The following is a 72,089-nucleotide window of genomic DNA, read 5'->3' as shown; positions in this document are numbered from 1 at the left end:
GGAGCTCACTTTCAAGGTTCCCGAACCCTATTCCTACACTCCTCATTTTGACCTCACTGCGGAAACTAAAAAACCATCTAAAAATTCCGAACATGAGGAGATGTTCAGAAAATTTAAAAGCCTGGAATAGTCATTCAGGGACATACGGGGGTTGGGAGGTCAAGTAAGTGTGGCTTACAAAGATATATGTCTATTTCCAGATGTGCAATTGCCGGCAGGGTTTAAGATACCCAAGTTTGATTTGTATGATGGGCACGGTGATCCATTGGCGTATTTGAGAGGTTTTTGTAGCAAAATGAGGGGAGTTGGCAGGAAAGATGAGCTGCTAATGGCGTATTTCAGTCAGAGTCTGAGTGGATCAGCGCTAGAATGGTATACTTGGTAGGATCACAGAAGATGGTACATATGGGATAATCTAGCCCAGGCATTTGCTTACCACTTCCAGTACAATTTCGAGATTATTCCGGATCGTCTATCTTTGACAAAACTTGAGAAAAAGCACAATGAAAGTTTCAGGGAATATGGTTTTAGGTGGAGAGAGCATGCAACAAGGGTTGACCCTCCAATGAAAGAAAGTGAAATGGTGGATTATTTTCTGCAGGCCTTAGAACCTACTTATTATGGTCATCTGGTATCAGCTGTAGGCAAGTCCTTCAATGAAGTGGTAATGATGGGTAGTATGGTAGAAGAAGGGCTCAAGACAATCAAAATCATGAGTTACTAGGCTATTAAGGCAACCACCTAGGCCATTCAAAATGGAACTGGGGGAGTAATTGGAAAGAAGAAGAAAGAGGGTGTAGCAGCGATTGATTCAGGAGCTTGGTTCAGACCTAGGGGTCTATCACATTACTATAACCAGCCTCGACCCCACCACCAAACCTACCCTCATACCCCATATAGCACGCCACAACACTACTACCCACCATCAGACCCCCATTTTTCTGTCCACCATGCCCAAACATACAGCCAACCTCCGGCCCACGCACAATAGCGTGCACCAGTCCCACAAAATACATACCCAACTCCACAAAATGCCTATCCACCCCTAAGAGCCTACCGGAACCCTCCGGGAATAGGTTTCCGGCCCAACCAAGCGTTTAAGAATGAGAGGTTGCAAAAGAAGAAAACTTTCACTCCATTGGGAGAATCCTATACCAGTTTGTTCCACAGGTTGCGCCAATTGGGTATGTTGAGTTTGATCAAGCCAAAACTACCAAATCCTTCCCCGAGGAACCTTGATCATTCTTTGAGTTGCGAATATTGTTATGGCACTCCGGGGCACGATACAGAGAAGTGATGGCAATTGAAAACAACTATTCAAGAGCTCATTGATACTAATCGGATTGAGGTCCAAGCTCCGGAGGCACCCAATATCAACCAAAATCCATTGCCAGCCCATCTTGAGACAAATATGATTAAGATAGTGCATAGGGGAGGGGAACCCAAGAAGCCTTCACAGACCGTCATGATGATCCGGGCCAGTGAAGTCAGGCCAGTTGAAAAGCCAACAAGTGAGAAATCAGTGATCCGGTTGAGCGAGGCAAACAGTGAACCATCTGCAGTAGCCAAAAAGGGGACCCCAAGTGATGTGGCAATAAAACCAGAAGTAGCCAAAGTGGTTGTGCCAGGAGTGGAAAACAAGCCTGTTGTAATTGTGGAAGGTGCCTGTATAGACCTTATCATTATCAAGCCGGTAACTCAATTACCGATAGTCAACAGCAGGGCGGTCTCGTGGAATTATGAACGAGTGATAATGACTTACAAGGGGAAAGAAGTTAAATAAGAAGTTTGTGAGACCCATGATTTGACTCGATCGGGGAGATGCTTTTCCCCCGAAGAATTGAGAAAAGCTAAAAGCTCCAAAGACAACCCAATGCTAGTGAAGAAAGTTGTGACCGAAGAAGAAGCAGAGGAATTCTTGAGAAAGATGAAAGTGCAGGACTACTCCATTGTGGAGCAGTTGAGGAAGACACCAGCTCAGATCTCACTATTGTCATTATTGATCCATTCGGACGAGCACCGTCGGACTTTGATGAAGATCCTGAATGAGGCCCATGTTCCTGACAAAATCTCAGTAAACCACCTGGAAAAGATAGCCAACAAGATGTTTGAGGTAAACAGAGTCACTTTTTCTGATAATGAGTTGCCCATGGAGGGCACTGAGTGCAATAGAGCCCTCTATCTCATGGTGAAATACGAAGATTCCGTGGTTACCTGAGTACTGGTCGACAATGGTTCCAGTGCGAACATTTGCCCTCTCTCCACTTTGAACAAATTGAAGGTGGATGATGAAAGAATTCACAAGAATAGTATCTGCGTTCGAGGATTCGACGGTGAAGGGAAAGATTCAGTCGGGGACATAGTGCTTGAGCTTACAACAAGGCCTGTTGAATTTACCATGGAGTTCCAGGTGCTCGATGTGGCTGTTTCTTACAATATGCTATTAGGTCAGCCCTGGATTCATGCTGCAAAAGCGGTCCCGTCTACTCTGTATCAAATGGTCAAGTTTGAATGGGATTGACCGGAAATTGTTGTGCATGACAAGGATAATTTGTGTGCCCACAGTGATGCCATTATTCTGTTCATAGAGTTTGAAGACTACAAGGGGCCATGGGTTTATCAGGTTTTTGACACGGTATCGGTAGAGAAAATTCCAGAAGGGAAGTGCGTTCCAGCGCCAAGGGTAGCCGCAACAGCAATCATGGTAGCCGTTGAAATGTTGAAAAATGATTTTGTACCAGGCAAGGGTTTGGGTGCATCTCTGCAATGTATCGTACATCCGGTGTCTCTCCCCAAAAACTTGGATACATTTGGTTGGGGTTCAAGACCACAGTTGCGGACATAAAAAGAGCCAAAAAGCTGAAACAGAGGGCATGGGTCCTCCAAAAGCCCATCCCACGTCTCTCCAGATCATTTGTCAGGCCCGGCGCCAAGAAACGCCTAGCAACAACAGTTCCTAATCCTGTGGTTAGTCCTGATAAGGAGTTGCTTGAAAGGTTTGAGAAATTATTCGACGAGGTGAACATTGTGGTAGCTGGAGAGGGTTCTAGCAAGGCATATGTGCAATTTGTTGGGCCCGGTGCAAATATTAACAATTGGGAAGCTACTCCTCTCCCCGCCAAGAAGGAGTTTTGGTAGTTTGCTTTGATTTTCTTCCAGTTTATCTGGATTATTCCAGGGTTGTAATTTAGATTCTTTGTTTCATCCATTTGGATGTATAAACCTTGTTATCTTTTAAATTCAATGAAATACAATTTCCCTTTCCTCATTCCTGACAGTTTTATTTTCTTTTCTTCCTTGTACAGCTTTTTTTACGCTGGTTTCAATAACATGACATACATGAGGAATCTTCGGCCCAGTCTTAAAAGCCAATCTAATTCAGAAATAGTAATTAAAGAAATAGAGTGTGATAATGAATCAGAATACGACGAGGATGAGGCCGTTGAAGAGATAAGTAAAGAACTAAGCCATTTTGAAGAAAAACCCAAGCCTAACCTGAGTGATACAGAAGCAATCAATTTAAGGGACCCAGACAATATCAGAGAAACTAAGATAAGTGCCCATCTTGAACCTCAACTCAGGGAGGATATAATTAAAGCATTGGTTGAATACAAAGATATTTTTGCATGGTCATATGACGACATGCCAGGTTTAAGCACTGATTTGGTGGTTCACAAATTGCCTACTGACCCGGCATTCCCTCCTATCAAGTAGAAGCTGAGGAAATTTAAAACTGATATGAGTGTGAAGATCAAAGAAGAGGTTACCAAGCAGTTCGATGCAAAAGTTATTCGGGTCACTCGGTATCCCACTTGGTTAGCCAATGTAGTACCTGTGCCAAAGAAGGATGACAAGACTAGGGTATGTGTTGATTACCGTGATCTCAATAAGGTGAGTCCCAAAGACAAATTTCCACTGCCAAATATCCACATTCTGATTGATAATTGTGCCAAATATGAGATTGGGTCTTTTGTGGATTGCTATGCGGGCTATCATCAAATCCTAATGGATGAGAAAGATGCATAGAAGACGACATTCATCACGCCATGGGGAACATACTGCTATAGGGTCATGCCATTTGGTTTGAAAAATGCTGGGGAAATTTACATGAGGGCAATGAAAACCATATTCCACGATATGATACACAGAGATATCGAGGTTTATGTGGATGATGTAATCATAATGTCTAGAAAGCAATCTGATCATGTCAGAGATTTGAGAAAATTCTTCCAAAGGCTTCGCAGGTACAATCTTAAGCTCAATCCTACAAAATGTGCATTTGGTGTGCCATTTGTAAAATTGTTGGGATTCATAGTCAGCTGTCGAGGTATTGAAATAGACCCATCAAAGATCAAATCTATCCAAGAGTTGCCACCCCCAAGGAACAAGACTGAGGTGATGAGTCTATTGGGGAGATTGAATTACATCAGCAGGTTTATTGCTCAGCTTACGACAACTTGTGAGCCTATCTTCAAACTGCTGAAGAAAGATGCCGCGATCAAGTGGACAGATGAGTGTTAGGAAGCATTTGGTAAGATAAAAGGGTACTTGTCAAACCCACTTGTGTTGGTGCCACCAGAACCGGGGAGACCGTTGATTCTGTATTTGACGGTCCTGGACAATTCCTTTGGCTAGGTATTGGGTCAGCATGACATCACCGACAGGAAGGAGCAAGCCATCTATTATCTTAGCAAGAAGTTCATGTCTTACGAGGTTAAGTACACTCACCTTGAGAGGACATTTTGCGCCCTAACTTGGGTAGCACAGAAGTTGAAGCACTATTTGTCCTCTTACACTACTTACCTATCTCTCGTTTGGATCCGTTAAAGTATATATTTTAGAAGCCTATGCCTACGGGGAGGCTCGCAAAATGGAAAATCTTGCTCACAAAATTTGACATCATTTATGTGACTAGGACTGCGATGAAAGCCCAGGCATTAGCCGATCATTTGGCTGAGAACCCAGTGGATGAGGAATATGAGCCTTTGAAGACTTACTTCCCTGATGAAAAGGTAATGCACATTGATGAGTGAGGACTAGTTGGGGAGCCAGGGTGGAAAATTTTCTTTGACGGAGCTGCTAATATGAAGGGCGTTAGGATAGGAGCCGTACTTATTTCTGAAACGGGGCATCACTGCCCTGTTACCGCTCAACTTCGTTTCTACTGTACTAACAACATGGCTGAGTACGAGGCGTGCATTTTGGGTTTGAGGTTGGCTGCAAACATGGGTGTCCAGGAAGTCTTGGTCTTGGGAGACTCGAACCTTCTGGTGCACCAGATCCAAGGGGAATGGGAAACACGGGATTTAAAACTCATACTGTACCAGCAATGTTTGCATGATCTTTGTCAGCGGTTTCGATCAGTAGAGTTCAGGCATATTCGAAGGATCTATAATGAGGTTGCCGATGCTTTGGCTACTCTAGCGTCAATGTTACATCACACAGATAAGGCTTATGTTGACCCTTTGCATATTAAGGTCCATGATCAGCATGCTTACGGTAATGTGGTAGAAGAAGAACTTGACGGTGAGCCTTGGTTTCATGATATCAAGGAGTATATCAGGATGGGGGTGTATCCAGTACAAGCCACAGGTGATCAAAAGTGAACAATTCGGCGTTTGGCAAGCGAATTTTTCTTCAGTGGAGGGGTTCTGTACAAAAGGACTCCGGATCTTGGACTGCTGAGATGCATAGATGCTAGACATGCTACAACTATCATAACCAAAGTACATTCTGGAGTTTGTGGACCGCACATGAGTGGGTATGTGCTAGCATAGAAGATTCTCCGAGCAGGTTATTATTGACTCACTATGAAGCGAGATTGTATCAGTTTCGTGCGCAAGTGTCATCAGTGCCAAGTGCACGGAGATTTGATCCGTTCGCCACCATCTGAATTGCACACAATGTCTGCACCATGGCCTTTTGTCGCGTGGGGCATGGATGTCATTGGGCCAATTGAGCCGTCAGCATCAAATAGGCACAGGTTCATTCTAGTGGCCATCGACTATTTCACCAAGTGGGTAGAGACTAAAATGTTCAAGTCCGTAACCAAGAAAGCGGTGGTTGATTTTGTGCACTCAAATATCATTTGTCGGTTTGGGATACCAAAGGTGATCATTACAGACAATGGGGCTAATCTCAATAGTCATCTGATGAAAGAGGTATGTCAGCAATTCAAGATTACGCATCGCAATTCCACCCCTTACCGCCCCAAGGCAAACAGAGAAGTTGAGGTGGCCAACAAGAATATAAAGAAGATACTTCGGAAAATGGTGGAAGGTTCCAGGCAATGGCATGAGAAGCTACCTTTTGCATTGGTGGGTTATTGCACTACTGTTCGCACTTCAGTAGGGGCAACTCCTTATTTGTTGGTATATGGCACATAGGCGGTGATACCTGTGGAAACTGAAATCCCGTCCCTTCGGATTGTCGCTGAGGCCGAAATTGATGATGATGAGTGGGTCAAAACTCGCTTGGAACAGTTGAGTTTAATTGATGAGAAAAGATTAGCAGCAGTGTGTCATGGCCAGTTGTATCAACAGAGAATGGCAAGAGCATATAATAAGAAGGTGCGTCCACGGAGGTTTGAAGTGGGTCAATTAGTATTGAAACGTATCCTTCCTCATCAGGTTGAAGCAAGAGGCAAGTTTTCCCCAAACTGGCAGGGGTCGTTCATCGTGACGAGAGTGTTGTCCAATGGTGCTTTATATTTAACAGATGTAGAAGGCAAATGTGTATAAATGACCATCAATTTTGATGCGGTCAAAAGATATTATGTATGTTCTCTTTGGTTAAATTGTGTTTGTTTGTAATTGGCTTATTTTGAAGATTGGAATGACGAAGGCATTTTGTTCCGCTATCTAAACACTTTATCCTTTGTTACCCCTTTGAGCCTTATTTATTTTCTTTTATACCCCTCTTTCGGAATCAGTAGCAAAGATCAGAAACACAAGCGTGAGAGACAGGTAAAAAAAAAGAAAATAGAAAAAAAAGAAGAAAAAGAGAAGAAAAAGAAAAAGAAAGAAAGAAAGAAGAAAAAAAAACACACAACAAAACAACAAAACAACAAAAGAGAAAAGAAGAAGGAAAAGAAAAGAGGAGAAAGAGGAAGAAAAGGAAAGAAAATCACAACAACAAAGTAATTCCTATGACATGAACTACGTTCGACCTGATACGTAGGCAGCCTCACAGTTCGGTCTCATCAAAACAAAAATCCAAAAGGCCCCGAGCAAGAAACTGGGGCAGGAGTTATAGTTGTTGTGAGAAATCTGATTCTGAAAGTTGTAATTTTTAACCCATTTGAATTGTTTTGAGCCTTTTATACCCTTTCTTTCTAACCCTGTCCAAAAGCCCACGCTACAGTCCAAAGAAAGACCTTCTGATCAGTCTTCGAGAAATGCCAAGTCAAGCAGGCAGAGGTGATTCATATCAGGGGCAACACTCTGGGCCAAACAGGAAAAAGTAAAAAGGAGAGAGTCTTATTGGTGAAAACCCTCACGGGTACCGTAAGGCGACGAGAGCTGAGAGAAATAAAAAATGAGAGAGTCTTATTGGTGAAAACCCTCACGGGCACCGTAAGGCGACGAGATGTGAGAGAAATAAAAAATGAGAGAGTCTTATAGGTGAAAACCCTCACGGGTACCGTAAGGCGACGAGAGCTGAGAGAAATAAAAAATGAGAGAGTCTTATTGGTGAAAACCCTCACGGGCACCGTAAGGCGACGAGATGTGAGAGAAATAAAAAATGAGAGAGTCTTATAGGTGAAAACCCTCACGGGAACCATAAGGTGACGAGAGCTGAGAGAAATAAAAAATGAGAGAGTCTTATTGGTGAAAACCTTCACGGGCACCTTGAGACGAAAGTAAGTTGAGAGATGAACAAATGAGGAAGGTCTGTTGGTGGAAAACCTTTCAAGGCACCGTAGGATGAACAAGGTCAAGGTTTGGGTGAAGAAGTCAGGTTATGGAAATTCTGGGGCAACAAAGTATGGCAACTGAAAGTTGATTGGTTGGACAAATTAGGCTGATTAATCCAAAATGCATGTCATAATAATTGGTACCAACTGTTCCACTCAGATAAGTTTCTTTTCTTTCTCCCTTTTAGTAGTCATCCAGTTTTGGATTCTTGTTATCCTTAACTTGCAAAGTCATTGCGTTTCATTTTCTTTTGGGTTTTATTTCTCTAAGATGTTTCAATGTCGATTTTGTTTGAGCAAGAAAGAAAAGGTTTCAAAGCTCACTACAAACTTCCAAAATGTCGATTTTGTTTGGCCAGAACATACCAAAGACAACATGATGTAAAGCGGGATATAAGAAATCACCAGAAATTTCATCGGTGAAATAATTTGGCAATTTCAGGGGAGATGCAAAGGTTCAGATAAAGGGGTGAGAGGTGTAAAACAACAGTATGGGTATAGAACACTCGGGTCGTCAAAGGTCATGGGGTTTGAAAGTCAGACAGAAAGTCAATCGGTTCAGGGCCAGTTTGGGAAAGCAGGTCGAAATGAAACATGGCAGCGGAGTGACCTTCAGCAAGATTGCCATCAACTAACCACAATTTAAACTGACAAGATTTTCCTTTGATTGAAACAGGGGCAGCAAATTTTGTTTGTTTCGGAGGAACTCTCCGTAAGGGAAGAGCAAGCACTAATCAGGTTTGAGAGTAAACTCTCAGGACCTTCCTGGAAAATGTGGCTTAGTTAAAATTCAAAACAATCATGAATAGCATAGAGGAAGGTAAGTTGGTTTCAAAGTTTGCATATTTAAGATAGGATTCAATTAAGAGTTATCAGGACCCTCTTGGATAATGGGATGTAGTTTTAAAACTTCCTTGGATAACAAGACTTAGCATAAGATATACCTTCAGAAGACATAATTTAGCTTTCAAATTGTCATTTAAATAGGAGTTGTAAGGACCCTCCTGGATAATGGGACCTAGCTTTCAAATTCTTAGTAATTTTGGTAACATGATTTAGTTAAACACTCACATATGTGCCTAACTATCAAACTAGGGAAGAAAATTTTCATGGTTTTGTCTATTTTTGTTGAAATTAGGTACCCGCTTGGAGAACAGGGAGAATACATTTCAATTTCAGCAGTCAAGAGCCCGCCTGGAGAGCAGGGAATACATTTCAAGTTCAGCGTTCAGAAGCCCGCTTAGAGAGAAGGGAATATATTCAAGTTCAGCAGTCAGGAGCCCACCTGAAGAGCAGGGAATACATTTCAAGTCAGCAATCAGGAGCCCACCTGGAGAACAAGGGAGTATAACTCAAGTTTTAGCTTTCAAGTTCTTATTGATATTTGGTAATGTGGTTCGTTTTACACTTACATATGTGCCCAAATACCCAAACTGGGGCAGAAAATTTTTCTTTATTTTTGTCTATTTTGTTGAAGTCAGGAGCCCGCCTGGAGAGCAGGGAATACATTTCAAGTTCAGCAGTCAGGAGCCCGCCTGGAGAGCATGGGAATACATTTCAAGTTCAGCAGTTAGGAGCCCGCCTAGAGAGCAGGGAATACATTTCAAGTTAGCAATCAGGAGCCCGCCTGGAGAGCATGGGAATACATGTCAAGTTAAGCAATCAGGAGCCCGCCTGGAGAGCATGGGAATACATTTCAAGTTCAGCAATTAGGAGCCCGCCTGGAGAGTAGGGAATACATTCAAGTTCAGCAGTCAGGCGTCCACCTGGAGAAAGGAAAAACATCTTAAAGTGTAGTTGGCAGTCAGGCATCCACCTGGAGAAAGGGAAAACATCTCAGATTACAATTCAAGGCGGCAACAAAAAGATTTCACCGGGAGAATACAAGTCAACAAGGTAACAAGAACCACAAGAAGCAAGTTTGAAGATATAGATAGGATCCCTTGTAAACTCATAGATCATAGTCTAGTCTAGCTTCTTTTATTTTGTCATGGTGTAATAAGGAGGTCAGTAAGCAGCAACAGCAAAAATAGTGAAATCATAGCTTCATGGTTGTCCCAGCTACCAAAACTTCCCGAATTACACTGACCTGGTTCCTTTATAGCCAAGGATATGTAGGCAACCTCGGAAGCAGGGTGCGGTCAAATCTTTCAAAAATGCTTCCCACGGAGTATTCGAACGGGCAAAAATCGCTCGTATCTGCTCACTTTATCTTTGCATGAAAACTCTTCGTGTTTCCGAGCAAAGAGGGGCAGCTGTGAGCACGTGATTTTTAACCAATATGAATTACTCCCACAAATTCAAAACAAAATATTTTTCCATCATTTGCAATTTTATGGATTTTTTGGCATTTTCTGTTAATTGTTTGCATTTGTCTGTGCATTTTTATTTAATTAATGAAAAATACAAAAATATGTGGCATTTGCATTTAGGATTTAATTCTATATTTTTGGATTAATCAGCAAATTAGTTGTTTTATAAAAAAGAAGAAAGTCACAAAAAAGGTATTTTGCACCTTTTAATTTTAATTTTGATTTTTGAATAGTTTTTATTTAATTTGTTAATTGTGGTAATTATTTAGGTTAATTTGGTTTTATAACTTAATTTAGAATTTTAGTTTAATTTCAAAAAAAAAAGAAAAAAAAAAGAGAAGAAAAGGAATTAAAGATAAATTAGGAGGAAATTGGAAAAGGGAAAAGAATTAGAACCATATTCTCGACCAGTCTCATATAATTTAAGCTAGGCCCAGTCTGTTCTCCCTTTTAACCAGTTAAGCCAAACCCAACCCGTCCTAAACTCGACCCAATCTCCCCACTCAAGACAAACAACCACGTTTAGGTTAGAACAGATCTGAGCCGTCGATGTTTCTTGATCAAACGGACCAGAACTTAGGACTCTTAGGTATATTATTGTCCGAAATTAACCCTCCCCTCCAATTCCATTCCTATCTCTCAAAGCGAAACCCTAATGAGACTCCGCCGCCCCAGAATTCCCTAATCCCCACCGGCCGGCGGTGTGACCCAATCACCCCCAGATATCCACCATGCAATCACCACCCCTTCCTGCATCCAAATCCATCAGCATCTTTCCCTAAAACCCAGACAAGTTTACCCAGTTTCGGATCTGGAAACGAAAAATGCAATACCTAATTTCCTTTGCCTTCTTTATTTTTTGTTCAAAATCTTGACTCGTTCTAACTTAAATCTTACGTTAATAGATTGTTCTCAATGAGAGCAATCGATTGACGATAGTTTTTAGTTATTACAAGAACGTCAGATTCGAACAGGCCCGCCAGATTCTAGCCATCCATCGATTCGTTTCAAGGCTTTCTCATTACCTTTTCTAAGTTAAATAAGGTAAAATTTCACCATTGTTTCCTTCATGAATCGAGTCCATAGTTTTTAGTTTGCGTTAATTTGCTCTAGAATCATCACTGTCTCGCTTAGTTTTTATTTACTTCTTCTGTTAATTCCGCTTAATTTCTTGTCCTTGTTAGTCGATAAGTCAGTAATCTTAATTAGTTCACTCAGGCTTAAACTTTCAGCATTATATGATTTTTTTTCTTTCTTGGGTTGTATGGTTTCTGTGGGTTACTTGTTTGGACAGTAAAAGTCATATCTGTTTGGGCCTAAGCCTTGTCTATTGGCCCAAGTTTTGGAATTGTGGGAAGGTAAATATAGGGGTATGAAGGGGTGTTTTGGTTATTTTAGGATTGGGAACATTTTCTGTTATGGGGAAAGCTTCTAGAGGATAAGGGCAGGTTCACATTTGAAGAGATAAGAGAGAGTTTAGATATTTTTAATGGGTAAAAGGGTAAAATAGCTAAGAAAAACCAGGGGTAAAAAGGGAAAACGAAAAAGAGAAAAGCCTGGCAATGCTGCCCTAAAGTTGGCCTATATAAAGACCTTTTGATCATTCTAGAGGTGGAGGGGAATTTCACAAAAAAAAATATATATAAAAAAAATGGCTGCAGTTTACTGTTTTTCTCCTTCTTAGATTTTAAAGTTTTCAACCTGCTGAAGCAATCTTTGGTTCATTTGAGTGTTTGAGGTGGATTGAATTTGGTTTTAATTTGGGTGTGAAGTTTGATAATCAAGTAATGTTTCACTGGTTTCTGGGTTAACTTCAATACTGGGTCGTGTGAATCTGAGACTAATTTTTTGCTACTGCTGTTGCTGAGCTTACTGACTCTCACTTCTTCTTTGTTTCTTCTCTCTTCCCAAGTATATTTTGATCCTTATGGGTGTCACTTGATGTGTAACTTGAAGTATGAGTTGAGAATGAGATAAATGTAATATTGTTTGTGGACTTCACCTCTTCTTCTTTCAGTTTTATAATCACCATGTAGCTTTGAAGTTCTGATTAGTGTATTTGTCGAAGAATGGTTTGTAATTGAGAATTAGATCATGTTAGTTTCCTTCTAATCTTGATTATCAGATTCTGTAACTAGTGTTGGATTTCCCTCTGTGTGTTTATCTGGTTCTTATCTCTGAGTCTAGCTTGTATTAATGCAGTTGTCACACCTCCTTTTTCACTACACCCTAGAAGGGCGTATAAAGAAAGTTTTTTTCCAACTTAAAGTGACAATCGAAACGGGATTTATTATTAAAAGCTTCAGAGTCGCCACTTGGAAGATTTATGGTGTCCCAAGTCACTGGTTCAAATCCCGATTCGAGGAAAAGGTTGACTCTGTGTTACAGTCCGCGAAGCAGAAATCCGGGTAAGGAATTCTGTTAACCCGGGAGAAGGTGTCAGGCATTCCCGAGTTCCGTAGTTCTAGCACGATTGCTCAACTGTTATTTTTGGCTCAATTAATTGATTTTAAAAACACTTTTATACCTTTGTGCATTTTAGCTTTAAACCGCTTTTAATTTTTAAGGAATATTTCAACGTCATCTAAAACATTTCTTTGGATCACGCCACATGAAATGCACCTGCAATCCGAGACACATTTTATTTAACGTTGCTAAGATTTGGATTTGGGTCACATGAAATGCACACCTGAGTTTAGGAAAGTAATTTAAATTACGCGCCCAAAGCAACTATGCCTTTTCAAGTTCGCGAGGGCCATGTAAATTCAACTAAATGGCACGCCTCAATTTCTAAGGATTAAAATATGCAAAATCAATGACATGATGGCCGTGCATTTTTAGGTTTTGTTTGGCATGACACGCCTCAAATTGTTTCAAAGGGTTTTATTTTTCGGAGTTGTTATAATCAGGTAACATGAAATACACCCCCAAATTTCTTATCCACCAGCTTCTATCACTTAATTCGACAAAGCATCCAACATTCAACATTCGTAATTGGTCATCACATGTATACAACAAATTGATTTATCAACAAGAATCTAAGCAACTCCTTAATCTAATAATCTAATAATAAATGGCAAAACAACTAATAATCTAGTGATAAGCAAACAAGACTTGACGATATAAACTTAAAAAAAGATAACAAATATATTACTACTACTTACACGGCAAGAAGTTAAAGCTAGAAAACAAAACTGATGCAACGAAAATGTATCGAGAATACTCACAAATGAACCACAAAGAAAATATGTAACGAGTTGCTCTTCGGCTAATAAGAACAAACTCTGATTTGTTTACAACAACGTCAAGTTTCAGCAGCTCGAACTCGACAGAAAAAATGGATAGCGATAACCATAGACCGAAACCAATCGTACGGCAACCTCCACACGACTCAAACTCACAAACAACTCCAGACTTCAGTTAAACATCCATGTTTCGGAAACTAAGAATCAAATCAAGAACGAGGAAGACGAAACATTTTTTGTACTGTTTTTCAACTTTCTAAAATCTCAAACCTGACTTACGCTCGTTCCTTCACTCTGTTCATGTGCATGACTGTATGTGTGCTCGATCTGATGGGGTTTGCTGGTTTTCCAACGAGTTCTGTGATGAGAGAATGACTGGTTCGTCGGCGATTGCGACAACGTGAAAGAGTGAAGGAGTTCCGGCATTTTTACGTGGTGTGGCTGGATCTCTTTGGTCTTAAGGTGCTAGGGTTGGTCTTATGTGTTCATGAGGAAGATGAAGATCTTCAGCCTTTCCTTTTTCGAAAAATGGCGCTGGATTTCCTGGGTTCAAAAATGGCTGAAGATATCGTTGGGGTTCCGATGGAGAAGACGACCAGTGGAAGGGTCCTCCGTTGTGAAAAAGCTGTGCAGCTTTTCTTCCTTTCAGCGTTCTCCTTTTTTTTCTTTTCAGATTTTCGTTATCTTCTTCTTATTTTGTAGAGTCTAGGTCTAGATAGTTGTAGGGTTTTTAGGTTAAGAGGTATGGGCCTAGGAATTCTGGGCTTGGGAATTATGGGCTAGGTCCAAAATTAGGCCTAAAAATGGGTTGCTAGAGCCCAAGCTTTATTCTTTCCCTGCGAATGAGATTAAAAATACGGTCCCATTTATTAATTAATCCTACTATTCAAATAATTACTAAAATAAAACTATCCATTAAAGCAAACCTATTTTTGGTATTTTCAAATATCATCTTAAAATAAAACTATGATACTATTTTTGTATTTTTTAAAGATTTTTTAAGATTAAAAATGACTACAAAATATTAATGAACCTATTTTTGTGATTTTTTTTATTTTTTTTATAATAAAATAAATTGAAAGAGTCAAAATTACTTAAAATATCTATATTATGCCTAAATTAAATATTTACGTGCTAAAATATGAAAAATCTTGGGGAGGGTAAAAAATTACATGTCTACAGCTGCCCCTCTTTGACTAGAAACGCGAAGAGTTTTCAGACAAAGACTGACTAGATAGGTTTTTTGACCCGACCCTTATTTGGAGAGACTAAAACTAAAAGAGAGGGGAATGTGACCGAGCCCTAGTATCTGAGCTGCCTAAATATCCTTGGCTATAAAGGAATCAGGCTACGTGTAGTTCAAAGGTGAGTGAGATGATGGAGTATGTCGAGGTGGAGAGCCGGTCGAGGTGCCGTTCCACCGAGGTTCCGGTCCGCGGTCCTGTTATTACGTCAAAATCAAAAGGAATGAAAAAGACTAACTAAGCCTGCCAACTACGAGTTACAAGATTCCTATCTAGAACTCTTCTGAAGCTTGATCTTGAGTCTTGAGTGGTTCTTCATGCAGACTTTGGATTTGAACCTTGATGCTTGCTAGTTGCAGGTGCTAGCTCGTTCTTCTTCTTCAGCTTTTCGGATCAAAACCGGGCATACAGTGCTTGTGACCTCAACCATGTCTTGAGAAGCTCATATCTTTCATCAACTTCTGCATTTGGATTAACTTCTTGCCTTTCTCTTTTTTTCTTTATTTTGACTAACTTCTGTTTATCACCTCGGACTGCTGACTCGCATTCTTGTCGCGAGCTTCTTTTGTTGCTGACTTGAATTATAATATGAGATACTTTCCCTTTTCTTTAGGTGGATGCCTGATTGCCAAAACTCGAACTGTATTTTCGTGCTCTCCAGGTGGGCTCCTGATTGCTAAACTTGAAATTTATTACCATGCTCTCTAGGCGGGCTCCTGACTGCTAAACTTGAATGTATTCCCATGCTCTCTAGGCGGGCTCCTGATTGCTGAGCTTGAAATGTATTCCCATGCTCTCCAAGCGGGCTCCTGACTACTGAACTTGAAAGGTATTCTCTGCTCTCCAGGCGGGCTCCTGAATTCAACAAAATAGACGAAAACAAAGAAAAACTTCTGCCCCAGTTTGGTAGCTGGGCACATATGTGAGTGTAAACTGAATCATGTTACCAAATATCGGTAAGAACGTGAAAGCTGAAACTTGAACTATACTCCCTTGCTCTCCAGGTGGGCGCCTGATTGCTGAACTTGAAATGTATTCCCTTGTTCTCCAGGTGGGCTCCTGATTGCTGAACTTGAAAGGCATTCCCTGCTCTCTAGGTGGGCTCCTGACTGCTAAACTTGAATGTATTCCATGCTCTCCAGGCGGGCTCCTGACTGCTAAACTTGAAATGTATTCCCTGCTCTACAGGAGGGCTCCTGACTGCTGACTTGAATGTATTCCCTGCTCTCCAGGCGGGCTCCTGACTGCTGAACTTGAATGTATTCCCTGCTCTACAGGCGGGCTCCTGATTGCTGACTTGAATGTATTCCCTGCTCTCCAGGCGGGCTCCTGACTGCTTAACTTGAAAGTATTCCCTGCTCTCCAGGCGGGATCCTGGTTGCTGAACTTTAAATGTATTCCCCGCTCTCTAGGCGGGCTCCTGATTACTGAACTTGAAATGTATTCCCTGCTCTCCAGGCAGGCTCCTGAGTTCAATGAAATAGACAAAAACAAAGAAAATTTCCTGCCCCCGATTGGGTATCTGGGCACATATGTAAGTGTAAGACGGATCACATTACCAAATATCAATAAGAACTTGAAAGCTAAAACTTGAATTGTACTCCCTTGTTCTCCAGGCGGGCTCCTGATTGCTAACTTGAAATGTATTCCCTGCTTTCCAGGCGGGCTCCTGACTGCTGAACTTGAATGTATTCCCTGCTCTCCAGGCGGGATCCTGACTGCTAAACTTGAATGTATTCCCTGCTCTCCAGGAGGGATCCTAACTGCTGACTTGAATGTATTCCCTGCTCTCTAGGCGGGCTCCTGACTGTTGAACTTGAATGCATTCCCTGCTCTCCAGGCGGGCTCCTGACTTCAACAAAATAGACAAAAACAAAGAAGATTTTCTGCCCCAGTTTGGGTATCTAGGCACATATGTGAGTGTTAAACTGAATCATATTACTAAGAATTTGAAAGCTAGGTCCCATTATCCAGGGGGGTCCCGACAACTCTTAACTAAACAACAATTTTAAATCTAAGCTATATCTTTTAAAGGCATGACTTCCGCTACATCTTATTATCTAAGATGGTCTTAAACTACTCCCCATTATCCAGGAGGGTCCTGAAAACTCTTAACTAAACGACAATTTTAAATCTAAGTTATATCTTCTAATGGTGTTACTTCCATTAAATCTTGTTATGCAAGCCAGTTTTAAACTACGTTCCATTATCCAGGAGGGTCCTGAAAATCAAAAGTCAAGTTTTATCTTAAGAGTGACAATTTCACGACTAAATTTTATTACCCTACAACAGAACTTACTCTAAACCTTGTTATCCAATGGAAATCCTAAAGCTAGGTCCCGTTATTCAGGAGGGTCCTGAAAACTCCTAATTGAATCCTATCTCAAACATGTAAACTTTGAAGACTACTTATGTTCCTTTGGGGCGCACTTATGCTAGATCTTGCTACTCACAATTGTTTTGAATTTTAAACTAAATCCTATTTTCCAAGAGGGTCTTGAAAAATTAAATCCCATTATCCAGGCGAGTCCCGAGAGTTTACGGTCAAACCTGTCTGGTGCTTGCCTTTCCTTGCGGTGGGTTTCTCTGAAACAAACGAGATTTCCTGCCCCTGTTTCAAATCAAAGAAAAATCTTGTCAGTTTAAAAATATGGTGGTTGGTTTGTGGCCTTGACTTTGAGGGCGATTGCTCCTTCACTTCTCATGATAACCGATTTCCACTCGAAGACCTTGCTTGTTCCTTGACTAATCACTTTCTCTATCATCCTTATCACAGAAAATACCTCTTCTCCGTTTAGACCCAATACCCTCTATTTGTTTCATTACTCATGAACTGACATTTACCAACCTTTGTGTCTCCCATGAATCCCAAAGCATGTCAATTACCGTCCACTCAATGTGCATGTTGTTCTTTCCTGACTTAACCCACTGGCATTGGCCTTGAGGTCTATTGCTCCTTCACTTGCCGTGATAACTTTGATTTCCACTTGGAAGACCTTGCTTGTTATTGGTTAACCACTTTCTCTGTCAAACTTATCACATAAAATACCCATAATCTATTCGCCTAACACACTCCATCTGTTGCATTGTCCATGAATTGATATGTACCAAACCTTTGTGTTTCACCAAAAATACCTTTGATTCGCTCACCTAACACCCTCCATCTTGTTGCATTGTTCATGAATTGATATGTACTAAGCCTTTGTATTTCACAAGGATCCCAAAGCATGTTGATTATTACCAGCTCAATGCCCTTGTTGTTCTTTTATGACTTATAAAATTTTGATGTATTAGCCAGACCTCGTTTTGTGCAATTGGACAACTGGTGGTAAATTTTGAAGTCATTTCTCACTTGTTCTAACCGCACAGACTCAGGAAGAGGAAGTGAACAAGACAAAAAGAACAGAGTGAAGGGCAATAGAAAAGATGATTCCTAACGAGAAAACTACAAAGTAGAAACCTATCAGTTGTGGATACCAACTCTAATGACCATGACATGCACATGTGGCCTATTCTGTCAAGTAAGCCTAATGTTCAACTCTTGTTGTACCTTTAAACCGTGAAACTGGGCTTCAATGCTCCGGTTATCCAATCTGATTCACAATCCTTATTCGACTTGTGGTGCCCAAAGGGTTTTCACCATCAAGCCTCTCTCATTTTGATTCTTTCTCTCCACTTACCGTCGCCTTACGGTGCCCGCGAGGGGTTTTCACCAATAAGACTCTCATTTTTGGATTTCTCTCAGCTCCCGTCGCCTTACAGTGCCCGTGAGGGTTTTCACCAATAAGACTCTCTCATTTTCATTATTTTTCTACTTGGACCAGAGTGTTGCCCTTGATATGAATTACCTCTCCTTGCTTGACTTGACATCTCTTGAAGACTGATCGGAAGGTCTTTTTTTGGACCGTAATATGGGATTTTGAATAGGGTTAAAAAGAAAGGATATCAAAGGCTCAAAACAATTCACATGGGTTCAAAATTACAACATTCAGAATCAGATTTCTTATACCAACCACAACTTCTGCCCCAGTTTCTTGCTTGGGGACCTTTGGATTTTTATTTTGATGGGACCAAACCGTGAGGCTGCCTACATATCCTTAAAAGGAATCAAGTCGAACGTAGTTTATGTCATAGAAATTACTTTGTTGTTTGTGATTTTCTCTTTTCTCTTTCTTTTCTTTTCTCCTTTTGCTTTCTTTTCTTTTTTTGTTGTTTTTCTTTTTTTTTTTCGTTTTTCTCTTCCTCTTGTCATTCTTTTCTTTCTCTTTTTCTCTTCTTCCTTTACTTATCTTTCTGCTTGTGTTTCTGATATTTGCTAATGATCCCTAAAGAGAGGTATGAAAGAAAATAAATAAGACTCAAAGGGGGTAACAAGGGATAAAATGTTTAGATAGCAGAACAAAATGCCTTCGTCATTTCAATATTCAAAACATGCCAAATACAAACAAGTGCAATCAAACAAAGAAATCATACATAGTATCTCTTGACTGCATCAACATTGATAGCCATTTCTACACATTTGCCTTCTACATCTGTCAAATACAATGCATCATTGGACAACACTCTCACTCTCGTTACCACAAATGGTTCCTGTCAATTTGGGCAAACTTGCCTTTAGCTTCAATACGATGCGGCATGATACATTTCAATAAGGTTTCTTTATGTTCTATCTGCCCCAGTTTCACATGGTTCGGGCTTCAAACGATCTCAAAATGCCTTTACTTATTTCCCTCAAATGTCCCTATCATCTTCAAAATTGTTCCATTGCTTCATAACTAAACTGACTTTAAGACCAGGCCTAGCATTTTGTATGTATGTCATGTCGCTAGAACCAGCATTAGACAAAAGACAAAATGAAAGGATAGAAAAGAACTAAACAAAGAAAATGACTAGAAATAACAAAAGACAGGACATTGCATTAGACAGATGGTGAAATGGTTTGAATAACAAAACAAGTAAAACAAATTGGGATACAACCCTGGAACAAACCTAGACAGCACTAAATGAGATACTATGACTAAAGGAACTAGACAAAATAAAAGGATAGAAGGGTTTGAGTCACAAGACAATATCCGGATTACAACCCTGAAATAAACCGGACAACAGAAATGACAACAAACTAAGCCACCAAAGATCCTCCCTGGATAACTAAGAAAAGAGCATCTTTCCAATCCTCCAACTCAACATCTTAGCCACTGACTTCTGCATCAATAATACTAGGAACTTCACATGTCTTCATCACATTGTTCTTAACAAATTGCTTTTGGGTTCCTTTTATCGGCTCATTCTTAAGATCAACCCCTGATAGCGTTGAAAGCTTAGGAGCACGTGGACCTCCGAGGCTCCCAGAAGAATTCTCACATTCCTTTTCAAAATAAACCATACCCACCATATGCGTCTCATTATGCACAGGCGATGGACTTTGGCAAGTGTCTGCTACATCTAGATTTTGCACGACAATGTCGCCTGCATCAATAAGCTTCTGAATCGCATTCTTCAGATTCCAACACTTCTCTATGTCATGCCCCGGGGCATCTGAGCAATAGGTGAACCTTTGAGAAAAATTAAACCTCTTTGGAAGAGGGTTTGGCATTTTTATCTAGGTCGGCTTCAACATGTCCAATTTCCTTAGCCTCTGGAACAGACTGACATATGACACTCCCAATGGAGTGAATATTTTCTTCTTCTGTAACCTCTCGTTCTTAAAGGCTTGACTGGGACAGAAACCTGATCCAGGGGGTTTTCGATAGGCTCGTGAGGGTAGATAGGCATTTTGTGGAGCTGGGCACTGGGAAAGTGATGTACGACTTTGGGAGTTCTGTGGAGAGAAGTGGCATTGGGGAGGATCATCTGGTGCATAAGGATATCCATAGGGACGATGTCGAGGCTGGAAGTGTTGATCAAGAAAGCCCATTGGATCATCTTTTCTGTTTCTCTTTCTTCCACCCAATCTTACTGGGATGTTCTGAATGTTTTTCGAACAACTCATGATTTTGCCTGACTTGATTCCCTCTTCTACTAGCTCCCCCATTTTTAACACATCTTTGAAAGGCTTTCCCAAGGCTGGGATCAAATGACTGAAGTAGGTGGGCCCCTGGGCTTGTAGGAAAATCTCAACCATTTCTTTTTCACCAATAGGGGTATTGACTCAAGCAGCTGCTCCCTCCATCTGAGACTAAACTCCCTAAAGCTTTCCTCCGGCTTCTTTTCCATTTTAGATAGGGAGGAGCGGTCTGGAGTAACACCTGATCTGTATTGAAAGTATCGAACAAAAGCTTGAGCCATGTCACCCATTGTAGGCCACTTACCAATATCTTGACAATTATGCCATTCCAAAGTTGCCCCTGTCAGGCTCTCACTGAAGTACGCCATCAACAAATCATCTTTCTGACCAACGCTTCTCATTTCACCGCAATAATCCCTCAAAGGGGCTACCGGATCTCCACACCCGTCATACAAGTTAAATCTTGGCACTTTGAATCCCACGGGCAGGCGAACTTTAGGGGACACAGACAGTTCTTTGTAAGCCATGCTACCCTGGCCTCCCCTTTCTTGTTTGTTCTTTAGGGAATGTTCTATGCCTTTCAGCCTCCTGGGTATCCCATCTTTCCCTTCTCTTCTTGTGACCCTTTTATTTTCAACATGAGGCTCATCCCACGGGCCCTATTTGTATGAGTAGAGAACCTTGTGGGCAACCTCTGAAAGGTAATATTGGGTATCGTGAGCTTTGAGTGGGTGTTCATTGTTGGGAATGGTGAATAAGACAGGAGGGCAATTTTTGGGAAAGGTAATTGGATGATGAGTGATTAAGCTACTAGGGTAGTTGGGAAAGCCATGATAAGCGGGTGGATCTGGAGAGTATGGGGGATTATCTAGCACTGTGACCGTTGTTTGGGTAAGGGTAGCATTTAGGAAGCTAGGTGGTGGCAGGGATGGTGCCTTCCCAGTCATCCAGGCCTAATACATGTCCGCCATGTGTTGTCTTAACATCCTCACCTCTTCAACCAACCCATTGTCCTGTTCAACCAATTGCTTTTAGGCGCCTGTATCAACCAACTCAGTTTTGTTGTTGTCTGCCATTGCCTTTTAACTTTATGTTGTGGAGAGGAGTTACTACTTCGAGGACCACAAACCAACCACCTTTCTTCTATGAAGATATCAAGAGGAACAAAATGGGGTCATCCCGTTAGCATTAGGGCATTTAACACCAGAAATATCACATTGCGTGCAATGCACCTAGCAACAATTAATGGTTCTAGAATGACTTCGAGGGTCATAAGGTCACTTGACATCATCTCAATCTGTCCATTTGAATCTTTTCTTTTCTTTTCTTTCCTTGCACTTCTTAGCTCGCTCATTTTCTTTCCCCTTTCCTTTCTGATTGTCGCTCTTTTCTTCCTTCTCAATTCTCACCTCCCATAATTTCACCATCTTTTTCTCTTTTTTTTCTTCTTCTTTCTTCCTTTTTTTTAAAAGGATTTGATCAAACCCTATGTAGGTTGCCTACGTATCATGACGCCGCATGAATCAGATCTTTGCGTAGTTCGGGAAGATCAGGAATAAAGGAAACTAACTGACGTTCTCTGTTTCCTTTTCTTTTCTTTTCTTTTTACATTAATGACTACTCTACTGAGAAAAAAGAAATAAATGAAGCAAATCTTTTTTTTTTGAATTTTCTAAACTTAATGTTCTATAACATATTTTAAGCTCAAGCTTAACGAATTTTTTTTCTTTTCTTTGACACAAATACTCTATTAAGAAAAAACTCTAGAAGATAAATATATTTTTTGATTCCCCCATTTTAGGAAGAAAATCTAAAGAGTGAACCACAAGAAAATATTTAGAATTTTCATTTGATATTCCTGAAGAAATATTTCGAAACGAGAAATGAACAAGATAAAAAAATATTTTTAGATTTCAGTTTTTGATTACCTAAGGAAGAAACTTTAAAGATAATCAAAACAAAAAGTATGTTTTTTTTCTATGTACAGTGTATTAAAGTTCTAGTAAAAATAAAAAGAATACATTTTTTTATTCATTAATTTACCAAAGAAGGACCTCAAAAGAAAATCTTTTTGGATTTTTGAAATTAATAAAAGAAAACCTTTAAAGAGGTACTAAAAGAAAATTCTCTTCTTTGATCAAATTAAGCACGCTCGCCTCTGATTCGCCTGGCGAGCTAAATGTCCCGCATCCTGTCTGGTCTGTTCAAGTGATAAGCATCAATACCGCAAGATGTTAATTCTGATGCTGGTGCAGTCCCTTGATACTCAATATTGTGGCATGTAAAGCAAATCCTTGCTGAGTCCAATCCTTTTGGCACATACAGATCCCAATAAAATGGTGCAACGAAAGCTGTTTACCAATCATGACAATGAATTATATAAGGTTTCTTTTCATCATGAAGTAGTAACTCAAGTGCTACCCTGCTAAAGGATGAAAATCGTTTGAAATCATCGTGCTCCCCATAAAGTTGTCCTCTCCCAAAGAATTTACCAGGATGCTGAGGCTCAATGAAATAAATAGGAAGGCTTTCAACAGGGCCCGTCAAGATCCTATTTTTGTATAACCGACCATCAAAGTATGACTCAACAACCACATCTAAGTCCTTCATGTCTTTAATTGACTCATACTGCATACAATCATACTTAGGAAGAATAGTTTCCACAAGGTGTCCTTTCTTCTGCAGAGCCTTGCCAAGGCCTGTCACCACATCCCCTAGACAATCTACCTTTGCAACTGGCGCCACCTCTATTGCAATATGGATGATATGCAGTCCCAGACACGTTGACGATGACGTAAATTTAAGAAATGTCGCTATAATTTCACGTCCATTCTTTTCCTTGCGTGACATATATGCATCACAGATACGTCCATCTTTCTTCCAGACCAGTTCTCTTAACAACTTTGCGTCATCCTTTGTGATTTTCTTTTCCATAGACCAATTGTCAATCATCAACAACAACTGACTCCAAATTTCCCAAGGCATATCATCTACAGGTTCATCTAGAACTTTATTTTCAGTTTCTTCTTTCAAATTATCGAGTGTATCTTGAAACTCCTTGACAGAATCCTGATAGAGCTGGACATAAGATTGTATCTCTTCATCAGACCTCTGAAGACGTTCATCAAGAAGTTTCATCTTTTGCTGCATTAGTTCATTATACTGCTGCAACTTTTCAGATGAAAGCTTATAGATACTAGCCTCTTCAAGAGATTCTTCAAGCCTATCAACCTTTTCTCGTAGCTCTTGGTTTTGTTGTAGCACTGATATTGCTTGATCTGCTTGTTTAGTTGCCTAAGATAGCAATGTTTGTAATTGCTCCACCTTTTCATATAAATTCTTGCACTCATATTTCAAGGCAGGGAGCTCTGAAATATCTTCCTGAGATGCAGCTAGTTTAGATCCCAACTTACTTAAAGAAGATTCAAGAACTGATCGTTCTTTCTCTAGCATTAAAATGCGTTCATCTGTTTCCTTGACATTAGTAAGCTCTGACTTCAATGCTTGAAAATCCTCCTTCAATAACATATTTTCTTTCCTTAAGGAATCAAGTTCCTCACTCAGTGACTTAACAGAATCATTATCTGAAGGAGGAACGGAATTATTCACATGAAGCACATTTTCTTCACTGCTTCTGCTACTAGACAATTCATTTTTCAACTCTTCCAACTGGTCTTCAAGAAATTCCCCATGTATTTTTCTTGGGCAGCAACTCTGAGCCGTGCTTCAGTTTCTGCCAGCTTCATTCCTAAAATGTTGATCTCTCCATGCAAATCCTCTTTCTCTCCAAGAATTTTTGAAGATCTTATAATGCACGAATACGAGCTTCATTGAGTAGATGAATATTCTTTTCTGCATTTCTTATCATGCCAATCAAATCCCAAATATGAACACTTGAAGGTTGTCCCTCCTCATTTGAGTCGACATACAAATAACTAATTTCCTAAGGAAAACCTCAAAAGATATTTTTTTTGAACTTCTGGAGTTAGATTCTAAAGAAAACACCTCACAAAAATATAAAAATGCAAAATCTCTCTTTTTTGGATTTTTGATTTATGATGCATCTTTTTTTTAAAAACAAACTAGAAAACACAATAAAAAAAGACTCGACATTACTATACAAAACTAGAAGGTAAAAGACGACATACAAAGAAAACAGACTCAAAACAAAAAAAAGAAAAGTCTTTAAGCAAGCTCATGATTGAGCGATCTTGACCGGACGGTCCAAAGGCGTCTGTCATGCCCAAACTCTGGTAAGTAGATCCATACCTGTATGAGAAAACTGAAACCAACACTATGTGAGACAATAACATTCTTTTTTTTTTCCATTTTTTTTCATTTGCCCTCAATTATCATTGGTCCGCCAAATGAACATTTTATCCTTGAAGAAATGAAACATTTAGCACATAGGATGCATCAAGATGGTTTGTTATTTTGGGTACACCTGTCCTAGATGGACCCAACCCCTGTGTTGAGTCCCCTAAGTCAAGTGCACGTGATGCAGACAAACGTTCCTACTAGGGATCCGGCATGAGGCAGTATTTTTCTATGTTTCAAAACCTGGGTTTATTTGTTCTAGACCTAGCTTACCCGAGCGAACAACTCAAGCCGAGCGGGGGTAGCGTACCGGGAATACAGAAGCTTCACCAGCTTTGCAACTTGTTCGAACCTCGTTCTAAATTTGGATTATGACTCTAACAGAAAAGAAGTCACACGAAGTGCACACTTCTTCATGATTTAGAAGACTCAGAGAGAAGAGGGAGTTCGCAATAGTTTATATACACTTTATGGAATATCAAAGCGATAAAAGCAATCAGTTAGCATATTAGGCCCAAATCATGAAATAAAATCAGATAATGGATAAAACCAACTATAACAATTATTCTAAGCTTGAATTCTTGAATCCTGAACCGGAGATTCTGGGTTCGTTCCTCAGCAGAGTCGCCAGAGCTGTCTCACCTCCTTTTTCACTACACCCCCGGAAGGGCGTATAAAGGGAGTTTTTTTCCAACTTAAAGTGACAATCGAAACGGGATTTATTATTAAAAGCTTCAGAGTCGCCACTTGGGAGATTTATGGTGTCCTAAGTCACCGATTCAAATCTCGAGTCGAGGAAAAGGTTGACTCTTTGTTACAATCCGCGAACCAGAAATCCGGGTAAGGAAATCTGTTAACCCGGGAGAAGGTGTCAGGTATTCCCGAATTCCGTGGTTCTAGCACGGTCTCTCAACTGTTATTTTTGGCTCAATTAATTGATTTTAAAAATACTTTTAGACCTATGTGCATTTTAGCTTTAAACCGCTTTTAATTATTTTAATAAAGATTTCAACGTCATCTAAAAATACGTCTTTGGACCACGCCACATGAAATGCACCTGCAGTCCGAGACACATTTTATTTAACGTTGCTAAGATTTGGATTTGGGTCACATGAAGTGCACACCCGAGTTTAGGAAAGTAATTTAAATTACGCGCCCAAAGCAACTATGCCATTTCAAGTTCGCGAGGGCCATGGAAATTCAACTAAATGGCACGCCTCGATTTATAAGGATTTAAATATGCAAAATCAATGACATGAGGGACGTGCATTTTTAGGTTTTGTTTGGAATGACACACCTCAAATTGTTTTAAAGGGTTTTATTATTCGGAGTTGTTATAATCGGGTCACATGAAATGCACCCCCGAATTTCTTATACACCAGCTTCTATCACTTAATTCGACAAAGCATCCAACATTCAACATTCATAATTGGTCATCACATGTATACAACAAATTGATTTATCAACAAGAATCTGAGCAGCTCCTTAATCTAATAATCTAATAATAAATGGCAAAACAACTAATAATCTAGTGATAAGAAAACAAGACTTGACGATATAAACTTAAAAAAAGATAACAAATATATTACTACTACTTACACGGAAAGAAGTTAAAGCGAGAAAACAAAACTAATGCAACGAAAATGTATCGAGCATACTCACAGATGAACCCCAAAGAAAATATGTCACGAGTTGCTCTTCGGCTATTAAGAACAAACTCTGATTTGTTTACAGCAACGTCGAGTTTCAGCAGCTCGAACTCGACGGAAAAAAATGGACAGCGATAACCATAGACCGGAACCAATCATACGACAACCTCCACACGACTCAAACTCACAAACGACTCCAGACTTCAGTTAAACATCCATGTTTCGGAAACTAAGAATCAAATCAAGGACGAGGAAGACGAAGCATTTTTTGTACTGTTTTTTGACTTTCTAAAATCTCAAACCTGACTTACGCTCGTTCCCTCACTTTGTTCGTGTGCGTGACTATATGTGCGCTCAATCTGATGGGGTTTGCTGGTTTTTCAATGAGTTCTGTGATGAGGGAACGACTGGTTCGCCGGCGATTGCGACGACGTGAAAGAGTGGAGGAGTTCCGGCATTTTTACGTGGTGTGGCTGGATCTCTTTTGTCTTAAGGTTCTAGGATTGGTCTTATGTCTTCATGAGGAAGATGAAGATCTTCAGCCTTTCCTTTTTCGAAAAATGGCGCCTGGATTTCCTTGGTTCAAAAATGGCTGAAGATATCGTTGTGGTTCCGATGGAGAAGACAAGTAGTGGAAGGGTCCTTCGTTGTGAAAAAGCTGCGCAGCTTTTCTTCCTTTCAGCGTTCTCCTTTTTTTTCCAGATTTTCGTTATCTTCTTCTTATATTGTAGAGTCTAGGTCTAGATAGTTGTAGGGTTTTTAGGTTAAAGGGTATGGGCCTAGGAATTATGGGCTTGGGAATTATGGGCTTGGTCCAAAATTAGGCCTAAAAATGGGTTGCTAGAGCCCAAACTTTATTCTTTCCCTGCGAACGAGATTAAAAATACGGTCCCATTTATTAATTAATCCTACTATTCAAATAATTACTAAAATAAAACTAACCATTAAAGCAAACCTATTTTTGATATTTTCAAATATCATATTAAAATAAAAATACGATACTATTTTTGTATTTTTTTGAAGATTTTTTTAAGATTAAAAATGACTAAAAAACATTAATGAACCTATTTTTGTGATTTTTTGTTTTCTTGTAATAAAATAAAGTAAAAGAGTCAAAATTACTTAAAATATCTATAATGTGCCTAAATTAAATATTTACGTGCTAAAATATGAAAAATCTTGGGGTGGGTAAAAAATCACATGTCTACAGCAGTAAGTTAGGCTATTAACTCTTTTAGTACCTGGTTCAAAATGGTTGCAATTGTCAGATTTGTGGTTGTTGATTATGACGAAACAACCTTGCAATAATAAGAAGTAGGAGTTTGTCAAATGACTTTTAGTTGAATCCTATATGTAGAATGTTGTCATGAACATGATATTCTAAATCTGTCATTGCTTTATAAGTTAGTTTTCAATTTAGGATCATTTGGAACAAAAATTCAAAGCATGAAAAATGAGTTGAAAAGAAACATTTGCTAATATGTGTCTGTTGAGTTTAGTTGAACCAGCTTAATCTGTGAGTGTAGTAACCATGTAACAATTTTTGAAAATGTTCAATCAAATGACTGCCTTAATTTATTGTATTGAGTACTCCTAGTAGTTTATGATTTGCAAATATGAAATTCCCCTTTCTCTTTTGTTTTCACTCTCATTTCTATGCCCATCTCAGTTTTGTCCGCTTCGTTGGTTAATACTTTCCTCCTCGTTGTATTCAGTTAATTAGTAATATCATCTTGTTGACCACATTCTGAATCTTGTTGGTTTTTGCCGTTACATGGGTTCGATCCGTGACCCATGTGACACTTGACTTGAGCGTGCTTCATGGGAGCTAGGCTCTCCGATTGGGCTCAAATGAAATTCGCTGCAGAGCCCATCACCTTGCGCATGGTGATCCCATTGAACCGTTGGGCCTTCCTCTAAGCCCAGCCAAATTCTGGACCTGATATATCCTAGACCTCATTTAGTCGCAATTTCAGATTCCGTTAATTTCCACTTTGGTCTCACTGTTTTGGCAAGATCCTTGTAGTCATGTGAGTTGTGCTTTATTAACTAGTAAAATCAATCATGGCCCTCCTGATCATAGTTAGATTTTAGTCTTAGATAAATGGAGGTGTGCCATATTAGACAACACAAATAGTGTATGGCCCTCCGAACTTTAGTTTGAATAACCTTTTAAAACGGAATTGAGGTGCGCCGCGCCAAATAAAATCTCAAATGCGTGGCCCTCATTTAACTATTTCTTTAAAATTCTTAGAATTCGAGGCACACCATTTAGCAAATTCCCATGGCCCTCGCAAAGTTGAAAGTGCGTAATTGCTTTAGGCACGCTATTTTAAAAACTACTTTCCTAAGCTCGGGTGCGCATTTACGTGACCCAAATCCAAATCTCAACAATATTAGATAAAATGTGTTGCGGACTGCGGGTGAATTTATGTGACGTGGTTCAAGACGTGTTTTACGTGACGTTGAAATCTTCCTAAAAAATAAAATTAAATAAAAGCGGTTATAAAGCTAAAATTGAACCATAGGTTAAAACATGTATTAAAATTAGATAATAGGCCAATTATAATAGTTGAGCGACCGTGCTAGAACCACGGAATCCGGGAATGCCTAACACCTTCTCCCCGATTAACAAAATTTCTTACCCGGATTTCTGTGTTCGCGGACTGTAATACAGAGTCAATCCTTTCCTCTATTCGGGATTTGAACCGGTGACTTGGGACACCATAAAATTATCCCAAGTGGCGACTCTGAGTTTATTAAGTAAATAATCCCATTTCGATTGTCACTTTAAATTTGAAAAAAAACTCCCTTATATACTCCCTTATGGGGTGTAGGTAAAAAGGAGGTGTGACACCACTCAGCTAGCTAGAGGTAGGGGTTAGGGAGATAGAGGTATGGGTCATCCCGGTAGAGGTGGAGGTCAGACCGTTAGAGGTGGAGGCCAGGCCGCTAGAAGTCGAGGCCAGGCCGCTAGAGGTGGAGGCCAACTAGCAGGAGGTCGTCCAAGGGATATGGTTCAGAGTGGTAGGGCCCAACCCCGATGTTATGCTTTCCCATCCAGGCCTGAGGCTGAGTCCTCCGATGTTGTCATCATAGGTGTTGTTTCGGTTTGCAATAGAGATGCTTCAGTTCTATTTGATCCAGGGTCTATATACTCCTATGTGTCTTCTTATTTTGCTTCATATTTGGTTGCGCCACGTGATTCTATGAGTGCTCCCGTATATGTGTCCACACCGGTGGGGGATTCTATTGTTGTAGATTGAGTCTATCATTCATGTGTGGTTATTATTGGAGGTTTTGAGACTAGCCTAGATCTACTACTTCTTGATATGGTTGATTTCGATGTCATTTTGGGGATGGATTAGCTGTCACCCTATCATGCTATATTGGATGGTCACGCCAATACTGTGACCTTAGCATTTCTGGGGTTGCCTCAATTGGAGTGGAGAGGGACTCCAATGCATTCTACCAGCAGGGTTATCTCTTATATGAAGGCTTGACGTATGGTCGAGAATTGGTGTTTTGCTTATTTGGCTTATGTTCATGATTCTAGTGTAGAGGTTCCTTCCATGGATTCTGTACTAGTCGTTCGAGAGTTCCCAGAGGTTTTCCTACAGACCTGCCGGAGATGCCAGCCGACAAGGATATCAACTTTTGCATTGATTTGGCTCCGGGCACTCAGCCCATTTCTATTCCGCCATACCGTATGGCCCCGCCAGAGTTGAAGGAGCAGTTGCAAGATTTGCTTGATAAGGTCTTTATTAGACCTAGTGTCTCACCCTAGGGTGCGCCGGTGTTGTTTGTTAAGAAGAAGGATGGATTGATGAGGATGTGCGTAGACTATTGGCAGTTGAACAAAGTCACCATCAAGAACAAGTATCCATTGCCTAGGATTAACGACTTACTTGATCAGCTTTAGGGTGCCAAGGTGTTTTCAAAGATTGATTTGAGGTTTGGCTACCATAAGTTGAGGATTAGGGCATCCGATGTCCCTAAGACAACTTTTCGGATTCAATATGGGCATTATGAGTTTCTAGTGATGTCATTTGGCTTGACAAATGCCCCAACAACATTTATGGATTTGATGAATTGGGTGTTCAAGCTCTATCTAGATTCCTTCATGATTGTTTTCATTGATGATATCTTGATCTACTCCCGCAGCCGAGAGGAGCATGAGCAGCATCTTTGGATCATTCTTCAGACTCTGAGAGACAGCAAGTTATATGCTAAGTTTTCGAAATATGAGTTTTGGTTGAGTTTAGTTGCTTTCTTGGGTCACGTTGTATTAGCAAAGGGTATTCAGGTGGATCCTAAGAAGGTTGAGGCAGTCAAGGACTAGCCTAGACCCATATCAGCTACATAGATCCTGAGTTTCTCGGGTTTGGCGGGTTATTATCGCCGATTTGTGGAGGGGTTTTCATCTATTGTAGCCCCGATGACCAGGTTGACCCAAAAGGGTGCTCCGTTCAGATAGTCGTACGAGTGTGAGGCTAGCTTACTGAAGCTCAAGACAACTTTGACTACGGCGCCGGTGTTGGTGTTGCCCATAGGTTCAGGGCCCTATACAGTATATTGTGATGCATCTCGTATTAGACTTGGTACAGTATTGATGCAGGGTGGCAAGGTTATTGCTTATGCTTCGCGGCAGTTGAAGACTCACGAGAAGAATTATCCAGTTCATGACTTGGAACTAGCATCCATTGTTCACGTGTTGAAGTTTTGAAGGCATTATTTATATGGCGTGTCATGTGAGGTGTTCACGGATCATAAGAGTTTGCAGTATTTATTCAATCAAAAGGAGCTCAATTTGAGGCATAGAAGGTGGTTGGAGCTATTGAAAGACTATGACATCACCATCTTGTATCATCCCGAGAAGGGAAATGTGGTGGCCGATGCTTTGAGTAGGAAGTCAACTAGTATGGGCAGCCTTGCATATATCCCAGTCGGTGAGAGGTTGCTTGCATTAGATGTTTAGGCTTTGGCCATCATTTCGTGAGGTTGGATGTTTCTGAGCCCAGTCGAGGTTTAGCTTGCACAATCGCTTGGTCTTCCTTGTTCGAGCTTATCAGGGAGCGACAATATGATGATCCTCATTTTCTTGTCCTTAGGGACACAATGCGATACGGAGATGCCAAGCAGGTTACAGTTGGAGATGATGGAGTTTTGAGGATGCAAGGTCGTGTTTGTGTGCCTAATGTGGATGGGCTTCATGAGTTGATCCTAGAGGAGGCCCACAGTTCCCGGTATTCTATTCATCCGGGGGCCGCTAAGATATATCATGACTTGCGGCAACATTATTGGTAGAGGAGGATGAAGAAGGATATTGTTACATATGTAGCTCGATGTTTAAATTGCCAACAAGTAAAGTACGAGCATTAGAGACCTTGTGGTTTGCTTCAGAAGATTGAGATTCCTTAGTGGAAGTAGGAGCGTATCACTATGGATTTTGTTGTTGGACTCCCACAGACTTAGAGGAAGTTCGATGCAGTATTGGTTATTGTGGATATGCTGACTAAATCAGCGCATTTCATTCCTGTGGCAGTTTCCTATTCTTCGGAGCAGTTGATAGAGATTTATATCCATGAGATCGTTTGTCTTTACGGTGTGCCCGTGTCTACCATTTCTGATCAAGGTACGCAATTTATCTCGCATTTCTGGAGGGCAGTACAACGTGAGTTGGGTACTCAAGTTGAGTTGAGCACAACATTTCATCCTCAGATGGACGGACAGTTTGAGTGTACTATTCAAATCTTGAAGGATATGCTTCGCGCCTGTGTTATTGACTTTGGAGGTTCATGGGATCAGTTTTTGCTATTAGCAGAGTTTGCCTACACAAAAGTTATCAATCGACCATCCAGATGGCTCCCTATGAGGCATTGTATGGTAGACGATGTTGATCGTCGGTTGGATGGTTTGAGCCGGGGAGGCTCGGTTATTGGGTACAGACTTAGTGCAGGATGCCTTGGATAAGGTTAAGATCATTCAGGAGAGATTTAGTTCAACTCAGTCCAGGCAAAGGAGTTATGCCGACCGTAAGGTTCGTGATGTGGCATTCATGGTCGGAGAGAGAGAGTGTTGCTTCGGGTCTCACCTATGAAGGGTGTGATGCGGTTTGGGAAGAAGGGCAAGTTAAGCCCTAGGTTTATTGGTCCTTTTGAGATTCTTTGGAGAGTGTGTGAGGTGGCTTACGAGCTGGCATTGCCACCCAGTTTATCAGCAGTCCATCCGGTATTCCATCTGTCCATGCTCCGCAAGTATCACGGCGATCCATCCCACGTGTTAGACTTCAGCACTGTCCAGTTAGACAATGATTTGACCTGCCAGGAGGAGCCGGTAGCTATTCTAGACTGCATGTTCGTCAGTTAATATTGAAGAGCTATCCTTCGGTTCGTGTGCAGTGGAGAGGTCAGCCTGTTGAGGCAGCTACCTGGGAGTCCGAGTCCGATATGCGAAAAAGATATCCCCATCTTTTCACTGGCTCAGGTACTTTTCTATGTCCTTTCAAGGACGAACGATTATTTTAGAGGTGGAGGATGTGATGACTCAAAAGGTCATCTTCTATTTTAGAACCTAATTCCGTGTTTTGAGACCTTAAAGACCTCATTTTATCTCTCCTTTATTTGCATGTGCAGTCCGAGCGTATTTCCGGAAAGCCTTTAAATGGAAAATTGATGAAATAATGATTTTTGGCCTAAAACAAAGTTGATTTTTGTTGGCTTCGGTCAATGCTTTGGGTAAACAGACTCGGACCCGTATTTTAACGGTCTCGGTAAGTCTGTAGTAAAATATGGGATCTGGGCATATGCCCGAAATCGAATTCTGAGGTTCCTAGCCTGAGAAATGAATTTTTGATGAAAATTGTAAGACTCAAATTATAATGGTTTTGAGAAAGTGGTTAATGTTTGATCTCGTTGGTATCGGGCTCGTATTTTTGTTTTGGAGCTCAGTTCAGGTTCAATATAACATTTAAATCATGTTTGTGAAATTTGGTGAAAAACGGAACTGATTTGGCATGATTCAGACCTTTGGTTGAGGAAATAGAAGTTTTAAAACTCTCCTGAGGATTTCATGTAATTTGGTGTTAAATTCGTAGTTCTAGGTGTTATTTTTGCGATTTGATTGCACGAGCAAGTTCATATGATTTGTTAAGACTTGTGTGCATGTTTGGTTTGGAGCCTTGAGGGCTCGGGTGAGTTTCGGATAGGCAACGGGATGTCTAGACTTAGAGAAAGACCTGGTGTTGAATAGTTGCAGAAAAGTGCAAGTCTCAAATCTTAGGAGTGCGGCCACGGAGTAAGTAACATTAGGCTCCCCTTTTAGTATCACATTCTCATTTTCTTTCTTTTCTTTTCGCATGCTTGCCTAAGACCATTGAGCTTAGGCCTCCACTAGGGGACGAGGACTTGTCCATTAATCCCTCCGCTTTAGGACAGCTTAGGGATACAACAGGAGAGAAGAAAAAAAAAATGCTCTGGGTTCCCCGAGCTCAGAGAAGAAGAAGACAAGGAGAAGGTTGGCCCGTAAACCAAAGGAGAGTTCTGGCTCTTGAGCACCCAACTTGGACTTGCTTTTTGGCTCAAGGACGAGCCTAAGGAGGATGATATTTTTATGTCTCGTGAACTGACCTCCCTTGAAGAGCGGGTAGCAGCCGATGGAAAAATAACGGAGGTCAATCCTCCTCAGGTTCGAGAGGCCGATATATAGATGAGGGTTGAGGCCTCTAACGACATCGGCTCTGCTCTGCACGGTGTCATCGAAATTTCAGGGTCACCTTCATTCACCGAGTCCATGCTTGACGTAGCCCGAATGGTGAAGGAGCGATCCAATGAAGGATCCCATAGTACGGACGATCCCCTACATTTGTTTTTTGAAGGTGTGGACTTTACCGCTCTGGAAGACTTCTCCAGGTTGGTCAACTTGGAGGTGCCAAGGAAAGACCCGTCTTCAGAGGCTAATGGGCAGAACTTGATCCCTAAATTAATCAACCAGTTCCCCGCCCCGAGCATGGATCCCGACTGTAGAAGGTCAATAATCATCACCGTCCTGGAAGATGCCCGAGTTCTTTCTACTCCCGTTGGATTAACGAGCTACCTATGGTGCCTAGTAACTGAAGAAGACCAGTCAAAAATGAACGAGGTGGATGTGTCGTGTCTTCTCAATGAGGTGTAGCAGGCACTAAAACGGTAAGTCATGACTTTTTTCGGGACTCAAGACTTCTTTCTTTTATATTTTTGCAGGCCTTGGTACTCTATCATGAAAGCTTTCTTCGATATCGGGCTGAGGTTAGCCAGCTCGAGGCTGAGGCTAGGGATCTCATCGAGAAGAGAAACATGTATAAGCTTCTCAGAGAGTAACATGAAGGTGTCGTCAAGGGCCTCCATGCCAAGTTGGATGTATCTCAATGAGCATGCCGACTTGGTAGAATAGGTAAAAGTTTTTGAAGTTAGTGGTGACGACTTAGCCATGGCAACTAACGACCAAACCTCGCAGGTTCGGCAGAAAATTGACCAGATCGACCAACTTCGCGCTGAAATGAATGAGGTCCAGGCCATGACCGATGTCTGGAAGGAAAAAATGGACCGGCTGGCTTTCCAGAAGGCGACTGCCCGGGAGCAGTTGGCATCGGTAGAGGTCCAACTCGAAGTAGCAAAATAGAAGGCCGAAGCATGGGTTCGACAAATCGAAGACCTCTAGTCTCAATTGGGCTTGGCTGTAATACCTTTCGATTCGTAATACCTTTTGATTTACTGTTTCTAGGCATCAAACCAGACGAGGGCGGCCTCGCACCTGTCATCCAATAGTTTCGGGCTCATGCTCATGGCCTCACCATTTGACTCTTCGATCGTATAGGAACCTGAAAATCGGTTCTCCTACCTCGATCCATATTAGTGCTTCGGCACCATAGACTAGCGAAAATGGGTGGCCCCAATGCTAGACTTTGAGGTTGTACGGTATGCCCATAGGACTTCGGGCAAAATTTCCTTCCATTTTCCTTTGGCATCAGTCCATATCTTCTTAAGGTTTTGGAGTATGGTTTGTTTATAGATTCCACCTGCTCATTCCCACTAGGGTGATAGGGTTTGACAGGATCCATTTGATCTTATGGTTCTAGAAAAATTTGCTTACCTTACTGCCGATGAAGTGCTTCCTATTGTCACATACGATCTTAGCCGGCATTCCGAACTAACATATTATGTGGTCCCAAATAAAATCAATAACTTATTTTTCTCTGAGTTTCTCGAATGCCTGAGCTTCAACCCATTTAGAAAAATAGTCAGTCATAAATAATATAAATTGAGCCTTACCAGGTTCCCATGGCAGGGGACCGATGATTTTCATTCCCCATTTCATGAATGACCAAGGTGACAAGATCGAATGCAGTAGCTTCTTGGGCTAATAGATCATCGGTATGTGCCTCTGAAACTTGTCGCATTTCCATACGAGCTCCTTCACATCTTTCTCCATGTCAATCCAATAATAGCCGGCTCTGATTATCTTACGAACCAACAATTTGGCCCCGAATGGTTCACGCAGGTGCCTTCATGAACTTCCCTCAAGACATATTCATTGTCTCCTGGTCCCAGACAGGCTGAACCTGGCCGCCTTTGTGCGCAGAGCTCTCCATTCTTTAGGATCCGAGGGTAGCTTCCCGGCCTTTAGATAATCTATATACTTGTTTGTCACGTCCTAGGTTAAGCTTATCGAGTTTATGTCAGCGTAGCCTTCTTCTACTATCAATTTCATGAGTTGGACCACCGTTCCTGAGCTGAATTCATCATCATCAACTGACGACCCCAAGTTAGCTAGAGTATCAGCTTCACTATATTGATCCCGAGGTATATGTTGTAGGGTCCACTCTTTGAATCGATGTAGTGTTCCCTGTAGTTTATCAAAGTATCTAGCATCAATTCCTCTTTCACTTCGAACACATTATTGAATTGATTCACCACAAGGAGGGAATCACATTTAGCTTCGATCACCTCGGACCCCAGGCTTTTATCTAGTTCGAGACCTGCAATCATTGTCTCATACTCGGCCTCATTGTTAGTCAATTTAACAGTTCTAATAGATTTCCTAACTACGTTACCATGGGTGGCTTCAACACGATGCCAAATCCTGACCCCTTTGCGTTCGAAGCTCCATCCGTAAAGAGGGTCCAAATCCCAGAGGAGGTCCTCGAGGTTAACAACAATTCCTTTTTGACTTCGGTATTAAGGCCGGCGTGAAATTGGCCACGACATCTGCCAAAATTTGTGATTTGATTGAGGTTCGAGGTTGATATTCAATATCGTACCCATTAATTTCCACGACCCATTTGGTCAATCGTCCCGAGAGCTCAGGTTTGTGAATTGTGTTCCTCAACGGGTAAGTAGTTACGACACATATGGGATGGCATTGAAACTATGGCCTTAACTTCCTAGAGGCTCTTAGCAAAGAGAGCGCCAATTTCTCCAGGTAAGAATATCTAGTTTCGGCCTCGCCTAGAGTCCTGCTAACATAATATATGGGGAATTGCGTACCTTCTTCTTCCCGAACTAAGAGTCCACTTACCACTATCATGGATACCGCTAAGTACAGGTACAACTGCTCATCTGCCTTTGGAGTATAAAGTAAAGGCGGACTCGAAACGTACCATTTGAGTTCTTCCAAAGCTTGCTGGTACTCCGAGGTGAGAAGTTATTTTTCTTCTTCAATAACGAGAAAAATCGATGGCTTTTATCGGAGGACATTGAATGAATCGACCCAAGGCGGCTATGCGCCCGGTTAGTCTTTGAACGACCTTGACATTGTCCACCACGGTGATGTCTTTTATGGCCTTGATCTTGCCGGGATTGATCTCGATTCCCTGGTTGGACACCATGAATCAAAGGAACTTCCTGGACCCGACTCTGAATGCGTATTTCTTTGGGTTTAGCTTCATATTATATTTCTTCAGTATGTTGAAGGTTTCCTGCAAATATTTCAAATGGTCCTCTACTCGTAGGGACTTAAACTAACATGTCATCAATGTAAACCTCTATTGATTTTCCTATTTGTTCTTCGAACATCTAATTTACTAGGCTTTCGTAAGTGGCACCAACATTTTTTAGTCCGAATGACATTACGTTATAACAATAGGTGCCGTATTTAGTGATGAAGGATGTCTTTTCCCGGTCACCCGGATCCATCCGAATCTGGTTGTACCCAGAATAGGTGTCGAGAAAGTTGAGAATCTCGTGGTTGGTCGTCGCATCGATCATGCGATCGATGTTAGGCAAAGTAAAAGAGTCCTTAGGGTATGCCTTGTTCAAGTCTTTGTAGTCTACACACATTCTTAATTTATTTCCCTTTTTAGGGACTACCACTACGTTTGCTACCAGTCCAGGTATTTAACTTCCCGAATGAAACCTATTTTAAGGAGTTTGGATACCTCATCTTTGATAAATGCGTGCTTGAATACGCTTGGAGGCCTTCTCTTCTATTTAACCGGGTGAAACTTTAGATATAAGATCAACTTTTGAGTAGTTATTTCTGGCGAGATCCCTATCATGTCAAGATGAGACCAAGCAAAACAATCTATTTTAGCTATAAGAAATTTTATAAGTTTTTTTTCTGATCTCGGGAGTAAGCTCTATGCCCAGGTATACTTTTCGATCGGGCAAGTTCTCGATCAATATGAGTTGCTCTAGCTCCTTAACCGTTGACTTGGTGGCATCGAAATTGTCAGAGGCTATGAAACACCCGGGGACTCCGCAATCGTCATTCTCGCTCATCCCCTGCTTTTCTGGTTCGGTCGGGGCCGGTGTTGGTGATTACTATTTTGTTTATTCCTTGGTTACTGTGCTTGGTTTCTTCGATGTCGAGAGTGCAGATATTGGGACAACCTCATTGACCGCGAATATTTCTTTTACGGTCAGTTACTCTCCGTAAGCCGTATTGATCCCTCTCGGTGTAGGGAATTTCAACGCCTGATGTAGCATCACAGCTATTTCCCTCATATTGTGAATCCATGGCCTCCCAAATAGAGCTTTGTATCTCATATCTCCTTCGATCACGTAGAACTTTGTTTCCTGAATGGTTCCAACAGTGTTTACCGGCAGGGTTATCTTCCCTTTGTTCGTCTCACATGCCATGTTAAACACATTTAAAACTCGGACTGCAGGCACAATTTGGTCTTGTAGACCTAGCTGTTCCATGACCCTCAAATTGATGATATTGGCCGAGCTACCTGGATCAATCAGCACATGCTTAACTTGAATTTATTTATAAGTATAGATATTACCAGCGCATTATTGTGTTGTTGCATGATGCCTTCAGCATCCTCGTCATTGAAAGATACGGTTCCCTCCGGTACATAATCTCGAGTCCGTTTGTCCCTTGTAATGGACACTTTAGTACATTTTAACATAGGACCCTAGGGGACGTCAATCCCACTAATGATCATGTTAATGATGTGCTGAGGTTCCTCTTGCTCGATCTGCTTGTTGGAGTCCCTATTTTTGAAGTAATATTTTGCTCGATCACTCAAAAACTCTCGGAGCTGTCCATTGTTGAATAACCGGGCTACTTCCTCTCTCAATTGTCAGTAATCTTCGGTTCTGTGGTCGTGAGTTCCATGATATTTACTCATTAGGTTGGGATCTCTTTGGTTAAGATGGGATTGCAATGGCCGAGGCCACTTAGTATTCTTTTGGACAAATTTCTTGGAATCTCCTGGGATTTGATCGACCCTAGAGTTATAGGTCTTCATTTTTTTGTCGTTAGCTTTGATTTTCTTTTCTCCCGATTCCACTCGTTTTGTTAGTTCTTCAAGCATCTTTATTATCTCGGGGTTGGTCCTAGGTTCTGCTTCACCCGGCCTTTCTGTGGCCGATTCATTTTTGTGGGCATTTTCCCGGGATGATTCGGGCTCAACTCTGTTGGGCACGACATTGGTTCTTCAACTGGCTATCGCTGCTTGTTGAGCCCGTAACATTTCGAAGATCACTTGCAAGTTGATCCCATCACCTTCGCCATCGTGTGTACTCCAGGCTATCGACCGCCCCCCCCCCCCCCCCCACGAATGATGTTTTCGGGGTCAGTAGGCAAGTTTGCTTTGATAGCCACGCGTGAGTTAGCATCGATCGGATCAGCAACTGGGACTCCATTGGGGTCAATGAGGGGCACCTCGTTGCTAGGTACCACGTTGTTGTTCTCGCCATGTTGGTCGAACTCAGCATCCACGTTCAAATGGGTAGATTGGAAGTTCGACATTTTTAATTTTTACCTGAAATTATAAGCTCAAGGATTAAGTGTAAAATAGAGTGTGTTATGGAAATTTGTATCAAATTGCCACTATTATCCTTAGCCCCATGGTGGGCGCCAAACTGTTTACCCTAAAAAAATAGGTAACAATTAAATTTGTAAATAGTTTCAAGGATATGCGGGTTAATTCAATAAAAATGATAAATTTTGTTAGATTAAACGGATAGATGATGTAATACATTGTCAAACCAACCAAGGGAAGTGATCATGGACTCAGTAATCGCTTAGTGAAATGCCTACCTTCGATCCCAGGCTCACGTTAGTGATAAATTGACGAATTGAATAATAGAGAAAATAAGAATATATTGCCTTGATATACGTGTTATAGTGTGTCTAATGAATAATCATACCCCCTTTATATAGTAGAGGAGTTTTACCCTAAATACAATTTCATAAAAGGTAAAAATCTTCTGTTTAACTAATCTCCGATTTTCTGTCGATACGTGCCGAGATTCACGCCATGACATCTGGCTGGTCATGGATATCACGACCTTTTGTTGGTCCTGATCGGTTATCTGGTAATTTCCTCCGAGTTCTTTGGGATTCGAACCAAATCTGGGGGGTCATGACCCTGATACTCCCGAGGGTAGGCATTTTGCTTGGACCCCGCTTCGAGGGACTCCTTGCCTCGATTCCAGTTCCTTACCATCACATCTCTTGCTCCGTTTACTTTATCAATAACCGAGGCATCCTATGGGCTTGGTTTCACCCATATACACAAACATCTTTTCTCTTTTCTTAAATAACATAGTCCACCTCGCAGAGGTTATTCAAAGCATTGAGGGCATTCTTGTTATTGCATTTTCCCTATTGTTAAATTAGTTTTGGCTATTATCTTTCCAATTTGACTACTTTCATTATTCATATATATATATATTCATCTTTCGTCAAAATATGCTTGGCCGGAGGAGTTTGTCTCAATCAAAAGTTGAGAGAAATATGTTGTCCCTAGATTGTAGTTTTTGTTGTATAATTGAGTGAACCGAGGAGAATTGTAGTTTCTTGCTATGCTTCATAGATATTTAATGAAAGGGCTAAGTCTGAACTTTAATTCAAGATATTTTTATCGTAATGACTAAGTGTGGACGCTTTTTTTCATTCGAATATGTCACGATCTAAAATTCATCTAGTTGTGATGGCACCTAACCCAAGTGTTAGGTATGCCAAACATAAAATAAGGTAACTAAAATGAAAGATCTTTAACAACAAGCATGAAAATATCTGAATTCTACACAACATCCCTAAGGATAGTAGTACAAGTCATGAGCCATTATGATTTAGATTTATAAACCAATATGAAGAGTAAATGTAATATCAGTTTGAAGTTTACATAAATAGAATTGAAGTCCTAAACTATAATGAACAAGAGGTAGCTTGAATTTGGAACGCTAGTACATCTTCAATGCAAGACTTCGTCTTCCACTGCTATGCAACTCCAAGATCTGCACGCAAAGTGCAGAAATATAGTATGAGTACAATCGACCACATGTACTCAGTAAGTATTTTGACTAATCTTGGTGAAATAGTGACGAGATTTAAGTTTAAAGATAGTCACTTATTATTTTTACATGCGCATATGATAAGCAGAAAAAGCAATATGAGATAGAGAAATGAATAACCACATAATAAACAAAACAAGAATATAAAGGATAGAGGGCCCATGAATATTATCAAAATATAGTCTTACAATACAACACGATGGTGGAATATAATAGCCAAATATAACCACGATTTATCTTTTACGTTTCAGCGTGCAACCTGATCCACATATATAATATTACTACTACTACTACATCTAATTCGATCCCTACCCACCCATCATGCGCGCGCGCGCACACACACACACACATATATAATATTACGACATGCAACCCGATCCACATATATAGTAATAATATTGTTGCGGCGTGCAACCCGATCCACATATATATAAGATTACATGAAACTATAACAACAACCAAGCACGGGAAAGTTCACAACATAACACCAAGAAAACGAACATGATGTATTCAATGATGAAATATAAACACATAAAAAGTAAGACGGGGAGCCTAGTATCCAAGAGTTAGACTTCCATATATAATGATATGGCTTCTGTCGCGCCCCTTTTTTCTCGCGAATCGGGTTTATGATATTTGGGAGGACAACTCGTTCCCTTTCGGAAATTTGGGTTTTAGATTGAAGAGTCGCCACCTAATGATTTAAGTGAATTAGGACACTAAGAAGGGTTTGATTTGAGCAACCAGAGATAGGGTAAGGGCTTGAAATTATCCCAAGGGGAAGGTGTTAGGCACCCCTCAGGATCCATTAGTGTGGTTCCCGGCCAGACTATTGTTGTGCCTTTAGGTACAAATAACACGTAGGCAAGTAAGACTTCATATAAGAGGGGATTTTTCACATAAGGGTTACAAATAAGCAAAGTAAAAAAAGAAGTTGATTTTTTCTTTAAACAAACAGTTTAAAAGAGAAAGAAACAAAAGGAGAGAAGGGGGGGGTCCTAGATTTATTAATAATATGGATCATCCCACACAATGCCCGGTAATCGCTCCTCGAAAGGGGTTACACGTGACATTATTGCATGGTCATCATATCCATTATCTACCCTTCCCACCCGTTAAGGTATTAAAGTGCAAAATGGTCTTGTTTACTTATTGCATGCTATTACCCGCCCTAGTCCTATTAGCCCCGGAGATTCTTGGGACTACTAATCCTAAAAGGGTGGAGAAATTGCGCTTATTTGTGGTTTAAAAAGGTAAAAATACTAGGTCGACAAACAAAACACATATAGCAAGTATGGGGAAGCATATAAAAAAATGAAAAGGCTCAAACAGACCTCCTTTAAATAGAGAAAGCAAGTAGTTAGCATGACTTACACATACTGTTTAGGGTGTGATTAAAACTTAAAGGGTCGAGGCAGACTGATTTATTACATAGTTCAGATAAGAAACCCGAATCACACCTACCTGCTAGTTGTAGCTTATAAAATCTGATTCAGTTTGTAAGTTATCCTATGGCTTGCCTAAGTGTTGGACGAAGACCTATAGGCATGATGTCTACTGATTTCAGAAACAGTGAAGTGCACTGATTACATATTGAATAAAGAAAGACGAGTTTTTAGCAAAAGATCGCCAGTTCTACAACTGTTAATGCATTATTATTGCTGATTTTAGGCTTATAAACGAGTGAGGCGATTCAGATTTTAATTAAAGCTTCTATAGGCATGCTTTCTATGCGTTTGTCCACTTTAGAACACCTTTATAGACATAGTGAAATGCAGAAATCCTATAAACATGATGTCTAGGTACTGTGTATTATATGAACATGATATCTACTTGTAGTTGGTTATTAAGACCTATAAACATGTTTTCCTAATGAGAAGTGGATATGCAAGATTCAAAAAATCCTATACGCATATTTTCTACATGCATATGCAGAATTCAGATTTCGAATAATTATAGACATGGTATCTACATGAGAGTGCATGAATTCCTATAGGCAGGTTATCTAATATGAGAATGCAAAAATCCTATAGACATGGTATCTATATGGAAGTGCAGAAATCAGAGATTCCTATAGACATGGTATCTATATGGAAGTGCAGAAATTCAGAAACTCCTATAGGCAAGTTATCTACCCCTTTTGCATACATAGTTACTCCTCCCTTTTCACTAGCCATCCCCGAGACTTTTATTACAAAGTTATTACCGCCCAAAAAAATAAAGTAAAGGAAAATACATCAGAAATTAAAAATACAACCAAGGAGAGCCTGATTCAGACTTCCTGTCTGAAGTATGAAGTAAACCAACTCCAAGAGATCATATTTCAAAGCCTTTCTTCTATTTGGGGTGTGTCAAAGTTCCCTAAGAGTTTCATAAGAGCTCCGGGCAGTGCTTACACCCAAATGTATCACCAGATTAAGCCATAGTGCAGTGTGCCAGCCCTCAGGTGTCCAAGTTCAGAAGGAACTCATGGTCCCAAGGCAAGGCTCACAAGAGAGGGGCAAAACTTAGGAACTAAGAGGGAGTGCATGTGCAAAAGTAGAATTCTGAAAGGGGAAATGGAAAAAGGGGAATAACTTAAAATCAGTACACATAAGGGTGTAGGGGAATGGGGGAATTTGCAAGAGCAAAAGAAAAGCAGGCTGATGGGCACACCCAGCAATGGGAGATGCTGGCACACTCTCCAGCTTGTTTTCTTAGAGGTTAAGACCCCATTGGTTCAAACTTAATTCATGGGCAACAACTCACATTGCCATGCCTTAAGTCACAACTCTCAAACACATAGGGGTAATGGGGATAGGGACCAAGGATTCACAACAGAAACAGGCAGAAAGATATGAGCATACTAACTTAAATATTGAATTTTACAGAAACAATAAAGTGGACATGGATATAAAAGTTGTAAATGAATACATTGTGATGATGCTGAAGCTTAAATTAGGACATATCAGTTTCAAAGAAACAAATAGAGAAAATGCAGTAGTCTTATAAAAGCCATAGTGTAGACAAGAAGAGAGAATACTATTATGTGTAAGTAAGAGTTCAGAAGGATTGTGAAAGTGTGTTGTTGTTTGTGAAGAGGGTCGTGCCTTTTATAGTGTAAAATTAGGCAGAAATAAGGTAAGAAAATAATTGAGGAACTGATTGTCAAATAATTACACAAGACTCCCTTTAATTAAGGGATTCAGATTCAAAATGGGTAAAAACCGTTTAAGGAAAGAAATTGAATAAACACTTTGTGCAAAACATGCAATTAGGGGCAAGTACATAAAAAGTTATTTAAGGATAAGGTTTTGAAATACAAGGTTTGTGCAAATAAGGTAAGCAAATCAATTAACAAGCAGTAAACCAAAAGGGTCTGAGATTTTGCATGAATGGACCGAGTCAGAAAAGATGAAGAAGGGTTTAACTTAGGCTGAGTCACAGAGAAAATCAGCAAACAATGGAAAGAAATCAATCAAGCCATATTCAAAAGGAAGTTTGAACTAATTGCAAATTTGAAAACCATTTTATAGGGAACTTCATCATATATAAGGAGCATACGAACATGTTAAGCATGAAAAAGATTGTGGTGTCATTGTAAAATCAGTAGAAGATCCAGTGCAGAAGAGTTTAGCAAGAGCTGGAATCATATGAAGAACAAATGTTTTGAAACTCATTTCAGAGATTCAAAATAGGTTCAGAGGTCTCAAAAAGAACTTAAACCTCTACCATGTTCCTCTCAGCAACTGAAACTCGTGAGAAACATGATAGAAAAGTAACATGCAGAGCATAGCGGAAGAATTCAAAGAAAATAGAGTAGAAGAAGCTAACACAAAACGTAATGGAAAAAACTGATAAAATCAGTAGCAGAAACATGCTGAGAAGTTTTTAGAAGAAACTTAAACAGAACTTAGTAGAAGGAAAATAGTAAACACTTAAGAACACAGTAGAAAAACATAGTAGGAGAAACATATCAGAACATGATAGAATAATGTACCAGAACACAGCAGAAAAGCATACGAGAACATAGTATAGGAAAACACAGTAGAAGATGCATACAAGAACAAGATATAGAAAACACAGTAGAACAAGCATACAAGAAAAAGGTATAGAAAATACAGTAGAAGAAGCATACAAGAACAGGATATAGAAAACACAGTAGTAGAAGCATACAAGAACGTGGTAGAAGAAAAAATATAAGAACATAATAGAGGCAGATGCACACAAAAGAAAAAAGAAAGGAAGTCAGAGAAACACTTAAACATTTTTCTAGAAAACCCTAGATCGGAAAAGAAAAGGTTCTGAAAGTAATTTTGGAAGAAAAACCAGAGATATCGTTTGAAAACTTAGGGAAAGCATAGATACACAAAAGATCTAAAAGAATCGAAGAAAACCTCGAAGGGTTAGAGTTTCAGAGGAACCCTAGTAGTGAGAAAGACTTTGAAGAGTCACAGATCTAAGTCGGAGATGTCAAAATCAGGCTCGAACAACCATGGTACACTGGAATAAGGCCAGAGATGGCCGTGGAACCTCGAATCGATAGAGGTCTGGGTACAATCCTTCAAGGTCAGGACTTGAATCTTTAGAAATCAAGCACGTGAGAGTCATAGGAGGCCAGTGTAGGACTCTCATAGCCTTGGAAGCCATAGATTCCGGTGGCTTTCAGGGCGGAAATGGTATGAGGTGGCTAGGGTTCGAGAATGTTCGAGAGTGTTTAAGAGAGTGGAGGGTTCAGAGGTGGCTGATAGGTGAGAAATGAGAAGGTTAGGGTGGTCGTTTGGGTTAAAAAGGGTAAGAGTGAATATGAGCCGTTGATCTCAGAGATCAACGACCAAGACAAGAGGGGTCTAGGTCGAGTAGGATTTAATTGGGTCAGGGGCGGATTTAAATTAAAATTGGGTTGGGGAATTGAGATTGGGAATTGGGTTCAATTGGGGCTGATCTAAGGCTATAATCGAAATAGTTGGGGCTAGAATTTAAATACCCACTTTTTCCCTTATTTATTTTAAAAATAGTAAAATAATTTCTGGAAACAAATTAAAGGTACTAAATTAATTAGTAATATATAAATATTATATTAAAAATACTGGAATCAATTTTGTAATTATAAACGTAATTAAATCTTAAAATAGGCTAATCTTGCAATTATACGCAATTTGGCTTTAAAACTACTAAATAAATTTGTAAAAATGTGCAAAAATTATACTAACTATATTTTAGTATAAATATGAGAGTCCAGTAAATGAATTATCAAAATGATAATTTTGGGGATAATTATTGGGTTTTTCTTGATAAAATAAGGCAGTAAATTGATTTAAAAATCTTTAAAAAAATGGTATGCTTATATATGCATATACATGCTATTTGAAAGGCATTTTGTATATAAAAAATACAGGAAAAAATTGGGTATCAACAGCTTCCACAAAGCATAAAATGCACAACCAAGCTTAAAGCCACTCAATTCAGCTAAGAAACGAAAAGTAGGACAAGAAATGAGTAAAGATATTTGGCAAATAAAACAAGTATCAAATGGAGGCGTTTAATAAGTAAAATCATGTAACAAGTAGAGGCATATATCAAACAAAAGCATATAGTAAGTGAATGCATGTAATAAGTTAAGGCATGTGATAATTGAAGGCATGTAACTGTTTGAGCAATCTAATAAGTAAATCATGTAACAATTAAGGGCATGTAACATGTAAAGGATAGTAATAAGTAAAGCATGAATTAGGTAAGGACATGTAGCAATAGTAACTCAAGAAAAAACGTAGATATAACGGTAACAAATGAGGTAGGAACATAGATAAGATAGTAACAGACCAAATAGGAAACATAAAGGTAAGATACATAAGGAACACAAGCGTGAAAATAACATACAAAATAGAAAACATAGATGAAAACCAAGATAGAGAGCATGTATATGTCTATCGAACGAGTAATCATAACAGAAATCCAAGTTCATTTCTTTTTGCACAGAAACAAACAACATGCCAATCTCATTTCAAACCATATGGACTACTCTCCATGCCAATATCATATCAACCGCACAAAAATACCCATCGTGTCCAACATTTCCCTAAGGCCCCGATCATCATCTCTTATTACGGATAAAGAAGCCCAAATAACATGATAATAACAAGTATAGATCTTTGTTCATGATACTACGATTAAGTTGAGTATGTAAGCAATCTCAAAACAACGCACTAAATCGCTTTAAGATATTTCACGTTCTAATATGATTCTTGACATGGATAATTAACTCATTATCCATAGAATTAAATGAAGCACAAGCTAAAAGATCACCAAGTTCAATAAGAACCAAAGAGGCATATAATCTCATCTCCCAGTGTGGAAACCCTGGCACGTGCAAATATGCCTGTCACCTTATATATGCATCACCCCTGCATGTAGCAACCAATATCATTTATTAGGAACATTTCCTCAACAAAGCTAGGCAAAACACTTACCTCATTCCGAAATAATTTCCACAATCCAATACTGTCTTTCTTATAAACACTCCTAAAAATGATCAAAACATAGTCAAATATTATCTAAGAAAGTCAAATAATGCTAAAGGAAACATCTTAAATCAATAAAGGTTCAGTCTTTGCAAAAATCTCAAAAGTCAACAAAACTTAATCCGGGCCCACGTGGTCAAAATCCAGAATTAAAACCATATCTCGATTACCCATTTACTCCCAAACCCGGATATGTAATTTGTTTTGAAATCCGACCTCAATTGAGATCTAAATCTCAATCTTACGAAATTTCGAAATTCTACCTAAAACCCCTAATTTTTACCTTGAAATTCATCGATTTGGTCATGAAATTCATGAAAAAGTTAATTGAAATTGATTGAAAACAAGTTGAAGTTACTAAGCTTAAATTTGGGAAGAAATTTCCCTTCAATAATTGTCTGGAGTCTTGGGTTGAAAAATGATGTAAAATGATCTAATTCCCGAAATCCCAATATTTTACCAAGCTGCAGATATCGCAATTGCGAATTCTTTCCAAAACCGAATCATTGCTCTCAAAAGAGAACAGTTTCTGAGCCATACAGTTATCGAAAAAGCGATGGTTTCACTACAAAAGTGAACATGGTCAGTCCGTAAATGCGAACAAGTCTTCGCAAATGCGAAGCTGGCCCTAACACATATCCCGGCGCAAATGCAACATTATTATCTCAAAAGCGAAGACCCACCCTTCGCAAATGCAATCACAACCTCACAAAAGTGAAGCTGTCCCAGCTCTCTCAAGTGTTGTAATTGCGATCCTGACCTCTCAAATGCAAGGCTCGCATTTGCAAACAGGTTCCTGTAAATGCGAGACCTGCAGACTTTCAACAACAACAATCATGTTAGGCCAAAAATCAGTCTGCAAAGCATCCAAAACTCAATCGAGTCCGTCGGGATCCAATTCGATATTCACACAAGTGTAATGACATCATACAAATTCGCTCGTTATCTCACATCATCAAAATAACATCAAATATCAAGAATTGATCATTAAAACTCAAGATTTTCAAGTTTAAAACACATTTTTTAATTTTTCACATAAAGCGCAAAAACGGCCTCGGGTCACCCGGGACCGCAACCAAGTATACGTAAAGTCTAAAATTATTATATGAACCTACCGAAATTGCCAAAACACTTATCTGAGATCATTTACCAAATACGTTGACTGTGACCAACTCTCACTATTTTTGAAGTCAAACATCTCATTTTCTTCAAAATTTCACATTTAAATTTTTTGGAAATCAACACAGACTACACATGCAAGTCATAAATCACTAAATAGAGCTATGAAAAGTCTTGAAATACAGAAGGGTAGCTAGTACACCAAATATCACGACCCAATATCCGTTATAGGTCATGATGGCGCCCAACAACGCCGTTTAGCAAGCGAACGACGAACTATCAACTTAATTACTCATTTTATTGCTTTTGAAAAATGTTGGGTTTCATTAAGTAAAAAAAATTAGGCGTAGAAAATTATGAAAATATAAAGCATTAAAAATACATAAAAGAAAAGATTAACGATATTAGATAAAAGGTATAAACATCCACTAAAAACTCTCAAAATCCGGTGTTACAAGTGTATAAGCATCTACTATAAAGTATAATAATACAACATATGTCTGGAATATAAGATATACATGATAAAATATATAAATATGTTAGAGACTCTGTGCGTTGCAGATCGTAACTTGGAATACAGCTCACCATAAAGTCCCCTCGGCAACTGCGCCTACGTACCTAAATAACCATAAGAAATATAACTGCACAATAAGTACAGAAGTGTAGCATGAGTACATAAATCAACGTGTACCCAGTAAGTATCTAGCCTAAACCAGAGAAGTAGTGACGAGGGGTCGATATCAATACTTACTAATGGTCCAATAGATCATACATAATAAAAGTAAACAGAAAAGAGGCATGGCAGGTAAGATAGTGGAAACAGATATAAGTACATAATGAAATCCTCAACTAAAGAATAACACAAGGTCCTCAAATATCGACAACTTCTTCAAATGGAATACGTATTGGTCAACACCAAATGAACGGTCACATCACAAGTAAGGAAAACTCATAAACAAACAACTCCTTATCCAATATTTCGCACGATTCTGCCGAGGCGAGCGACCCGATCCCATTAGAGTAAAGGAACAAATTTCTGTCGTGGTGTACGGCCCGATCACATAATAGTCGTGAATATATACTGCCAATGTTGTATGGCCTGATCCACGGATGCATCCCATAACATTGCCGAGGCGAACGACCCGATCCCATAATGATAGTGCTAAGGCAATCAGCCCGATCCCATAGAAAATTGTGAAGCCTTGATAGGTCACTGGCCCCACTCACGAATATATATGTGAGTTGTGAAATTCAAGAAATTTTCAAACAAATACGTACCACACGAGAGAAATTCGTAAAAGGAAGTGTAATCTCTACTATTACTCAAGTGGCTAACAGTATATCACAAATCGTATGTTCGTTACTTTAAGCAAGTCTAGTATGAGATATGAACATAAATTAAAGCAATTAAATAGGAAATGATAACTCAAATATTACATTTAAGATATGGCGTGAGTCTAAGTCTACCCAGACCTAATCATGAATTCTAGCATAAGGACGGACACTAGTCACCTCATACGTGTGTAGCCCCCACAACATGTACCGCATAGCAATTATAACGCCTATGGGGTATATTCCCCCTCGCAAGGTTAGATATGAGACTTACCTCGCTCCGAAGTTCCATAACCAGCTCCAACACCTCTCTAACACCTCAAATCGATGCCCATCGATCCAAAACTAGTCGAAAAATGTGCAAACCAATAAAAATATACTCCAATGCTCATAATTTAACAATTCTCAACTCTGCTCGAAAAGTCAACCCCCAGTCCCACATGCCCGAATTTTGAAGATTTTTGAAGATAAACATTTTCCATAGCACCACAAACTCAAATATATAATTTATTCCTAATTTCATGTTCAATTTCGTGGTCAAAATCTAAATTTACTATTTCTAGATTTTTCTTTCAATAACCCACAATTTCTACAAATTTTCGTATTTAAATCCATATATAACTCATGTATTTAGCTCATGATGTGTGGGAATTCACTTACCACATGATGGATGATGAAAATGACACTTCAAAATTGCCCAAGCTCGGCTCTCATGCAAGAATTGAGATAAAATGAACCAAAACCCATATTGCAAACTTATACACTGCCTAGTCGACCCTTCTTCGCGAACGCGGCAAGATCCTTGCATTCGCGAAGTACATTTTCGCGCCCCCTTTTCTCGTAAAATCGGGTTTCGATATTTTGTGGGACAACTCCTTTCCGTGAGGGTAGGGAATTGGATTTGAAAGAGTCTCCACCTAATGGAATTAAGGTGCCTTAGGGCACCTAGAGAAATTAACTCAAATAATCGGTCTACATCACCAAAGATCGAGTAAGGGCTCGAAATTACCTTGAGGGGAAGGTGTTGGCACCCCTCGAGGTCCACAACGGTGGGTCTCGGCCGAACTTAAATTAAGCGAATTGGTTTTAAAAGGGAGGAAAACAATTTGGACATATACAATATTCAATTTATTTTTACACCGGAGTATGGGGTGGCCCTATGGTTTTAGCCTATAGGATCATTCCATGCAATGCTTTGCAACTACCTCAAGTCGGGGTTTTACTCATAGCATTAGCGCATGGGCTACCATTTCCTTTACTACCAATTTACTATATTCAAGTTGTTACTTAAGCGCAGTAATTGATTCTAAATCGTACCTTATGCGTGCACTACCCGTCCCTTACTTATGGTCCTTGAGGTATTTAGGACCTCTATTTAGGGTAGTTCTAGACTGACCTATATTGCTTAAAATGAGAAAATCTAGGCGGCAAACAAAAATTTAGATAGGACTTCATGTAAAGAACAAATAGGGGCTCACATTGACCTCCACAAGTAGACAACAAATTCATGCAATTAAATAAGCAAACTTTGTTAATTTAAGATCAAATAGGCAGGATATCTAGATGAACAGAACAAAATATAAAGAAGTAGTTTATTAAGGCAAGCATCGGGACCTACTAGTTTGCCTACTGATTTTATGAAGCTTTGAATCTGGGCATTTTCAGCCAGTAAGATATCACGGTTTTTAGGCCCAAATTCATTAGAAATCACTACAAATTTTTGCCTAAGTGATAACCCAAAATTTGTCAAATTCAGAACTGGTTAAAGAGTCCTACAGACATGATCTCTAACTGTTGACTTGATTTAAACCTATATAAGCATGGTTTCTAAGTTCACAAACTGATTTCACCCTATAGGCATGGCATCTATTAGTTTAAATCCTATATACATGATTTCTAGGTTTTAAAACTGATGCCTATTATTCCTATAGGCATGGTATCTAAGTTGAAGCTGATTTTTATTTTCTATAGGCATGGTATCTATTAAACATACATGACGGATTTTTTTTAAGCAAATTGCCAGGAAAGTTTGTTAATTCACACATATTTAATCCTATATACCTGATCACTAATGCACATTGGGATTGGAGATATGTGTAGATCTTATGAACATGATTTCTAATGCAGAGTTAATAGAAGACCTATAGGCAATATCTCTAGTATGCCAAAATATGGAAATACAGAGTCACAAACAATCAGAAAAAAATCTCATAAGTAGGATCTCTACAAGTATGGCATTAACATAATAAATTAAAACAATAAACCTACAGGCAGGATTTCTACCTGAGTTTAATAAAGATATAAGGAAACCCCCCTTATGTTACTAATAAGTCCCAAATATGTTAATTACAGAGATTATTACAACCAAGAATGAATAAATTACATAATAGTATCCATTACACTATGGGAAGCCTTAGCAGGCCCAATATAAACCTGGGAACTAGGCCTTTATACATAGCTACTTTGAAGCATAAAGGAGGATCCATCCGTGGAACATAAGATTAGGTTCCTAGTGTGTCAAAGATCCCAATGGCCTCAGGTACCCCGGACAATTCTCACATCAGGACCATACTTAAAGAAATATTTCATAAAAGATTGGAAGACCAGCCCCAATATGTCAGAGTTTGGAGGAGTCTCAAGGACCCTAGGCAGTGCTCACACTAGGGTGGTAGGAACCTAAATAACTAAGAGTAGAAATTTAAAAACCAGTACATAGAGGGTAAGGGGGGGCATGTTTAGAAACCAGTTCATACATAATAGCAACAAAACTGCACCAAGGAACTAACAAAATTCATGTTTAGCATATAGTTTGAATAAGTTTGCATTTTTGATTAGGCTAGATGCTAATATTAAACAACAATGGCTTAAGCATAGAAACAATTAGTAAACAAACAGGACATATGAATTAGCCACACATTGATCACATGTTTCTATCAAAGTTCAGAACATGAATTGAATTAGGAAGAGTTTCATATTATTGAAGATAGCATAGCTTAACAACATCACTAAGTGGAATCGGTCAGTCACATAGCAAATAGAATCATGCTGCAATTTGAAATAGAATATTTGAATGAAGCATACAGAACCGAATGGAATACTAGGATTTAAGGCACACAAGTCGAGAAGAAGGTAAATAGGGATGCAACAGTAGCCAAATTTAAGAGAGTTAGGCCTTGGCTTTCAGCCGGCCAAATAGTGCAGAAACCAGAATAGTAGAGCAAAAAGAGAACTTAAGCTTTTAAGAAACAGAAAGTTTTAAAGTTGTGAAGTTGTTCAGTGAAGAAGTTATTTCTCAATGGGTTCTAAAGCGTGTAAGTGTCTTAGTATCTAAAATCAGGACAAGGGAAAGCCTTTTATATCATACAATAGAGTAAAACAAACACGGTATAAAAATCAATTACACACAAATAAGGTATGAACATAAATTAATCAATCAATTAAGGGCAGTCCTGAATCAACTAACAGGATAGAAATGAGTAATTACCACTTAATTTAAGGAAGATCTCACACGGAATTAATTAGTAACTAAGAACGAGGTTAAATAAAGTAATAACTAATTCCAAAATCAATTAGGAGCCAGTAACACAAAATCAGCCAGTAGTACGGGTACACAAATAAGGTAAGAACAAGTAAGAACTTAATAAGAAAATATGAGTACTAAATTCAAACCCTAATTTAGGCAAGTAAATCAATTAAAACTTTAATTGACAGAGTTAAGGTAAACGAGCAAGAATAGTAATAAATGGCCAAATAATCGAAACCCTAGGAACTACAAGACAAATATATAGAGCTTAATTAAATTAAATAAAAAAATATCATTCGAAGAAGTAAATAAAATTAGAGATGAAAACACTTAAGTGTTTAAAACATTTTTTGTAGAAATGCATTAGAACCAAAACCCTAGCTTTTTAGGGTAAATGAAATCAGTCAATAATAATAGTAAAAGCAGAAACTTTAATGGGAAAAATACCAAACAAACACAAAATTGCTCCAGATCTAAAGAGATCTAAATGAATTCAACCAGAAATAGCTAAGTTCATGAAAATAGACAGAAGCGAATCAAATCTGGTTTGAACCAGAGATTTGGAACCATAAAAATACCAAAATGTTTGTGCTTACAGATTTCGGAGTGAACATATACGAAATAGTCAAGAAAAGAGATACTTTGAACCAAATTTGGTTTGAGTCTTTGAGATTCATATCAAGCAACATGAAAATCATACAACCAATAGAGAGATGAGGCTGGATAAGGCATGAAACCGAAGGAAAACTCCATGAATCAAGGGGGATTTGTGACAGTGGGCTAATGTTAGAGGGGGGGTGAGAGAGAGAAGATATGAGAGAAGGGATCCAGAGGCGGCGGGTTGGGGGAAATGAGGGTAGGGTTTAGGATTAGTATAATTAAAAGAGGAAGGTCGATCTTAGACCGTTGATCTTCTGAGATCAACGGCCATGATTAATTTTAGGCTGGGTCGGGTTATTGGACAGGTAGGGTAGTTGAGTTTGGGTATTGGGTTTTGGGTTAGGATAATTGGGTTGACTAATTATTGGGCCGTAGTCCGAAAATTTAATTGAAGAGGGGCTATGTTTTAAATACCCATTTAATTTAACAAAATAATTTATAAATGATAAAATGTCATTTGTGTATGGAGATGATTTAAAATAATTACTTAATATTATAAAAATATAGAAAGTCATTTTCTGTATAGATAATATAATTATGCATATATATGGGCTATTATTGCAAAATATGCAATTCTAGCCTTAAAATGCAAATATAATTATAAAAATGTAATGAGCACTATATGGGCATAAATGAAAAATTTAGATGATTAAATCATCATAAAAATGATATAATGGATAATTATTGGATATTTGTATATAAAAAATGCAGAAATAACTTGATATAAAGCTTTAAAAATTATAGAAAAACTATAGAAATACTTGTGCATGTTTGTAAATGAATCTACACCATTTTTAAAAATATATATGCATATTTAAAATGTATAAGGAAAAATTTGGGTATCAACAGTTGCCCCGCTTTACCGGAAAGGATGAGAGTTGTCGGGTAAAGAAATGATGACCGATTTTGGCCGAATGGGATGTTTGAAAAATATAGGCCGCACCCTGTCTCTAAGCTGCCTATATATCCCTGGTTTTACAGGAATCAGGCCATGTGTAGTTCTGGACCCAATGGTGAATGAAAATGATGGAATTGCTATAGGAATGGCCGTATGTTTTGGAAAGGGTTCCTTTTGGGAAGGATAGTATCAGATGGGTTTATGCATAGTTATAAATATGAGTCTGAAGCATAACGGATGTATCACAGGGCAGGTATCTTAACGATCATGGGGTAAAGGCGAGTAATTGATGAGAATCAGTTATGTTTGAGATAACAGCAAGATAAAAATGGTATGAGTGGAAATCAGAGTGAAAGTTGCTCATGTTTGAAGAATGGTTACCTCCTGGATTTCCTGCAAAACTTAAAACACGATGCATCCAAGTGTATATATTACTGCAGGATTTAAACATGATGCAAGTTCCCTTGGACCATGAAGGTTGTCTTTGGACGGAGAGGATGACGTCCTGGGCCATGAATCATGAGATAAGGGATTCGCATCCATGAAATGATGTTCTCGGGCCATGAAAATGGTGCCTCTGAACCATGACACCTTTGAATAATGATGTGCAGTGTTTACAGATATTTAGGCCATGACATGGTGTCTTTAGGCTATGCAGATGATGCATTCAGACTATGATTCCTTTGGACAAGTTGGCTATATATCAGCCCATGAAGTGCCGAGACATGATATCGGAGGTGATAAAAAAACAAAGCCTGTTCTTGCTTGGGAGCGAAGCTTAACCCCGAGAGAATAATATAATGTAAAGTTTAGAATAAGGTAACATTTAATGCAGAAGGGAGACAATGCTTAGTCTCATGGGAAGGCAGTGCTTAGCCTTATGCAAATAGGGAGGCAGGGCTTAGCCTCATGCAGGATTTGAGACATGGCTTAGTCTCATGCAAAGAGAAGGCAATGCTTGGCCTTATGCAAATTTGCTTAGCCTCATGTAAGATTCGAGATAGGGCTTAGAAACATGTAGAGATAAGGAAACATATAGCCTTTTGATAATATGGAGGCAGGGCTTAGCCTCATGCAAGATTTGAGACAAGTCTTAGTCTCATGCAAAGAGAAGGCAACACTTAGCCTTATGAAAATATGGAGGTAGGGCTTAGCCTCATGCAAGATTTGAGTCAGGGCTTAGTCTCATACAGAGAGAAGGCAACACTTAGCCTTATGCAAATATGGAGGCAGTGCTTAGCCTCATGCAAGATTTAAGACATGGATTAGTCTCATGCAAAGAGAAGGCAACGCTTATCCTTATGAAAATATGGAGGAAGGGCTTAGCCTCATGCAAGATTTGAGACATGGCTTAGTCTCATGCAGAGAGAAGGCAACGCTTAGCCTTATGCAAATATAGAGGCAGAGCTTAGCCTCATGCAAGATTTGAGTCATGTCTTAGTCTTATGCAAAGAGAAGGAAACACTTATCCTTATGCAAATATGAAGGCAGAGCTTATCCTCATGCAAGATTTGAGACAAGACTTAGTCTCATGCAAAGAGAAGGCAACACTTAGCCTTATGCAAATATGGAGGCAGGTCTTAGCCTCATGTGAGATTTCAGACAAGGCTTAGTCTCATGCAAAGAGAAGGAAATGCTTAGACTTATGCAAATATGGAGGCAGGACTTAGCCTCATGCAAGATTTGAGATAGGGCTTAGTCTCATGGAGAGAGAAGGCAACGCTTAGCCTTATGCAAATATAGAGGCATGGCTTAGCCTCATGCAAGATTTGAGATAGGGCTTAGTCTCATGCAAAGAGAAGGCAATGCATAGCCTTATGCAGTGAACAAATAGCAAATATGAGTAGAATATTTCTTAGCTGGAGATATATTTGTGCTTGGCGGTCCAATTGTTATGAAGGTAATATTTTTAAGGCGTAAGTACTTGTGGTTATACCTTGTCCCTGCATTCAAACAAAGATCGTAAGTTTTGCAGGGAGGTTGGTTCGTGCCTTTGTCTGCTTGTTTTGCTTTGCTTTGCTCTGAAGGCCCTATTCTAGTTGCCCTAGGTAACACCTGGCTGTCACAGAAATAAATTTTTCGAAAATGTGCATTTATTGATGAAATAGAATCATTTTATGAAATATAGTGGTATATATTATTAGGTAAATTAAGTGAACTAATGACTGTAACACTTTTAGAGACATCAAGGCTTCCTTGTATTAGAATTTGATGGTCCACCTCAAAATTCTGCCCCAGTGACTTAACCAATTTTTGACAGTCTTGCATATGATGGCGTTGGCTGGCCTCAAAATTCTAGCGTAGTTTTTGTTCTGGGAAAATGAAGATTTTATTAAGATGTGAATAAACCCACAGGGCTGCCTACGTATCCCTTCTTAAATAGGAATCAGGTCAAGCATAGTTCAGTTACATCAGATGAAGGAATGCAAACAATCTAAACATAGTATCTCTTGACTACATCTGAATTGATAGGTTTTGGCCAAACTTCTCCGTCCATTTCTGCAAGTATGAGTGCTCCTCCGGTTAGTACCCTATGAACCACGTAGGGACCTTGCTAGTTGGGTGAAAATTTTTCTTTAGCTTCATCCTGATATGGGAAGATCCGCTTCAGCACCAGCTACCCCGGTGCGAATTGTCTTGGTTTGACCCTTTTGTTAAAAGCTCTAGACATTCTATTCTGATAAAGCTAACCGTAACATACTACATTCATTCTTTTTCCATCTATGAGGGCTAGTTTCTCATAGCGGCTCCTTATCCATTCTGCATCACTGAGTTCGGTTTCTTGTATGATCCTTAAAGAAGGAATTTCTACCTCGGCGGGAATGACAACTTCGGTACCATAAACTATTAAATAAGGAGTTGCCCCAATTGATGTGCAAACTGTGGTGTGGTATCCCAATATGGCAAAGGGTAACTTCTCATGCAATTGTTTGTGATTTTTCTACCATCTTCCTTAGTATCTTCTTGATATTTTTATTGGCGGCTTCCACAACTCCATTCATTTGAGGCCTGTATGCTATAGACTTTTTGTGCTTGATTTTGAAGGTTTCACACATGGCTTTTATCAAATCACTATTAAGATTGGCGGCATTATCAGTGATAATGAACTCGGGAACTTCAAATTGACAAATAATACGATCTCTGACAAAATCTACGGCGACTTTCTTGGTTACAACTTTGTAGGATGCAGCCTCTACCTATTTTGTGAAGTAATCGATGACCACTAAAATGAACTGGTGTCTGTTTGAAGCAGTGGGCTCGATCGAACCGATGACATCCATTCCCTAGGCAACAAAAGGCCAAGGTGCACTTGTTGTATTGAGTTCATTTGGTGGTACCTTTATCATGTCTGCATGTATCTGGCATTGGTGGCATTTCTGGATGTACCAGATGCAATCTGTTTCCATAGTCATCCAAAAATATCCCGTTCTGAGTATCTTTTTGGCTAGAACAAAACCGTTCATATGTGGTCCGTAAGTTTCGGCTTGTATCTCCTCGAGCAATTTGGAAGCCTATATTGCGTCAATACACCTCAACAATCCCAGATCAGGAGTTCTTCTATACAAGGTTCCTTCGCCTTGGAAGAAGTGATTGGACAGGCTCCGTATTGTGGGTTTCTAAGTATGGTTTGCCTGTTCTGGGTATTCTCCCTTTGTCAAATATTCTTTAATGTCATGGAACCAAGGTTTTCCATCCGTTTCTTCTTCAACATGAGCACAGTAAGCCGGTTGATTATGGATCCTCACCGGGATGGGATCGATGAAATTCTTGTCTAGATGTTGTATCATTGATGACAAGGTGGCCAGCGCGTCTGCAAATTCATTTTGAATTCTGGGCACATGTTTGAATTCTATCTTTGTGAACCACTTCAGCAATTCTTGCACATGATACAAGTATGGTAGTATCTTGGTATTTTTTGTAGACCATTCTCTTTGAACTTGGTGTACTAGAAGATACGAATCGCCAATTACTAGCAACTCTTGTATACTAATATGGATGGCCAAATTGAGCCCCATGATGCAAGCCTCATATTCTACCATATTGTTAGTGCATGAAAACCTAAGCTTGGCGGATACCAGATCATGTTGACCTGTCTCTGATACCAAAACCGCTCCAATACCCACTCCTTTGAAATTGACAGCTTCGTCGAAGAACATTTTCCAACCGTCATAGGCTTCAGGAATTTCCTCTCCTACGAATGACACTTCTTCGTCAGCAAAATACGTTTTTAGTGGTTCGTATTCTCCTCCCACATGATAATCAGCAAGATGGTCTGCCAATGCTTGTCCTTTGACTGCCTTCTAAGTTATATAGATAATATCAAACTCACTTAACAATATTTGCCATTTAGCTAATTTCTCGGTAGTCATAGGCTTCTGAAAGATGTGCTTCAGAGGGTCCATTCTGGATATGAGGTATATGGTGTAGGCACAGAAGTAATGCCTCAATTTCTGAGTTGTCCATGTCAAAGCACAGCAAGTGCGTTCTAGCAGAGAATACCATGCTTCGTAAGGTGTGAACTTCTTACTCAAGTAATATATGGCTTGCTCCTTTCTCCTGTCTCGTCATGTTGTCCCAAAACACAGCCGAAAGCCCCATCTAGTACATACAAATAGAGTAGCAAAGGTCTTCCAAGTTCCGGCAGGACTAGGACTGGTGGCCTGGACAGGTATTCCTTAATTTTGTCAAAATCCCTTTGACAATCTTTAGTCTAACTGGTTTCAGCATCTTTCCTCAATATTTTGAAGATGGGTTCACATATTATCATGGAATGTGCTATGAAGTTGCTGATATAGTTGAGGCGCCCCAGGAAGCTCATCACGTCCTTTTTGCTCTTTGGTGGTGGTAATTCTTGGATAGCTTTTACCTTTGACGGGTCCAACTTGATTCCTTGACGGCTGACGATGAATCCCTATAATTTTCCTGCAGGAACCCCGAATGCACATTTTGCGGGGTTCAGTTTTAAATTGTACCTTCGTAGCATGTCAAAGAACTTCCTCAAGTTTGCTATGTGATATGTGGCCCTCTTGGATTTGATGATGATTTCGTCAACATACACCTCTATTTCCTTGTGTATCATATCATGGAAGATGGTCGTCATGGCTCTCATGTAGGTAGCCCCAGCATTCTTTAGACCGAATGGCATCATTTTGTAGCAGTACACTCCCCACGGTGTAATGAAGGTTGTTTTCTCTGCGTCTTCTTCGTCCATCCAAATTTGATGATAACCCGCGAAGCAATCTACAAAGGATTGGAGTTCATGCTTGGCACAATTGTCGATCAGGATGTGTATATTTGGCAGTGGAAAATCGTCCTTGGGACTTGCTCTGTTTAAATACCGATAGTCGACACATACCTTGACTTTCTCATCTTTCTTCAGAACCGGTACAATATTGGCTAACCAAGTTGGGTACTCAACTACCCGGAGGACTTTGGCTTTGATTTGCTTAGTGAGTTCTTCCTTTATTTTTAGGCTCATGTATGGTTTGAACTTTCTGAGTTTCTGCTTGATCGGCAGACACATTGGATTGGTGGGCAACTTATGAGCTACTATGGATGTGCTCACGCCCGTCATGTCATCATATGACCATGAAAAAATATCCTCATATTCTTTCAGGAAACAAGTGTATTCCTCTTTTCTGATGGTGATAGGTACATGCTTATGCGAGTCTCTTTGACGGTTTTGGAATCTCCCAAATTGAGTGCCTTGGTTTCGTCCAGATTGGAATTAGGTTTGTTCTCAAAATTCTAAACTTCTATGACAACTTCCTTAGATATTTCATCCTCTTCTTCTAAGTCACTATCCTTATATTGCATTGTCTCATTACATGTACAGTCATCGGTTCATTAGGAAAAGTAATAATAATGTCGTAGAAGAAAAATGTAAAAGATAATAATGAATACTAAATAACAATGCATTAATTAAACTTTGAAAATATCCAAAACAGGTATGGCTCGATGACTTGAGCAATTATTTCGAAAAAAATGCGTCTTTAATACAAAATACTGAAAATATCTTAAATGCCTAAAATGGCTATTAAAATAGGTCAGGCTAATTGCCAAGCTACCCAAGAACTCGACGGGCCCAGGATGGTGTGGTAGTCCAATTCTTGAGAACAACTCCCTTCTCCACTGTCTAAATGGTGAGGCCTTCTTCTTCCTTCTCCTTCTCAACTATCACATTGCAATCCATATTCTCGTCTTCTAGACACAAATTCCTTAACCCAGCCAAAGCTTCCTCCTCTGCATATCCCCATATTGTGTTGGCCTGGTGAAAAGTCTGACTCAGATATGGCACTGGCGGCTCGAGAGGGTAATAAGAACCACGCCATGGTGGAGACAAATCATTATATTTTTGTCAGGTGTATGGATATCCAAGTCCAAACGTTGTGTCGTGACGTTTCAACTGTATCGGTTTGATAATGCCTTGGAGTTTCTTCCCAAGCCCTTTTGCCGGGTTCATACCCAGACCATGCGAGTATGCTTTCTATTTTGTTACTCCACCACTTATCTTTCTCAATTGCATTGACATGCTCGATGCGGTGATATGTTTCTCCACCCAGCCTTCTTCTATTCTCGACAACCGGGACAGTTTAACTGGTGTAAATGGGGTTACTTCCATCTCCGTGAATGATTACCTCTTTATGGTTCCATTCGAACTTTACGGCCTGGTGTAGCGTGGAAGCCACAACCCCAACGGCATGTATCAAAGGTCATCCCAATAGAAGATTGTATGTAGCAGATATGTCTAATACTTGGAACTCAACATCGAACCAAGGCGGGCCCATCTGCAGACAAAGGTTAATCTCCCAAATTGTGGCCCTTTGAGACCTATAAAATGCCTTCACGTTCATACTCCCTGCTCGTATCTCATGGAAATCTTTGCCCAACCTTTTTAGAGTAGTCAATGGACAAAGGTTGAGGCTTTAACCTTCATCTATTAAAACTCTAGCAATGAATTTGTCCTTAAACTGTACTGTGATATGCAGTTCCCTATTGTGACTTAATCCTTCAGGTGGTAGTTCATCTTTGTGGAAGGTGATCTTGTGCCTCTCCAGTACTTGCCGTACCATGTTGGCCATCTCTCCACTAGTGATGTTGTTGGGTACGTAAGCTTCATTCAACACCTTCATCAGAGCATTCCTATGCGCCTGAGAATTTTGAAATAGCGACAGGATGGATATCTGGGAGGGAGTCTTGTTCAAATGATCAACGCAGAGTATTCTCTTGCCTGTACTTTCCTCCAAAGATCGTCTAGACTAGCTTCAATGATGGGTTTTTTGGTAGTAGCTTCCTTGCTTGTTCCTCCCAAAATTTTTAGGTGTATAAATCTTTCCAGTTCTATTCATCCCTTGTGCGGCACTAGATTCTTCCATCTTTGCTTTTCCTTTTCTCCTAGCTTGAGCAACGTAATCCCAGGGTATGTCATTGAACTTGAAAAGAGGTGTGTGTGCTACTGTCACAGTGAAGGGTGTGGGTACTTCTACTTCAAATGGAGCTGGTGTAGTCGCAGGTGCTATTATTTCAATTTCAAATGGGACTGATGCGACTACTTCAACTTTGACTGGCGGTTGTATCTCTACCATGATAGGAGTAAGTGTGACTGCAGGTTTAGGGTCAACACCTTCCCGAATAAGCCCAATTGACCCCTCATGATCACATTCTTCATCAGTTTCTATCACATTTACTCCTTCACCCCTATGATCTGGGAGGGGATTGTTGCGGACATTTGGCGTGGCTTCCTTCGCTTGTATTACTTTGGTATCAATCAGGGTTTTAATATTTATTTTAGAGTGCGACATTCATCAATAATATGCCCATTTATGTCGGAATGGTATGCACATATTTTGTTTGGGTTGAACCACTAGGAGGAGTTTTTCATGGCAACAATAGGAATAAGGGTGACATATCTGGCAACCTTCAGTCTTTCATATAGCTGGTCAATGGGTTTAGCAATAGGGGTGTATTGTCTGGGCGGCCTACGATCAAAATTGGCTCTATGGTAATAGGCTGGATGGTTGTTATAAGTGTGATAGGTGGTAGCAGGTTGAGAATATCTAGGAGGTGAGGGTTTGTATGTAGGTGGAGGTATTTGGTATGTTAGTGGAGATTTTGGACCTTGGGCTACCATTACTACCTCTACTTCTTTCTTCTTTGATATACCCCTTGACTGCAATGCTTTGTTCGTGGCCGCAATTCCTCGAAATTGGTTACTATCCCACTCTTGATCCCTTTTTAATCCTTTCCCCGAGTTTGATGATGTCGGAGAACTTGTGATTTTCGATTACCATTAACCTTTCATAGTATTATGGATCCCGGGCCTTGACGAAGAATTTGTTCATCTACTCTTCCTCTAATGTCGGCCTGACTTTTGTAGCTTCTGACCTCCATCGAGTAGCATACTCATGGAAAGTCTCTATTGGTTTCTTCATAAGATTCTGTATGTAGAAGGCATCCAATGCATTTTCTCTGTTAAACCTGAATTGATCCATGAAGTCTGACGCAATACTTACCCAATTAACCCACTTCTTGGGATTCTAACTGATATACCAAGATAGGGCATCTCCAGTGAGACTCCTCATGAACATCTTCATGCGAATCCTTTCATCTTTCCCAACACCCACGAGCTTATCACAGTATGTTCTCAAATGTACCTTCGGGTCACCCATTCCGTCAAACATTTTGAACTTAGGAGGTTTGTAACCCTCTGGCAATTCCACATTTGGCTGAATGCACAGATCCTCTTAATTCTGACCTTTAATTTCTTTGCCTCCTTCAACACCCTGGACTCGGCTCGTAAGATTCTTGAGCTATTCGGCCATATTCTTAATGAGCAGGTTCTTCTCGGTAAATTCTGGAATGTATGAGGTTGGTTGAGTAGAGTGAGGTAAGGTTTCCACGTATATGGGATTGTTTTGGTGGATGCTAGGGGTTGGAGTGTAGTGGTGATCGTTAGTTGAGTTTTACGGATTAGGGATAGGCTGCGAGATATTCTGAGGAGTATTGTAAGTTGTTTGTGGGTATTGAATAGGAAGATGTTGGTGCTGAGGGGGAATGGGTATTGGTGGAGGATTAGGATTTTGGGGAGGAGTTGCATATTGATGGGGTGTAGGAGGATTTTGTGGAAGTTGGTTTGGTGTGTTTTGAGGAGGTGCTGGGTTTTCAGCATTTTATTGGTTAACGTCTAAGACGTTTAGGGTGAGGGAGAGGTTTGTCAAATTGCAGACCTGCTCAAGTTCTCCTTGCAACTCCAGTATTTTCTGTTCCTATCATAGGAAAAAATCATTCTGGGCTGGAGTAGTTCGACAGTGTGAAGTTTCAATATTCTCATCATTTTCTTTTCGGATACCACTCAGATAATCCATCTTAGCTTTTCCTTTGCTTTTCAGATTACTTGTAGGAGGAGGAGGTGGAGGGCCTTTAGATCTAATGTGATAAACTGACGATGCCAGTATTTGCAAACCAACCTTAGGGGATAGGAATAATAAAAATAAAGAAAAAACAAAAGGTAGGCAAGTCAGTAAGGATTCAAAAAAGCATTTGCAGGATTTAAACATGTATTGCAAAAAACATAAATTCACGTCCTAATTTGGGGAACCTTGTTGTGCCCAAGGTAGGCCTAGCGAGAAGTAGATTTGGAGAGATTTAATGATGATAAATGCCTCATTTCATTAATGTAATAAATAGGACGAACCTAAAAATGATGATAAATAAATGAGTTACTAATGGCATTTGCCTTATTACATTCGGATTCCAAAATGACTCAAAACAGATAAACCTAATCTACTTGGTACCGGAGGGACCTTCCCTATATTTGGTCCTCTTCGCTCCATCAATCCGATTCCCCAGGTTGTGCATGTACAGAAGCAGGTATGCCCTATATGTCCTCCTTCGTTACCCTCTGCATTCTGACAATCTATGACCCTTTTCCTCATCTTTCCTTCTAGTTTCATCAGATCCTGCTCCAAGTACTCCAACCTTTCTACCCACCTTGTAGACATTTCTTTCCACTTGTTGATTGATTCCATGTCGAACTTATGTTGCTCCAGATGCTTGGATTCATATTCAAGAACCCTCTTGCGTAGCCTCTCATACTTCACTTGCGCTTCAGCGACTTCATCTATGACCCTGTTTCCTTGACCAACCCTTGGCTCGAATATTCCTGCTATGTTATCTTCTAACCATGAGGGGTAGAAGTGCACATGACCGGCGTGATATCGATCTGGCTTGATGGTATCCTTTTCCATGATAATCTTCAAGTGCCACATATGTTGGGCCTCACATTTATATGGAATGGCATCACCCTAGAAGTTCTGTCTGTAATGACTTATTTTAGAGACTCGTGGCATGACTTATTTTCTACCAGCTTGCCTCATGACCCTGATAGGAACATAGGGATGTATTTCCCTTAACCCAATCAACTCCAAATGTGGAACATCCCTGGATCTGATGATGAATTAGGGAACCACTCAAACATCCAGTGAACCTGGTCCTCGGTCAAATTGTTGAAAAACTACGCCCATTCTGTAGCATTCTCTGGTTGTGCAAATCTATCTGGGATAAAGGTCATTCTTTTAGGATGGTGGAAAGCTATGTGATCGTTCCATTGTCTCCATGGAAACTCTTGTCGAATTGACCCCTCTGAAGATGTTCTAACAACCAAATTTGTAGTAGCAAGTTACAACCCTCAAAGTGTTTGAACCCTTTCTTGCAATGATTTAGAGCCCGGTATATGTCTACTACAATCATCGGGACAATAGTGAAGGTTTATCCCTCAATTCCCTCTATTAAAGCTTTGGTTATCATGGCCAACCTGGTGTGGATTTTGTCCCCTTGACTTGGAACACTATCATACCTATAAAGCAGACGATGAATACAAAAACCTGCGATGAGTCCAACCCAGGGAAGTTATGGAGAATTCGTCATGAAAGATACGGTAAGATTTGCTGTGTCAGTATCGTTCATAGAGGAAGTCAAAGGGTATGTAGGACTTCTTCAAGCACTCCAAGTCCTCATTCTTTCTCAGACCCATCATTTTTAGAAACCCCCTAGTATTGCGGTTTTCTGGTACTAGTAAACCGGGACTATCCCACGATAATCCAGCGAATCCTCCGATTTCCTCCAAGAGGGGAGTCATTTCTATGTCACCAAAATGGAATACAGCTTTTTCTCCATCCCAAAACATATTAGCAACTTCGATCAACATGTTTTTTGGTTGGATGTCCAATAAAGAAGGTAAATTTCCAAGAACCCTTTTCACGTGATTTTTATCGCTTGACGAAAGATTTTCCCACCAGTCAAACAACAATGGTGGTATACTTCAGATGCCGAACCTGGGGACTTCGTGCCTCATTTTCTGCAAAATAAATAGAGTTAGACCCTTTCCACCTCCGGATTCGACTACTTACACATTGACGATTAGCATGTCAGCATTTATCTCTCCAAATAATCCACATATCGTGATTGCGTTCATTGGGATTATGGAAATCCCGATGGACATTGGACAAGGCTTTCTTAAGGGGTTATTATGTGGATAACATATTAACCTCAGCTAGGTTTGACCATGATACATGTACAATTATTATCAGAGCAAGGTTTCTATAGAAGTCTAGACTGGTACTCTCAAGCGGACAAATTGAGGGGGAAAGGCACGGAACTGTCGACTAGTTTTACCGTAAATAAGCCTTTCCGAATTTGAAGGGTAACTTTAGGAAGAGCGCGGACACTCATCAAGTGCTGCTATGGTATTAGTACGCACGAGTGGAATATGTTGTTGAGCATGGAGTTATGCAAAAGAAAATAACACGTTGTCAAGTATTTGCATGATGAATAATGATAAAATATGATATTCAATAATTGTAAATACATTTAAGAAAAGAAAAAAAAAACAAGGAGATAAGTCAGTTTCCATAGTAAAAGTGATAAAGCAGGGGAGGGAAATCATAAATAAATAAGGATAAGCAAATAAATTCACATAGAATGGGAAGGGGTGTGCAAGTATTAACGAAATAATAAAGACATGCTTAAAGACTAATTCACAGACAATTTCGTTATGGTAAGAGCCTAAAGATATCCCAGTAGAGTCGCCATGCTATCGTGCCCCTTTTTCTCGCAAAATTGGGTTTCAACTTTTTCTAGGACAACTCCTTTCCGTGAGGGTAGGGAATTGGATTAGAAAGAGTCACCATCTAACGAATTTAAGGTGCGATAGGACACCTAGAGCAATTAACTCTAATAACCGGTCTACATCACCGAAGATCAGGTAAGGGCTCGAAAGTACCTTGAGGGGAAGGTGTTAGGCACCCCTCGAGGTCCACGACGGTGGGTCTCGGCCGAACTTAAATTAAGCGAATTGGTTTTAAAAGGGAGGAAAACAATTTGGACATATACAATATTCAATTTATTTTTACACCGGAGTATGGGGTGGCCCTATGGTTTTAGCCTATAGGATCATTCCATGCAATGCTTTGCAACTACCTCAAGTCGGGGTTTTACTCATAGCATTAGCGCATGGGCTATCATTTCCTTTACTACCCATTTACTATCTTCAAGTTGTTACTTAAGCGCCCTAATTGATTCTAAACTGTACCCTATGCGTGCACTACCCGTCCTTTACTTATGGTCCTGGAGGTATTTAGGACCTCTATTTAGGGTAGTTCTAGACTGACCTATGTTTCTTAAAATGAGAAAAGCTAGGCGACAAACAAAAATTCAGATAGGACTTCATGTAAAAAACAAATAGGGGCTCACATGACCTCCACAAGTAGACAACAAATGCACGCAATTAAATCAACAAACTTTGTTAATTTAGGATCCTATAGGTAGGATATCTAGATGAGCAGAACATAATATAAAGAAGTAGTTTATTAAGGAGAGCATCGGAACCTATTGGTTTGCATATTGATTTTATGAAGCTTTGAATCTGAGCATTTTCAGGCAGTAAGATATCACAGTTTTTAGGCCCAGAATCATTAGCAATCCCTACAATATTTTGCCTAAGTGATAACCCAAAATTGGTCGAACTCAAAACTGGTTAATAGAGTCCTATAGGCTTGCTTTCTAATTTGCAGAGTTGATTTAACTCCTACAGACATGATCTCTAAGTGTTGACTTGATTTAAACCTCTATAAGCATGGTTTCTAAGTTCACAAATTGATTTCACCCTTTGGGCATGATATGTATTAGTTTAAATCCTATAGACATGATTTCTAGGTTTTGAAACGTATTCCTTTTATTCCTATAGGCATGGTATCAAAGTTGAAATTGATTTTTGTTTCCTATAGGCATGATATCTATTAATCATACGTGGGCAGACTTTTTTTAAGCAAATTGCCAAGAAAGTTTGTTAATTCACAGAAATTGAATCCTATATACATGATCACTAATGCACGTTGGGATTGGAAATATGTGTAGATCATATGCACAGGATTTATAATGCAGAGTTAACAGAAGACCTTTAGGCGGTATCTCTAGTATGCCAAAATGTGGAAATACAGAGTCACAAACAATCAAAAAAAAAAATCCTATAGGCAGGATCTCTACAAGTGTGGCATTCACATAATAAATTAACATAATAAACCTATAGGCAAGATTTCTACCCGAGTTTAACAAAGATATAAGTAAAACCCCCCGATTTTACTAATAAGTCCCAAATCTATTTATTATAGAGATTATTACAGCCCAAAATGAATAAATTACATAAAAAATATCCATTACACTATAGGGAGCCTTAGCGGGCCCAATATAAACTTGGGAACCAGGCCTTCAAACATATTAACTTTGAAGCATAAAGGAGGATCCATACATGGCACATAGGATTAGGTTCCTAGTATGTCAAAGTTCCCAAGGGCCTCAGGGACTCCGGGCAATGCTCACACCAGGACCACACTTAAAGAAACAGTTCATAAAAGATTAGAAGACTAGCCCCAATGTGTCAAAGTTCGGAGAAGTCTCAAGGACCCTAGGCAGTGCTCACACTGGGGGTGGTAGGAAACTAAATAACTAAGAGTAGAAGTTTGAAAACCAGTACATAGAGGGTAAATGGGGGACATGTTTAGAAACCAGTACATACAGAATTACAACAGAACTGCACTAAGGAACAAACAAAATTCATGTTCAGCATATAGTTTGAACAAGTTTGCATTTTTGATTAGGCCAGATGCTAATATTAAAAAACCATGGCTTAAGCACACAAACAATTAACAAACAAACAGGACACATGAATTAGCCACACATAGATCACATGTTTCTAGCAAAGTTCATAATAGGAACTGAATTAGGAAGAGTTTCATATTATTGAAGATACCTTAGCTTAACAACATCATTAAGTAGAATCAGGCAGTCACATAGCAAACAGAATCACGCTGCAATTTGAAATAGACTAATTGAATGAAGTATATAGAACAAAATGGGATACTAGGAGTTAAGGCATACTAGTCGAGAAGAAAGCAAATAGGGATGCAACAGTAGATAAAATCCAGAGAGTTAGGCCTTGGCTTTCAGCCGGCCAAATAGTGCAGAAATCAGAACAGTAAAACAAACAGAGAACTTAAGTTTTTAAGAAACAGAAACTTTAAAAGTTGTGAAGTTGTTCCGTGAAGAAGTTATTTCTCAATGGGTTCTAAAGCGTGTAAGTGTCTCAGTGTCTAAAATCAGGACAAGGGAAAGGCTTTTATAGTATACAATAGAGTAAAACAAATATGGTATAAAAATCAATTACACACAAATAAGGTATTAAAATCAATGAATCAATCAATTAAGGTCTGTCGTGAATCAATTAACAGAGCAGAAATGAGTAATTGCCACTTAATTTAAGGAATATCTCACACAGAATCAATTAGTAACTAAGAATGACGTTAAATAAACTAATAACTAATTCCGAAATCAATTAGGAGTTAGTAACACAAAATCAGCCAGTAGTACCAATACACAAATAAGGTAAGAATAAGTAAGAACTTAATAAGGAAATACGGGTACTAAATTCAAACCCTAATTTAGGCAAGTAAATCAATTAACACTTTAATTAACAGAGCTAAGGTAAACAGGCAAGAACAATAGAATAAATGGCCAAATAAGCGAAACAATAGGAACCAAAAAAATCATTCGATGAAGTACATAAATTTAGAGATGAAAACAGTTAAATGTTTAAAACATTTTTTGTAGAAATGCATTAGAACCAAAACCCTAGCTTTTTAGGGTAAATGAAATCGGCCAATAGTAAAAGAAGGAAATTTTAAGGGAAAAATACCAAATAAACATAAAATCGCTCCAGATCTAAAGAGATCTAAACGGATTCAACCAGAAATAGCTAGGTTCATGAAAATAGACAGAAACAAATCAAATCTGGTTTGAACAAGAGATTTGGAACCATAAAAATACCAAAACATTTGTGCTTACAGATTTCGGAGTGAACATAGACGGAACAGTCGAGAAAAGAGAGACTTTAAACCAAATTTGGTTTGTGTCTTTGAGATTCATATAAAGCAATATGAAAATCATACAACCAGCAGAGAGATGGGGCCGGATAAGGCATGAAATCGAAGGAAAACCCCATGAATCAAGGGGGATTTGTGACGAAAGGCTAGAGTTAGAGGGGGTTGAGGGAGTGAAAAGATGAGATAAGGGATCCAGAGGTGGCATGGGTTGGGGGAAATGAAGGTAGGGTTTAGGATTAGTATAATTAAAAAGGAAGGTCAATCCTGGACCGTTGATCTTCTGAGATCAACGACCAGGATTAATTTTAGGCTGGGGCGGGTTATTGGACGGGTAGGGTAGTTTGGTTTGGGTATTGTGTTATGGGTTGGGATAGTTGGGCTGACTAGTTATTGGGCTGGGGTCCAAAAATTTAATTAAAGAGGGGCTATATTTTAAATACCCATTTAATTTAATAAAATAATTTATAAATGATAAAATATTATTTGTGCATGAATATAATTTAAAATAATTACTTAATATTATAAAAATATAGAAAGTCATTTTCTGTATAGATAATATAATTATGCATATATATTGGCTATTATTGCAAAATATGCAATTCTAGCCTTAAAATGCAAATGTAATTATAAAAAATATAATTAAAATATTTGAACATTATATGGGCATAAATAATAAATTTAGATGATTAAATCATCATAAAAATGATATAAGGGATTATTGGATATTTGTATATATAAAAATGCAGAAATAACTTGATATAAAGCTTTAAAAATTATAGAAATACTTGTGCATGTTTGTAAATGCATGTGCAGTATTTTTAAAAATATATATGCATATTTAAAATGTATGAGGAAAAAATTGGGTATCAACACACATTCATCTTCTGCTCCCCAATTCCTCAACAGAACACGAGATAAGACATGCAAACGCAAAGCTTTTCCAGGCTGCCCATCGTGAGCACGACAACAACCTAGTGAACGCGAAGGCCAAGTCCCCCAGGCCCAGTTACTTCATCGGGAACGCAAACCTGCCATCACGAACGTGAAGCATTGCTGACCATAACTTTTCGAATGTGAGACCACAATCGCGAATGTGAAGAAAAGATATCCACCAACTCTAAATCCTTCTTCGCGAATGCGATCTTCCCTCA

At 39.5% G+C, this 72,089-nt stretch overlaps 1 pseudogene; it reads right to left on the bottom strand.

Annotated features, from left to right (window-relative positions):
* Nucleotides 1–22,895: 22,895 nt before the first annotated feature.
* LOC107791587 (putative starch synthase 4, chloroplastic/amyloplastic) lies at nucleotides 22,896–60,450 on the bottom strand (annotated as a pseudogene).
* Between the last annotated feature and the right edge of the window lie 11,639 nt (nucleotides 60,451–72,089).

This window comes from Nicotiana tabacum, chromosome 18 (genome assembly GCF_000715075.1).
Source record: "Nicotiana tabacum cultivar K326 chromosome 18, ASM71507v2, whole genome shotgun sequence".
Classification (NCBI taxonomy): domain Eukaryota; kingdom Viridiplantae; phylum Streptophyta; class Magnoliopsida; order Solanales; family Solanaceae; genus Nicotiana; species Nicotiana tabacum.
This window is presented reverse-complemented; position numbering and strand designations above follow the sequence as displayed.